We start from the raw sequence: 72,089 nt of genomic DNA on the forward strand, positions 1-72,089 counted from the left end.
AAATAGAAAATTAAATAAAACAAGACAAAAGAAAACAAAACCTTTCAGGTAGAGTTTGCATATGAAGGTTATTTTTTGCAGATGAGAAAAGAGAATTTGTATTACAAAATAACTACTAAAATGTCCAGTATAGGATTGTAGCTACTTCTATCTGCTTATAAATTTCAAATTTAATAAATAAATTTAGCATTCATAATTTTTAATATCTTTCTGACTATAGACATAATGTACCTTGAAGCTTAGTCAGCACAATTTTAAGGCAAAATATTCAAATATGAATTTAAAACTTGAAGAATAAAGTTTGATTGCCAATATATTTATGTAGCACTATATAAAGTTTACATTAAGGACAACATTCAAAGAGATATATCTTGACAAGCTCTACCACACTGGTTACTTATTTATCTAATAATTCTTCATCTGATAACTTATTTAAAAATCCACACTTCATTGCCTACTTTTATTAAGGCTTGCTATTAAAAAAAAAAAAAAGACTGTCTATGGTTATAATGAGTGAAAATCTATTAAAAAACAGATTCTACAACTGAACATATTTAAAATTCATTCATTTAGATGGAAAAATAATAATCTTTATTAGTGCAGAGAAAAATGTATAAAGTCTATAAAAATTGAACATATAAGCATCCAAGATAAATTACTTGTAGGTTTATATATGTTCTCTCCAATATCATTGGTTATTCTTCTCTAGTGGATCATTTGCATTACCATACATTTGATATACTTTCTTTCAAATTAAAAAAATATATATATATTCTTTGGCCCCAGTTTCTGTCAAGCACATTTAGCTTCCTTCCTATTCTCTTTATCTCACTTCTGTTATTTAAAGTCCTCTATTTACTTCTTACCATTGTTTCTTATACCACTCCAAAAGAGGATATATTTCATTCAACCTATTGACATTAAATATCCAAGCCATATTTGACCTCAATGTAAAAGAAAGTCTTTGTGTGTGTGTGTGTGTGTGTGTGTGTGTGTGTGTGTGTGTGTGTGTGAAAACACCTGAGATGGACTCTCTAATCAAATGTCAAGTATAAAATAAGTATTGTTAATTATCATCATATTGTTTTATATTAGATCTTCAAAACTTACTCAACTTGTGTAATTTAAATTGTCTACACCTGGATCAAAATCCTCCCATTTCTGCCTCCCCTCAGCCCCAATTAGATCCTATATTCACACCATACTGAAAATCAACTAAAAATGTATTAAAAATCTAAACATAAGATCTGAATCCATAAAATTCCTAGAAGAAAACCTAAGATAAAAGAAAAGCTTCTTGACATTGGTTTGGGCAATGATTGTTTACATATGACACCAAAAGCACAGATGACAAAAGCAAAAATGGACAAGTGAAACCGCATCCAATAAAATGCTTCTGTTCCCTAAATCTTGAGTCATGCTATCTAACACTTAATCCTCAGATATATTTGTCCACTAGGCATCTCAAACTAAATGTATCTAAAAATTAACTCCTTGTCTCCACAAACTTCTACATTCTGTAGATTTTAAATGCTTCATCATTTTAATAAATCTTTCTCTCTTCATATCGCTCAAAACAGTAATACTCAGTTATCATTTACTTTTTTTATACACATCCCTATTATGACCAACCTAGATAGCATATTCAAAAGCAGAGACATTACTTTGCCAACAAAGGTTCGTCTAGTCAAGGCTATGGTTTTTCCTGTGGTCATGTATGGATGTGAGAGTTGGACTGTGAAGAAGGCTGAGTGCCGAAGAATTGATGCTTTTGAACTGTGGTGTTGGAGAAGACTCTTGAGAGTCCCTTGGACTGCAAGGATATCCAACCAGTCCATTCTGAAAGAGATCAGCCCTGGGATTTCTTTGGAAGGAATGATGCTAAAGCAGAAACTCCAGTACTTCGGCCACCTCATGCGAAGAGTTGACTCATTGGAAAAGACTCTGATGCTGGGAGGGATTGGGGGCAGGAGGAGAAGGGGACGACAGAGGATGAGATGGCTGGATGGCATCACTGACTCGATGGACGTGAGTCTGGGTGAACTCTGGGAGTTGGTGATGGACAGGGAGGCCTAGCATGCTGCGATTCATGGGGTGGCAAAGAGTCAGACACGACTGAGGGACTGATCTGATCTGATTCACCACATCCAAAAAATCAGCAAACTCTGTTAGCTCTACCTTCAAAACTATTCCAAAATTTAAGGTTTTTTTTTTTTTTTTTACGTATTTCCATGGCAAATACTTGCATTGTCAATATTAGACTACTTGACTTCATTTTCCCTTTTCAATTTTCTAATTACATGCATTGTATCTTACAATTCAGTTCAGCTCAGTCGCTCAGTTGTGTCCAAATCTTTCCGACTCCATGGACTGCAGCAAACCAGGCTTCTATGTCTATCACCATCTTCTGGAGCCTACTCAAACTCCCATCCATCGCATCGATAATGCCATCCAACCATCTCATCCTCTGTCATCCACTTCTCCTCCCACCTTCAATCTTTTCCAGCATCAGGATCTTTTCAAATGAATCACTCTTCCCATCAGGTGATTGGAGTTTCAGCTTCAGCTTCAGTCCTTCCAATGAATATTCAGAACTGATTTCCTTTAGGATGGACTGGTTGGATCTCCTTGCAGTCCAAGGGACTCTCAAGAGTCTTCTCCAACACCACAGTTCAAAAGCATCAGTTCTTCAGTGTTCAACTTTCTCACATCCATACATAACTATTGGAAAAGCCAAAGTTTTGATTAGACAGATCTTTGTTGACAAAGTAATGTCTCTGCTTTTTAATATAATGTCTAGGTTGGTCATAGCTTTGCTTCCAAGGAGAAAGCTTCTTTTAATTTCATGATGCAGGCGCCGTCTTCAGTGATTTTGGAGCCTCCTAAAATAAAGACTCTTACTGTTTCCATTGTTTCCCTATCTTTTTGCCATGAAATGATGGGACAGGATGTTATGATCTTAGTTTTCTGAATGTTGAGTTTTAAGGCAACTTTTTCACTCTCCTCTTTCACTTTCATCAAGAGGTTTTTTAGTTCTTCTTCACTTTCTGCCATAAGGGTGGTGTCATCTGCATATCTGAGGTTATTGATATTTCTCCCGGCAATCTTGATTCCAGCTTGTGTTTCTTCCACTCCAGTGTTTCTCATGATGTACTCTGCATATAAGTTAAATAAGCAGGGTGACAATATACAGCCTCGACGTACTCCATTTCCTATTTGGAACCAATCTGTTGTTTCATGTCCAGTTCTAACTGTTGCTTCCTGACCTGCATATACGTTTCTCAAGAGGCAGGTCAGGTGGTCTGGAATTCCCATCTCTTTCAGAATTTTCAACCGTTTATTGTGAAAGGCTATGCCATTGTCAATAAAGCAGAAATAGATGTTTTTCTGGAACTCTCTTGCTTTTTCCATGATGCAGTGGATTTTACTAATTTGATCTCTGGTTCCTCTGCCTTTTCTAAAACCAGCTTGAACATCTGGAAGTTCATGGTTTATGTATTGCTGAAGCCTGGCTTGGAGAATTTTGAGCATTATTTTACTAGCATGTGAGATGAGTGCAATTGTGCAGTAGTTTGAGCATTCTTTGGCACTGCCTTTCTTTGGGATTGGAATGAAAACTGACCTTTTCCAGTCCTGTGGCCACTGCTGAGTTCTCAAATTTGCTGACGTATTGGGTCCAGCACTTTCACAGCATCAACTTTTAGGATTTGAAATACTCAACTGGAATTCTATCACCTCCACTAGCTTTGTTTGTAGTGATATTTCCTAAGGCCCACTTTACTTCACATTCCAGGATGTCTGGCTCTAGGTCAGTGATTACACCATCATGATTATCTCAGTCATGAAGATATTTTTTGTATAGTTCTTCTGTGTATTTTTGCCACCTCTTCTTAATATCTTCTTCTTCTGTTAGGCCCATATCATTTCTCTCCTTTATTGAGCCTATCTTTGCATGAAATGTTCCCTTGGTATCTCTAATTTTCTTGAAGTGATCTCTAGTCTTTCCTATTCTATTGTTTTCCTCTATTTCTTTGCACTGATTGCTGAGGAAGGCCTTCTTATCTCTCCTTGCTATTCTTTGGAATTCTGCTTTCAAATAAGTATATATATCCTTTTCTCCTTTGCTTTTCACTCTCTTCTTTTCACAGCTATTTTTAACTTTATTACTTAAGTTAACCTAATGTCATATGATTATATTTAGAATTTATTATATTTTGATAGCAAAGAAATAGCAACATGTGACAATGATTCATACTTTGCATACAGAACACCAGAATTCATGAGGCAGCATCCCTGTATACCTATGAGCATTGTATTAACTTACTAGAACTGCCCTAATAAAGTCCTACACATTGAGGGACTTAAAAAACAAAAATGTACTATCTAGTAGTTATGGAGGCTAGAAGTCTGAGGGCAAGGTGTCTGCAAGGTTGTTTTTTCTGAGGGCTATAAGGGATAATATGTTCTGCACTTTACAGGTTTTCCTGCTAAAATTTGTATGATGTAACAGGTACTGTACCAACAAAATAAATAAATATGGTTAAGAAATCATGTAGGTATTTAAAACAAAAGGAAATTAACTATAAAATTATCCTTTGAGTTTATTTTAGAATGTAGTTTATTTTTCATGAAGAAATAGGCAAGCCTCATAATTTGAGATTTATGCTCCTAATCCTGGAAGCAGGTATCAAACACATAAGAAATTATATAATAAAAAATGGTGAAGGAATCAGTTCAGTTCAGTCACTCAGTCACGTCTGACTCTTTGCAACCCCATGAGCCACAGCACACCAGGCTTCCCTGTCCATCACTAACTCCTGTAGTTTACCCAAACTCATGTCCATTGAGTCAGTGATGCCATTCAACCATTGCATCCTCTGTCATCCCCTTCTTCTCCCATCTTCAATGTTTTCCAGAATCAGAGTCTTTTCAAATAAGTCAGTTCTTCGCGTCAGTTGGCCATTGTATTGGAGTTTCAGCTTCAACATCAGTCCTTCCAATGATCACTCAGGACTGATCTCCTTTAGGATGAATTGACTGGAACTCTTTGCAGTCCAAGGGACTCTCAAGAGTCTTCTCCAACACCACAGTTCAAAAGCATCGATTCTTCAGTGCTCAGCTTTCTTTATAGTCCAACTCTCACATCCATACATGATTACTGGAAAATCCATAGCTTTGACTAGATGGACCTTTGTTGGCAAAATAATGTCTCTGCTTTTTAAAATGCTGTCTAGGTTGGTCATACCTTTTCTTCCAAGGGGCAAGGGTTTTTTTAATTTCATGACTGCAGTCACCATCTGCAGTGATTTTGGAGCCCCAAAAAATAAAGTCTGACACTGTTTCCACTGTTTCCCCATCCATCTGCCATGAAATGATGGGAGTGGATGCTATAATCTTTGTTTTCTGAATGTTGAGCTTAAGCCAACTTTTTCACTCTCCTTTTCACTTTTATCAAGAGGCTCTTTAGTTCTTCTTCATTTTCTGCCATAAGAGTGGTGTCAAGGAGTATATTAAGGCTGTATATTGTCAACCTACTAATTTAACTTATATGTAGAAGACATGATGATAAATGCTGGGCTGGGAGAAGAACAAGCTGGAATCAAGATGTCAGGAAAAAATATTAATAACCTCAGATATGCAGCAGAGAAAGCAATGGCACCCCACTCCAGTACTCTTGCCTGGAAAATCCCATGGACGGAGGAGCCTGGTAGGCTGCAGTCCATGGGGTTGCTAGAGTAGGACACGACTGAGTGACTTCACTTTCACTTTTCACTTTCATGCATTGGAGAAGGAAATGGCAACCCACCCCATTGTTCTTGCCTGGAGAATCCCAGGGACAGGGGAGCCTATTGGGCTGCCATCTCTAGGGTCACACAGAGTTGGACATAGCTGAATCGACTTAGCATCATCACCAGCAACAGCAGCAGATATGCAGATGACACCACCCTTATGGCTGAAGGAATAGGTTTGAAATAAATAACAATTTTGAGTAAAATAATGAATTCAGTAAACTATTTCTAATTAGAAAGTCTAAAACTATTATGCTTGTAAGAAGACATCAGAATAATAACTAGCACTTTTGTGTAAGACTGCCAAAATAAGATTCACCTACATCATCTTTTAAACATCTATTACAAAATTTGTAAGAGTATTTATACATATTAAAATTTATAAAAACCTAAGGTATGTGAGGGTTTTAATAGTTTTAATTTTTATATTCTTATGACTGAGGCAATGATTTATTTATATCCACAAAGAAAGGGTTATTTCTATATCACATCAAAATAATGTGTTTTTTTTTAATACTTGCAAAATGGACCATTACTACATTACTTTGTAGCTATATTTTAATTTTGTATACATAGATCTTGAGTGATTGCTTACAATAACATTCTTCCAAAATTCATTTTTCACTATTTATTGCTGCAGTATAGTTGAATCATTGTTAATAGACTCAAAATCAATAAGATCATTTTTTACTGTTTTCTTAGGAGATATCTGTGGATGTTGAAAGAAACTTTATGATTGTCCAATACTTTTAGAGGTGCTTAAAACAACATTGATGAAAGTGAAAGAGGAGAGTGAAAAAGCTGGCTTAAAGGTCAACATTCAGAAAACTGAGATTATGGCATCTGGTCCCATCACTTCATGGGAAATAGATGGGGAAACAGTGGAAACAGTGTCAGACTTTATTTTGGGGGGCTCTAAAATCACTGCAGATGGTGACTGCAGCCAGGAAATTAAAAGATGCTTACTCCTTGAAAGGAAAGTTATGACCAACCTAGATAGCACATTGAAAAGCAGAGATACTACTTTGCCAAAAAAGGTCTGTCTAGTCAAGGCTATGGTTTTTCCAGTGGTCATGTATGGATATGAGAGTTGGACTGTGAAGAAAGTTGAGTGCTGAAGAACTGATGCTTTTCAACTGTGGTGTTGGAGAAGACTCTTGAGAGTTCCTTGGAATGCAAGGAGTCCATCCTAAAGGAGACCAGTCTTGGGTGTTCATTGGAAGGACTGATGCTGAAGCTGAAACTCCAATACTTTGGCCACCTCATGCAAAGAGTTGACTCATTGGAAAAGACCCTGGGATGGATTGGGGAGGGACTGGGGGCAGGAGGACAAGGGGAGGACAAAGGACGAGATGGCAGGATGGCATCACCGACTCGATGCACATGAGTTTGGGTGAACTCCAGGAGTTGGTGATGGTCAGGGAGGCCTGGTGTGCTTCGATTCATAGGGTTGCAAACAGTTGCACACGACTGAGCGACTTAACTGAACTGAAATGAAATCAACATTTTGTTCTAATAAAGGTACAGATTCATCATGGAAAATTAATTTATACCTGTTAATTATGGATAATTCTTATATTTATATAGTTTCTTAAATTTCAAATTTTAAAGGTCTCAATTGTGGCTAAATCATAAAATTGTATAAAATCACATAGAAACATAGTTTAAAAATCAACTTGGAATAAGAAACTTACTTTGTATCAAATTACTTACATGAAAAGGCCTTCTTGAAGGTGGTAAAAAACAAGTGGATAAAAATGTCTTTTATCAAACTGTCCTCTTTACTTCTTTTAATGAGAGCTATTTTCTGTCTGTTCATGTCTTGTTTTTTAATTGGTTGTCAGTGACATTTTACTGAATCTCAGGAACATGCATGGAACCATCAGGCTCTCCTCGAACTTTGAAATAAACTGTTGTTTCATATAGCATAAAGCATTCAATAGACTCAGAATACATTCATGTCTTCAATAATTCTTCAGAAAAATGCCACATTGTTGCAGTCTGTTAATGAAGTACACAAAGGCAAGATGTACACTGATTCCTCTCTGAGACAATCAGAACCACCACCACCCCCCCTTTTTTTAACTATCTTTTGCTATTGCTGTTGCTGTTGCTAAGTCACTTCAGTCGTGTCCGACTCTGTGCGACCCCATAGATGGCAGCCTACCAGGCTCCGAAGTCCCTGGGATTCTCCAGGCATTTAGTACTGTTTCCTTATTCCCCTCTTTTTGTTGGAGCTGATTAGCTATTCTGTGACTATCCAACTCTACAGGTCTGAAACTGACCAGGAGTGGAGAACTTTTGGATGAAGAAGACTTTCTGTTTCTCTTATTTCTTGTTTGTAGGAAATTGCCTTCATTCAGACTCCCATTCTTTCCTGAGTTCCAAAGAGCAGGTTCAAACAGTTGCTAATTAAGGAAGGAGGGAATGTAGAAAAAATAAAGGAGCAGTCAAGAATCAATGGTGCACTTTTGGGGCAGTTTTCTGGCTCCTCCTCAAGAAATATGCACAGTACCCTTAAGTTATGCAGAACTAAGGCTCACATTCAGGTGACAGATGGTAACTTCAGGCTGAGGGCAAGCTTTCTATAGTACCACCCTGTTACCTCATCACCAATCAATCAGAAAAAAAAAATCATATACCCAAAATGTGCTTATAAAAAACCCCAAAACCATCAAGGAATTCAAGATACTGAGCACAAGTCTCCTGTTCTCCTTGGCTGCCTCTGCAATAAACCCTTCTCTGCTTTAGAAGATCTAAACAGACATTTCTCCAAAGGAAACATTGTTGTTTTTGTTTGTGTCCAATTCTTTAGTGACCCTATGGACTATAGCCCACCAAGTTCCTCCATCCATGGATTTCACAGGCAAGAATACTGGAGTGGGTTGCCATTCCCTTCCTCAAGAGTAGACAAACTGATTGCTAAAAAGCACATGAAAAGATGCTCAACATCACTAATTATTAGAGAAATACAAATAAAAACTCAGAATGGCCATTATCAAAAAAATCTACAAACAGTGAGTGCTGGAGAGGATGTGAAGAAAAAGGAACCATCATACACTTGGTGGAACTGTAAACTGGAACTGTCACTATGGAGAACAGTATGGAGTTCCCTAAAAAACCTAAGAACAGAGCTACCATATGATCCAGCAATTCCAAACCTGGGCATATAGCTGATGAAAACCATAATTCAAAAAGATACACACCTTGGTGTTCACTGCTACACTATTTACAATAGCTGAAACATAGAAGCAACACAAATGTTCATCAAGAGAGGAATGAATAAAGAATATCTGATGGAACATTACTCATCCATAAAAAAAGAACAGCTTAATGCTCTTTGCAGCAACATGGATGGAACTAGAAATTGTCAAAATGAGTGAAGTAAGTCAGGCAGAGAAAGAAAAATATCATATGATATTGTTTATATGTAGAATTTTGATAAAGGGTACACATGAACTCATTAACAAAGCAGAAATAGAGTTAAGTTCCACTCAGTCATTCAGTTGTGTCCAACTTGTTGTGACCCCATGGGCTGTGCATGTCAGGCCTCCCTGTCCATCACCAACTCCTGGAGCCTGTTCAAACTCATGTCCATTGAGTCAATGATGCCATCCAACCATCTCATCCTCTGTTGTCCCCTTCTCCTCCTGCCTTCAGTCTTTGCCAGCACCAGGGTCTCTTCCAATGAGTCAGTTCTAACTATTGCTTCTTTTTTTTTAAATTTTATTTAATTTTTAAACTTTACATAATTGTATTAGTTTTGCCAAATATCAAAATGAATCCACCACAGGTCTTGACCTGCATACAGATTTCTTAAGAGGCAGATCAGGTGGTCTGGCATTCCCATCTCTTGAAGAATTTTCCACAGTTTGTTGTCATTCATACAGTCAAAGGCTTTGGTGTAATCAATAAAGCACAAGTAGATGCATTTCTGGAATTATCTTGCCTTTTCTATGACCCAAAGGATATTGGCAGTTGGCTCTCTGGTTTCTCTGCCTTTTCTAAATCCAGCTTGAACATCTGGAAGTTCATGGTTCACATACTGTTGAAGCCTGGCCTGGAGATTTTGAGCATTACTTTACTAGTGTGTGACACAAGTGCAATTGTGCAGTAGTTTGAACATTCTATGGCATTCCCCTATTTTGGGATTGAAATGAAAATTAACCTTTTCCACTCCTGTGGCCACTACTGAGTTTTCCAAATTTGCTGGCATAACGAGGGCAGCACTTTCACAGCATCATCTTTTAGTGTTTGAAATATCTCAACTGGAATTCCATCACCTCCACTAACTTTGTTAGTAGTGATGCTTCCCAGGGCCCACTTGACTTCACATTCCAGGATGTCTGGCTCTAGGTGAGTAACCACACCACTGTAGGTCTGCTTCCTGTATTTTACACACCATCTATTGACACTGGTTTATGGTAAGTGAAGTACAGTGTTTATTGCATGGCATCTAATATGAGGTCAGGTAAGGAGAAGGGACAACTCATGTTCAAAAGATTTGAACTCCTAGATATATTTAGGGAAGGATTTTTAAAGGCAAGGTGAGAAAGGTCACAGGTTGCATGATCAGCTCCTGTACATCCTTCTGATTTTTTGGTGAGGTAATAGGGTGGTGCTCTAGGAGGTGACATCATCAAACTCTGGTTTCAACCAGTATGGGGTGGTTTGTGGTCACCATGTAGTTAACTTTTTTTCCACTTGATGGGTATTTCATTATCTGCAAAACAACTCGGAGATGTGGCTCAGAATATTATCTATAGCCCTTAGGTCAGGAACTTTGTTTGTGGCTGCTGCTGCTACTGCTAAGTCACTTCAGTCGTGTCCGACTCTGTGTGACCCCATAGACGGCAGCACACCAGTCTCCCCCATCACTGAGATTCTCCAGGCAAGAACACTGGCGTGGCTTGCCATTTCCTTCTCCAATGCATGAAAGTGAGAAGTGAAAGTGAAGTCACTAAGTCGTGTCCTACCCTTCGCGACCCCATGGACTGCAGCCTACCAGGTCCTCCATCCATGGGATTTTCCAGGCAAGAGTACTGGAGTGGGGTGCCATTGCCTTCTCCGTGTTTGTGGCTAAACTATTATTATTTTTTCTCACTTGACTATTTTCCTTTGTTTCTGTATTTTCTGACTTATCTGGTTAAATTTTCTTTTTGGAACTTGAAGAAGGCCCCGGAAGCTAAAGCTTTCCTATAAATAAAGAGTCATGGATATGAAGGGCAGTGTCTATTCTTCAGAAGGTCATCAACAATATTGCCTGTCTTCATGGTTACAAAACATATATATACATATGTTCTTCTATGTTTAAACTTCAAAAACAACAACAAAAAATTATCTTCATTTCCAATTTAGGATGCAACTACCTTTCTAAAATAGAAGATATCTTAACCTCTTCTCAAAATGAGGAGATGCAAAATCCTAACAATCATTAGATCAGTATCTGGAATATGTATAATCCCATTAAATTCAACAACATCTAAACTTCTTGTTACCCAAATACTATATTAAATATTTATTCCTCTACAAAACTTGTATAAAGTAAGAGAAAGAAAGAAGAAGAAAGGATATTTAATACAAATGAAAAACACCAATACTCAAAATTCTCCAAGCCAGGCTTCAGCAATATGTGAACTATGAACTTCCTGATGTTCAAGCTGGTTTTAGAAAAGGCAAAGGAACCAGAGATCAAATTGCCAACATCTGCTGGATCATGGAAAAATCAAGAGAGTTCCAGAAAAATATCTATTTCTGCTTTATTGACTATGACAAAGCCTTTGACTGTGTGGATCACAATAAACTGTGGGAAAATCTGAAAGACATAGGCATTCCAGACCACCAGACCTGCCTCTTGAGAAATCTGTATGCAGGTCAGGAAGCAATAGTTAGAACTGGACATGGAACAACAGACTGGTTCCAAATAGGAAAAGGAGTATGTCAAGGCTGTATATTATCACCCTGCTTATTTAACTTCTATGCAGAGTACATCATGAGAAACGCTGGGCTGGAAGAAGCACAAGCTGGAATCAAGATTGCCGGGAGAAATATCAATAACCTCAGATATGCAGATGACACCACCCTTATGGCAGAAAGTGAAGAGGAACTAAAAAGCCTCTTAATGAAAGTGAAAGAGGAGAGTGAAAAAGTTGGGTTAAAACAAAGATCATGGCATCCAGTCCCAACACTTCATGGGAAATAGATGGGGAAACAGTGGAAACAGTCTCAGATTTTATTTTGGGGGGCTCCAAAATCACTGCAGATGGTGACTGCAGCCATGAAATTAAAAGACGCTTACTCCTTGGAAGGAAACTGAACTGAATGTAAATATGGACAGATGGATTAGATTAGATCAGATCAGATCAGTCGCTCAGTCATGTCCGACTCTTTGCGACCCCATGAATCACAGCAAGCCAGGCCTCCCTGTCCATCAACAACTCCCAGAGTTCAGTCAAACTCACATCCATTGAGTCAGTGATGCCATCCAGCCATCTCATCCTCTGTCGTCTCCTTCTCCTTCTGCCCCCAATCCCTCCTAGCATCAGAGTCTTTTCCAGTGAGTCAAAACTTGGCATGAGGTGGCCAAAGTACTGGAGTTTCAGCTTCAGCATCATTCCTTCCAAAGAACACCCAGGGCTGATCTCTTTCAGAATGGACTGGTTGGATCTCCTTGCAGTCCAAGGGACTCTCAAGAGTCTTCTCCAACACCACAGTTCAAAAGCATCAATTCTTCAGCACTCAGCTTTCTTCACAGTCCAACTGTTGCATCCATACATGACCACTGGAAAAATCATAGCCTTGACTAGAGGGACCCTAACAATGTATTCTAATTATACACAATTTGTGGGTTAAGTAGAATGATGTTGTAAGTGGAAGTGCATACCTTCACATGTTTTAATCTGCCCAGCCAGTTTATGTCTTTTGGTTGGTGTATTTAATCCATTTATATTTAAAATAATTATCTGTATGTATGATCCTACTTCCATTTTCTTAATTGTTTCAGGTTTATTTTGTCTAGGTCTTTTCTTTCTCTTTTTCTGCCTATATAAGTTACTTTAATATTTGTTGTAAAGCTGGTATGGTGGTGTTGAATTCTAATTGTTGCTTGTCTGGAAAAAATAAAAATTCTGATTTCTCCATCAAATCTGAATGGGAGCCTTGCTGGTTAGAGTATTCTTGGTTGTACATTCTTGCTTTCACTACTTTAACTATATTGTGCCATTAACTTTTGGCTTGTAGAATTTCTCTTGAAAAATCAGCTGATAACCTTATGGGCATTTCCTTGCATTTTATTTGTCATTTTTCCCTTCTTGCTTTTAATATATTATCTTTGTCTTAATGTTTGTCAGTTTGATTACTATGTGTCTTGGTGTGTTCCTCCTTGGGTTTATCCTGCCTGGGACTCTGTGCTTATGCACACTTTGTTGATTATTTCCTTTCCCATGTTAGGGAAGTTTTCATCTATTATCTCTTCAAATATGTTCTTGGGTCCTTTCTCTCTCTTCTACTTGTGAGATCCCTATAATGTGAATGTTGATGTGTTTAATGTTGCCCCAGAGGTCTCTTAGGCTGTCTTCATTTTTGTTGTTGTTGTTCGTTCTTTTTTCTATATTCTGTTTTGTGGCAGTGATTTCTAACATTCTGTCCTCCAGGTGATTTATCCATTTTTATTCCTCAGTTATTCTGCTATTGATTTCTTCTAGTGTACTATTTATCTATTTGTCTGTTCTTTAATTCTTCCAGGTCTTTGGAAAACATTTCTTGCATATTCTCCATCATTTTCCAGAAATCCTGGATCATCTTCACTATCACTATTCTGAATTATTTTTCTGGAAGTTTGCCTATCTCCATGTCATTTAGTTGTTTTTCTGGGGTTTTATCTTTTCCTTTCATCTTGGAGATAACTCTCTACTTTTTCATTCTGATTAACTTTCTATAATGTGTTTTTTGTTCTAGTTCCTCTGGGATTGTGGTTCTTCTTGCTTCCTCTATCTGCCCTTTGGTGGAGGAGGCTGTCTTATGTAAGCTTCTGATGGGAGGGACAGTGTGGGGGAAAAAAAGGGGGGAGGGACCTTGCTCTGGTAGACAGGGCCTTGCTAGGTAAAGCTTGAATCCAATTATCTGCTGATATGTGGAGTTGTGCTCCCTCCCTTTTATTTATTTGGCCTGAGGCAACCAAGAGCTGGTGTCTGTGGGCTCTATGGTAGGGTTAATGACAACCACCAAGAGGACTTATGCCAAGAGGCATGTTCCAGGACTGTTGCTGCCAATGCCCCTGTCCCTGTGGTGAGCCCCTTCCAACACATGCCTCTAAAGGAGACCCTCAAACACTAGCAGACAGGTCTGGTTCAGTCTCCTGTGGGATCACTGCTTCTTTCCTCAGGGTCTTGGTGCATGTAAGATTTGGTTTGTGTTCCCCAAGAGTGGACTATCTGTCTCCCCCAGTACTGTGAAAGTCCTATAATCAAATCCCAATAGCCTTCTAAGTCAGGTCCCTGAGGATTCACAGTCTCTTTGTCAGATTCCCAGTCTGGGAAGCCTGACATGGGGCTCAGAACTTTCACTATAGTGAGGAAACTTCTTTGGTATTATTGTTCTCCAGTCTCATGGTAACCCACTTGATAGGAATGGGATTTGATTTTATCATGATTGCACCTCTCTTACCGTCTTGTTGTGGCTTCTTCTTTTTCTTTGGATATGGGGTATCTTTTTTTTTTTTTTTGATGAGTTCCAGTGACTTCCTGTCAATCATTCTTCAACAGATAGTTGGGATTTTGGTGCTTTCACAGGAGCAGATGAACACATGACCTTCCACTCTGCCATATTGAACTGGCAGTTTCCCCGTTGCTATAATTTTCTATTAATTCTCACTAGAAATGAGAATAATAAAAGGTGCCTCCTAAATCTCTTTGTTTCTAGCCATTGTGCCAGCCACTATTTTTATGTGCAATCTGATTTCACCTTGTTAATCAAAATTCATCATTCTAACCTACTGACAACACTCTTCTGTCCCTCTTGGTTTTAGTTGCACAAAAAGCACAAAATACCTAGTATAAATGTCATTTATAATTCAACATGTCAACTGTTTTGGAAAAACTTCTCTCTTGGTCAACAAGATTTCCTAACGAGCATCACTCAAAGTAGCAAACATAAAAAGCAAATATTTTACAAATGAGTAAACCCAAATTTAAAAGACACTTACTCCTTGAAAGGAAAGTTGTGATCAACCTAGATAGCATATTCAAAAGCAGAGACATTACTTTGCCAACAAAGGTCCATCTAGTCAAGGCTATGGTTTTTCCAGTGGTCATATATGGTTATGAGAGTTGGACTGTGAAGAAAGCTGAGTGCCGAAGAATTGATGCTTTTGAACTGTGGTGTTGGAGAAGACTCTTGAGAGTCCCTTGGACTGCAAGGAGATCCAACCAGTCCATTCTAAAGGAGATTACCCTGTGTGTTCTTTGGAAGGAATGATGCTAAAGCTGAAACTCCAGTACTTTGGCCACCTCATGTGAATTGTTGACTCATTGGAAAAGACTCTGATGCTGGGAGGGATTGGGGGCAGGAGGAGAAGGGGATGACAGAGGATGAGACGGCTGGATGGCATCACAGACTTGATAAACGTGAGTTTGAGTAAACTCTGGGAGTTGGTGATGGACAGGGAGGCCTGGTGTGCTGCAATTCATGGGGTTGCAAAGAGTCGGACATGACTGAGTGACTGAACTAAACTGAACTGAACTGAAACCCAAACAGGTATAATGCTGAGAGGAGCTAGTTTCAGCTCCAACTCATGATTCTCAAAGGCACAAATTCTGTCTGTAGGAAAAACAGTATTATTTATTGGCCTCTAATCAGTACCACAACCTGTGAGGTGAAATTTTGTGCCTTCTTAGTACACTTCCAAATATGTTCTTGGAGTCATCTGTAGCTATTCCCTATGTTCAATCACTTCTGAGTAATAGAGGTTTAAGTAAGAAAAATTGAAACCATGGGGATTAACCCATAGTGAAACCAATCCTATTACTGGGAAATAAGTTATTTGATCAGAGGGGGAAAAAAAAACAAACAAACAACTGTGTCTAATACCATGACAATGAATAAAACATTCTTGGCATTCATTAATGGTGGTACCAGCAGAAGAATATTTATCTATTTCATTAACACCAAAACTCTGCTGTGTTCTTCCTGGAACAGATGTGATGCAATAGCTCACCACTGAGTGGCTGGTTGGTCTCTATAGAGAATGGCGCCATATTAGGGCTCAATATTTGCCTCTGCTGCTGCTGCTGCTGCTGCTGCTGCTAAGTAGCTTCAGTCTTGTCCGACCCTGTGCAACCCCACAGATGGCAGCCCACCAGGTTCTGCTGTCCTTGCTGTTAGAAAATTGGAAATTTAGCAATGTCTGTAGTCAAGTAACTACCCATGTTCTTAAGAGCTGAATAAAATTTTTTAATAATTGTATTTTCATTTCACAATGTATTTTACTTGATTAAGCCAGCTGTTGTTTATTCAACATTATCTTTTCCCCAACTATTCACTCTAACTTCAATAGCTGAAAATATTCATAATAGAAATATGTGATATTCTTTGAGATTTTAGTAACAAATATCTGTTAAAAATTAAAATGTCATTTCAGGAAACAGGGGAGGATAATAATGAGAAGGAGGGGCCTACTTTAGACTCCATGCTGTTTTATAATAATTCAGTTCAGCTCAGTTAAGTCACTCAGTCCTGTCTGACTCTTTGTGACCCCATGAATCACAGCACACCAGGCCTCCCTGTCCATCACCAACTCCTGGAGTTCATCCAAACTCATGTGCCTCGAGTCGGTGATGCCATCCAGCTATCTCATCTTTTGTCGTCCCCTTCTCCTCCTGCCCCCAATCCCTCCAGCATCAGAGTCTTTTCCAATGAGTCAACTCTTCGCATAAGGTAGCACCCCGGACTGATCTCCTTTAGGATGGACTTGTTGGATCTCCTTGCAGTCCAAGGGACTCTCAAGAGTCTTCTCCAGCACCACAGTTCAAAAGCATCAATTCTTCGATGCTCAGCTTTCTTCACAGTCCAACTCTCTCATCCATACATGACCACTGGAAAAACCATAGCCTTGACTAGACAGACTTTTGTTAGCAAAATAATATCTCTACTTTTGAGTACGCTATCTAGGTTGGTCATAACTTTCCTTCCAAGGAGTAAGTGTCTTTTAATTTTATGGCTGAAATCACCATCTGCAGTGATTTTGGAGCCCAGAAAAATAAAGTCTGACATTGTTTCCACTGTTTCCCCATCTATTTCCCATGAAGTGATGGGACCAAATTCCATGATCTTAGTTTTCTGAATGTTGAGCTTTAAGCCAACTTTTTCACTCTCCTCTTTCACTTTCATCAAGAGGCTTTTTAGTTCCTCTTCACTTTCTGCCATAAGGGTGGTGTCATCTGCATATCTGAGGTTCTTGATATTTCTCCCGGCAATCTTGATTCCAGCTTGTGCTTCTTCCAGCCCAGCGTTTCTCATGATGTATTCTGCATATAAGTTAAATAAGCAGGTTGACAATATTCAGCCTTGATGTACTCCTTTTCCTATTTGGAACCAGTCTGTTGTTCCATGTCCAGTTCTAACTGTTGCTTCTTGACCTGCATATAGTTTTCTCAAGAGGCAGGTCAGGTGGTCTGGTATTCCCATCTCTTTCAGAATTTTCCAGAGTTTATTGTGATCCACACAGTCAAAGGCTTTGACATAGTCAATAAAGCAGATATTAATTTAGACTCATTTATTTTTCAAAGTAACCATATAACAAATACAGACTAAAAAATCAATGGAAGTAAAAACTTAAACTGCACCCTATCAAATTAACCCACCATTATTCATATGGAAAACACTTCTTCATCTCTTATATCTTAATCTTGTGCTACTGCCTACATGAACCATATTTACTTACCCAATCAAGGATATGAGTTTGAGCAAGCTCTGGTAGATGGTGAAGGATAGGAAAGCCTGGTGTACTGCAGTTCATGGGGCTGACAAACTGTCAGGCATGACTGAGTGATTGAACATAATCAGACAGGCATTTATTCATTGTTGCACTCATGTACTCCAGCATTTTTGTTGTTCAGTCGCTAAATCATATCAACTCTTTATGACCCCATGAACTGCATTACACCAGGATTCCCTGACCTTCATTATCTCCTGGAGTCTGCTTGAATGCATATCCACTGGGTCAGTGATTATATCCAACCATCCCACCTTCTGTCACCACCCTCCCACCCCCCTGCCCCTTCTCTTCTTGCCTTCAAACTTTCCCAGCATCAGGGGTTTTTTTCAATGAGTAAACTGTAACAGGTGGCCAAAATATTGGAGCTTCAGCTTTATCATTAGTCCTTCCAATATCTTCAGGATTGATTTCCTTGAGGATTGACTAGTTTGATCTCTTTGCTGTCCAAGGGACTCTCAAGAGTCTTCTTCAGCACCACAATTCAAAAGCATCAATTTTTCAGCTCTCTGCCTTCTTTATGGTCCAACTGTCAAGTCCACATATGACTACTGGAAAAATTATAGCTTTGACTATAAGAATCTTTCCTGTTAAAGTGATCTCTTTTTTTAATATACTCTTTGGATTGGTCATAGTTTTGCTTCTAAGGAGCAGGTGTCTTTCAATTTCATGGCTGCAGTCCCTGTCCACAGTGATTTTGAAGCCCAAGAAAAGAAACTCTGTCATTGTTTCCACTTTTTTCCCCTTCTATTTGCCATGAAGTTGTGGGAACAGATGCGTGATCTTAAGTTTTTGAATGTTGTTTTATGATAGTTTTTTTCACTCTCCTCTTTCACCCTCATCAAGAAGCTCTTTAGTTTCTCTTCAGTTTCTTCCATTAGAGTGGTATCTTCTGAATATCTGAGGTTGTTGATACTTTGCCTGCCAATCTTGATTCCAGCTTGTGTTTCATCCAGTCCCTCAGTTTCTATGATGTACTCCGCATATAAGTTAAATAAGCAGGGTGACAATACACAGCTTTATTGAACTCATTTTCCAATTTTGAACCATTCTATTGTTCCTTGTCCTGTTCAAACTGTTGCTTCTTCACCTCATATAGGTTTCTCAGGAAACAGGAAATGTAGCCTGATATTGCCATCGTTTAAGAATTGTTTCCAGTTTGTTGTGGTTCACACAGTCAAAGGCTTTAGGATAGTCAATGATGAGATGCATTTTTTTTTTTTAAATTCCATTGCATTCTCTGTGATCCAATGATTCTTGGAAATTTGATCTCTGGTTCCTATGCCTCGTCAAAACCCAGCTTGTATATCTTGAAATTTTCAGTTCACATACTCCTGAAGTCTAGCTTGGAGGATTTTGTGCCTTACTTTGCTAGCATGTGAGATGAGTATAATTGTTCAGAATATGTCCTTGCATATACTTATGTTTTTAAATGCATTACACTAGTTGTATCTTTATTTGTATGTCTACTAAACTAGACCAAAATATGTTTATGAAGGAAGCAAAATGACTGATATATTTCATTAACATTAATATTCATTGAATTAATCCATATCTATACACATCAAATAGATAGAAGTATAATTCACTGCTACTCTCTTTATTATGTATAATATTCTCAAGGAAATTTTCCATAAGCATTTAAAAAGGAGAACACAAATGGGACACTCGAAAAAAAGCTGACATGTGTAAGTAATATTTGTGTAAGTACACACACAAGCACATAAGACTATGTATGAAATGAAAATACTTCAGGTACTTTGACTCTGCCAGTTTCTGTTTGATTTAGACCTCTTTTCCTGAGACCTGTCTCCATTTTCTGTTTTTGGATTTTTACAGTTAATATTTCTAGGTGGTGGTGGCAGTGGTAATGATTCTCCTTCTCTTTCTACGTCTTCCTTTTCCTGTTTTGTTTTAGTTCTTTCTCTTTTCCATGATTATGATTGGCACTCAATCAACTTCATTTCTTTGATTATCTGTATCAGATGATATTTTACAATGACAAAGATATTACCTACTGCTCCAATCAATTTTTACTTTCCTTTGTAGGCATCGGCTTAGTTTCACAGTGGTATTCTAAGAGGTAATTTTTAATCAAAATGGCAATGTCTACAAGAAATGGTATTTTTAAGAAGTACTGTCAGTTACCCATTTTGTTCTTGAAATGAATAAACACATGTAAGTAGCAGCTAACACAAATACTTGAGTTCAGATATGATTTCAGATAGCCAGTGGATTGTGATTTACTGCAAATTGGTCTCAAAACACAGTAACACATTTTAGCTATTGTTTTATTTAATGTTTTTCAGAAGATTTGATATTATATGAATCAAAAGTAGATGGTCAATATTATAGCTTGTACATCTGCTCTCTAGCAATGTATTTTAAATTTAACTTCCTGGTCAGTTTAATAACTCACAGAATTTCTCTTCTTTGCTGTTTATGCTTTATGCATCTTATAGATATCATGGCATATTTCTAGTGGTGATGCATCAGAAAACCAGGGGTGCCTTGTTATGTCATGCAGTGTGACTTTTACATTTTATCAGAAGAACTGAAATATATTTAATGCTTCTTGTTTCAATAGATAGAAATTTTATAAGTGTTATATCTCTTGCTTTGGTTTAGTTGCTTTCTCTTAGCTATTTATTGACCTTATGATATTGAACCAATAATGCTGATTTGTTTTTCCATTTTATAAGACAGATTGCAGTACCGCACACCCATGATCTGAAAAACATAAATAGAACTTCTTTCTTAATAAACACAATTTAAAAAGGACATAACATGACCACTGCTTTTATGATCTGAAATATTCCAGCCTGTACCTAATATCATAAAATGAGTAGTATATTACAATGTAAAAATTAACACCCACAACGCCTAACTTATACAGCCAACTTGGGAATTCTAGCTCTGCAGGGAATAAATACCCGGTGGTCTTGGACATGTGAAACAAGTTCTGAGTCATTCACTTTTAGAAATGTACATTAAGAAAAAATGGCTCAGTAGATATTTAATATGGTCTATGGAGGTGATCTCTCTTGAATCTGATAACTCATTTTAAAATGCATTCTGTTAGAGTCTTTAAATTAATAATTGGCAAATTAATATTCTTTTAAGAAATGGAACATGATGACAATGATTAAAAATAGTTCTTTCAGGGTGGGTTGCTTCTCCATATAAAGAGTTAATCACATTACAGTACATTATACAAAATTTTCTTTCTCAGTAATTAAATTCTGAACAAGTATATGACTTCAAACTAAAATCTTACATGAAAATTATGTTGAAATATATGACTTTAGGCCAAATTCTTGGCATACTCTATCCACTCAAGTCTCTGCTAGCTTATGTAGAGGTATAAAAAATGCATCCATTTATTACAAAAGATAACTAGAGGATATTCACCCACAGAAATTAAGTTCCAACAGGTTTCAGGAACACAGTAAGTAGATGGAGAATAGTGTTTCTAAAAAGGGCAGGGGGAGGGCAAAGAAAGTAGAAGTCATAAGATGGCTTCAGCGGAGGCTGCAGCCTCTCTTGTAAACACAGATAGGAGCACTAAAAAGCCAGAATATCAGAGATTGTGGTTGATCACCTGATGAAAGAGACTCATTAATAAAAGAGAAAGACCAAGCTGGTCTCACTTTCTCTCTCTTCTTCTCTCTCTTTCTTTCTCTCCCTGAAACCTTGCTATGTGGTCTCAGGTATGCTATGTAATTTTCAGGTCATATAAGTAATAAATCTTTATTTTGTTTCAATGTTTCATGATAGTTATTGCTGAAGGGTGTCTTGCAATCATAATAAGAACCACAAGGGCCAGTCCACTCACAACACTTGTTATTAATAAGCTGAGGCCAGCAGAAAACAAAGGCACATTCATTAATCTCATAATTCAAAAAAAATAATGTTAAATGAAATCCCATTCAATAAATAAATCAATTTAGGTGTAATTGCCTTCATTATGCAAACAAGCTCCAGTTTATTGACCTCATTTTTCACCAAATACCTTACTTAGCTCCCTCTCTTCTTTTACTACTAGGGTAGATGAATAGCCTGAATTTAATAGCCTGTTCGTTAGTTCCTCACACAACCTGCCCCTTTAACCCTTTAATTACCAGCCATCTTTCTTTTAGTTATTAGTTATTTAGTTATTCAACTGAATCATCTCTCTAATGTCACCAACCAAAAATGTATATCCTATTTCCGCTATCTCCATTTCTGAAACCCAGTAAGCGTATCGTTATGAACATATAAGAAGAGAGTAATTTAAACTGTATGAATTAAGATAGTCTTTTTGGAAATTAAATTCAGCTCTAAAACATTTTGCTATTATTGTTGTTCTGAAAATCTCAAACCCAAAGTATAAAAAAGGATCTAAGATGTTATAATATTTTGATAGGTAAAACATTATACTGAGGAAAATCCATTGGTGACAATTTGTCTTAAGAATTCATTTATGTAACAATTATGTTGAGGTCCCTCTATGTTTGTAAACTAGATACTCCTGTGTGTTCTCATTTTCCCTAATTTTATTGACACACCATGAAGTTTCATCTTTGTGTATGAAATCCTTAATCAGGCTAAACAGGGACAAAACCCTGTTGTAGCTTTTCCCTGACTTCATGTTACTTATATTAAACAGAAAATTCTTTACATGCTCTACAAAATTGCTGCAATTTCCCACCTTTGTAGTTTATTTACATCAATATAGTCCTTAATCTTTGTGCACCGTGTGAATTTTCCTTCCATGTATCTAACAATATAATTAGAAATTCCTGCCAAGGCTTCTTCCTCTTTCCTCTAACATGGCTAAGTGAATTTGGGAAAACCATAAAAACATCAACTATCACTGGCATCACAACAAGGGTACATGCTATAAGAAAGACTTAAAAAAAGAAAGAAAGAAAGAAAAATAAAGAAGGACTAATCACTATTGATACTGAACTTCATGACCTGATTGAGGAGAGTTTACCAGGTTTCTCCATAATGAAGTTAGTCTACACCAGTCCACATGTGAGGAGTGGGAAATAGTAATCCTTTATGTTGTGGTGGAGTATCTTCATAAATCATTTGAAATTCTTCTGCAAGAGAGACTTGTCTCTTCCCACTGAATTATTCATTTACTAAATCATTAATTCATATCAACATGGACTCTGGGATATTGCTTTTATACTATGGTTCATAATTTAACACTTCATTAATTTTGTTCCTAATACAGAGAGGACAGAAACGGTATGGACCTAACAGAAGCAGAAGATATTAAGAAGAGATGGCAAGAATACACAGAAGAACTGTACAAAAAAGATCTTCACGACCGAGATAATCACCATGGTGTGATCACTGACCTAGAGCCAGACATCCTGGAATGTGAAATCAAGTGGGCCTTAGAAAGTATCACTACAAACAAAGCTAGAGGAGGTGATGGAATTCCAGTTGAGCTATTCCAAATCCTGAAAGATGATGCTGTGAAAGTGCTGCACTTAATATGCCAGCAAATTTGGAAAACTCAGCAGTGGCCACAGGACTGGAAAAGGTCAGTTTTCATTCCAATCCCAAAGAAAGGCAATGCCAAAGAATGCTCAAACTACCGCTCCATTGCACACATCTCACATGCTAGTAAAGCAATGCTCAAAATTCTCCAAGCCAGGCTTCAGCAATATGTGAACTGTGAACTTCATGATGTTCAAGCTGGTTTTAGAAAGGGCAGAGGAACCAGAGATCAAATTGCCAACATCTGCTGGACCATGGAAAAAGCAAGAGAGCTCCAGAAAAACATGTATTTCTGCTTTATTGACCATGCCAAAGCCTTTGACTGTGTGGATCACAATGAACTGTGGAAAATTCTGAAAGAGAGGGGAATACCAGATCACCTGATACGCCTCTTGATAAATTTGTATGCAGGTCAGGAAGCAACAGTTAGAACTGGACATGGAACAACAGACTGGATCCAAATAGGAAAAGGAGTACATCAAGGCTGTATATTGTCACCCTGATTATTTAACTTATATGCAGAGTACATCATGAGAAACACTGGGCTGGAAGAAGCACAAGCTTCTGGAATCAAGATTGCCAGGAGAAATATCAATAACCTCAGATATGCAGATGACACCACCCTTATGGCAGAAAGTGAAGAGGAACTAAAAAGCCTCTTGATGAAAGTGAAAGAGGAGAGTGAAAAAGTTGGCTTAAAGCTCAACATTCAGTAAACAAAGATCATGGCATCCAGTCCCATCACTTCATGGAAAATAGAAGGGTAAACAGTGGAAACAGTGTTAGATTTATTTTTTGGGGCTTCAAAATTACTGTAGATGGAGACTGCAGCCATGAAATTAAAAGACGCTTACTCCTTGGAAGGAAAGTTATGACCAACCTAGATAGCATATTCAAAAGCAGAGACATTACTTTGCCAACAAAGGTTTGTCTAGTCAAGGCTCTGGTTTTTTCCAATGGTCATGTATGGATGAGAGAGTTGGAGTGTGAAGAAGGCTGAATGCCGAAGAATTGATGCTTTTGATCTGTGGTGTTGGAGAAGACTCTTGAGAGTTCCTTGGACTGCAAGGAGATCCAACCAGTCCATTCTGAAGGTGATCAGCCCTGGGATTTCTTTGGAAGGAATGATGCTAAGGCTGAAACTCCAGTACTTTGGGCACGTCATTCGAAGAGTTGACTCATTGGAAAAGACTCTGATGCTGGGAGGGATTGGGGGCAGGAGGAGAAGGGGACGACAGAGGATGAGATGGCTGGATGTTATCACTGACTCGATGGACGTCAGTCTGGGTGAACTTCAGGAGTTGGTGATGGACAGGGAGGCCTGGCGTGCTGTGATTCATGGGGTCGCAAAGAATTGGACATGACTGAGTGACTGAACTGAACTGAACTAAAAACAGATACAGCTGTTCAGTTCAGTCGCTCAGTCGTGTCTGACATTTTGCAACCCCATGAATTGTAGCATGCCAGGCCTCCCTGTCCATCACCAACTAACGGATTTTACACAGACTCATGTCCATCGAGTCAGTGATGCCATACATCCATCTCATCCTCTGTCGTCCCTTTCTCCTCCTGCCCCCAGTTCCCTCCCAGCATCAGAGTCTTTTCCAATGAGTCAACTCTTGGCATGAGGTGGCCAAAGTACTGGAGTTTCAGCTTCTGCATCATTCCTTCCAAAGAAATCCCAGGGCTGATCTCTTTCAGAATGGACTGGTTGGATCTCCTTGCAGTCCAAGGGGCTCTCAAGAGTCTTCTCCAACACCACAGTTGAAAAGCATCAATTCTTCGGTGCTCAGTTTTCTTCACAGTCCAACTCTCACATTGATACATGACCACAGGAAAAACCATAGCCTTGACTAGATGGACCTTTTTTGGCAAAGTAATGTCTCTGCTTTTGAATATGCTATCTAGGTTGGTTATAACTTTCCTTCCAAGGAGTCAGCGTCTTTTAATTTCATGGCTGCAACCACCATCTGCAGTGATTTTGGAGCCCCCCAAAATAAAATCTGACACTGTTTCCCCATCTATTTCCCACGAAGTGATACAGCCATTAGGAATACCTTAATTTCCCCTTATGTCCCTTTGACATAATCCCTCCATTCAAGGTTTTTTTTCCCCCACCTTTTTAAAAATATTTGAAGCAAATCCATATTTTCCAGACTGCCAGGATTTGTCAGTAGAAATATCAATAACCTCAGAAATGCATATGACATAACCCTCATGGCATAAAGCGGAGAGGAACTGAAAAGCCTCTTAATCAAAGTGAAAGAGGAGAGTGAGAAAGCTGGCTTAAAACTCAACATTCAAAATACTAATATCATGGGATTGGGTCCCATATTTTTGTGGCAAATAGATGGGGAAACAATGAAACAGTGACAGACTTTTTTTGGGGGGGTGCTCCAAAATCACTGCAGATGGTGACTGCAGCCATGAAATTAAAAGACACTTGTTCCACGGAAGAAAAGCTATGACCAACCTAGACAGCATATTCAATACCAGAGACATTACTTTGTCAACAAAGTTCCAGCTAGTCAAAGCTATGGTTTTTCCAGTAGTCATGTATGGATGTGAGCTGAACCATAAAGAAAGCTGAGTGCTGAAAAATGGATGCTTTTGAATTGTGCTGTTGGAGAAGACTGTTGAGAGTCCATTGGATTGCAAGGAGAGCAAACCAGTCAATCCTAAAGGTAATCAGTCCTGAATATTCATTGTAAAGACTGATGCTGTAACTGAAACTCCAATTCTTTGGCCTGATGGGGAGAACTGACTCACTAGAAAAGACCCTAATGATGGGAAAGATTGAAGGCAGGAGGATAAGGGGATAACAGAGGATGAGATGGTTGCGTGGCATCACCAACTTGACAGACATGAGATTGAGCAATTCTGGGAGTTGGTGATGGGCAGGGAAGCCTGGCATGCTGCAGTCCATGGGATCACAAAAAGTCAGACACACCTGAGGACTGAACTGATGTTTTACATCCTAAACAATGTTCCAGTATCATACAAAGTACTCCTGCTGTAGCCCTAGAATCATCAACTTCTTAAAACGACAACAACAACAACAACAAATGGTTCTCTTTATTGGGAAATCATATTAGAAATGAAGATGCAAGAGCCAATGTGATTATTTCATTTGTGATATTAGCAATGTGTGTCTTCTGTCTTTTATTTCTGGTTATCCTAGATAGAGATTTCTCTATTTTCTTAAACTTTTCAAAGAAACAATTTTAGATTTACTGATTGTTTTTTGTTTTTTATTTCATTTATTTATTCTCTAGTTTTTGCTATTTACTTTTAATCTGCTTTTTGTTGTTCAGTTGATAAATCATGTCTGACTCTTTGTGATCCCATGCACTGCACCAAGGACAGGATCCTCTGTCCTCCACTCTCTTCCAAAGTTTGCTCAAATTCAAGCCCATTGATTTGGTGGTGTTATCTAGGCATCTCATCCTCTCCTGCCCCCTTCTCCTATTGCTTTCAGTCTTTTTAAGTATCAGATTCTTTTCCAATGAGTAAGTTTTTCCCATCAGGTGCCCAAAGTACTGGAGCTTCAAATTTAGCATCAGTTCTTCCTGTGAATATTCAGGATTGATTTCCTTTAGGACTGACTGCTTTGATTTCCTTGCAGGCCTAGGGACTCTCAAGAGTCTTCACCAACATCACAGTTCAAAATCATCAATTATTTGGTGCTCAGATTTCTTTATAGTCCAACTCTCACATCCATACATGACTACTGGATAAACCATACATTTGACTATATGGACATTTGTTGGCAAAGTGATCGCTCTGCTTTTTAATATGCTATCTAGGTTTGCCATAGCTTCCTTCAAAGGTGCAAGTGTCTTTTAACTTCATAGCTGCAGTCACTGTCTGCAGTGATTTTGGAGCCCAAGAAAAGAAAATCTGTCACTACTTCCACTTTTCCCCCATCTATTTGCCATGAAGTGATACAACCAGATGTGGTGATCTTAGATTTGTGAATGTTGAGTTTTAAGCCAACTTTTTCATTCTCTTCTTTCACCCTCAACAAGAGGCTTTTTAATTTCCATCACTTTCTGCCATAAGGGTGGTGTCATCTGCATATCTGAGGTTTTTGGTAGTTCTCTCAGAATTTTTTAAAATAATTTAATTAATTAATTAATTTTTATTTTTGGTTGTGCAGGGTCTTTGTTGCTATTTGGACTTTTCTCATATTGTGGCAAGCAGGGGCTACACTCTACTTGCAGTGCATGGGCTTCTCATTGCCTTTTCAGACTGGTTTCTTTCACTGAGTAGATTAATATTTTATTTAACACTAAGACACATGTGCTAGGCTTCAGAAGTATGTGAACTGAGAACTTACAGATGCACAAGCTGGGTTTCAAAGAAGCGGAGGAACCAGAAATTAAATAGCCAACAGCCTTTGGATAATGGAGAAAGCAAGGAAATTCCAGAAAAACATGTGCTTCATTAACTACTCTAAAGCCTTTGACTATGTGGATCACTACAAAATGAGGAAAATTCTTAAAGAGATGGGAGTACCAGAACACCTTACCTGTCTTCTGAGAAACCTGTATGCGGGTCCAGAAGCAACAGTTAGAACCGAACACAGAAGAAGTGACTAGTTCAAAATCAGGAAAGGATACGACAAGGTTATCTACTGTCATCCTGCTTATTTATCTTCTGTGCAGGGGACATCATGAGAAATGATGGTCTGGATGAATCATAAGCTGGAATCAAGATTGCTGGGAGAAATATCACCAACCTCAAATAATGCAGATGATACTGAGAGGGTAACAGGCAGGAAGGCCAGGGGTCTCCAAATGGAGGAAATAGGCTTCAAGTGTCAGATATTTTTTTTTATCTCTCTCTTAAGTGGCAGGAGGAAACAAAGTTAGATTTTCCCCCTTCTCTATACAAATTTAAAAAGACGTTTCTCTTAAAATTCTGTGTTGCCATGATGACACCTGGCTCCACTGAACCTAACTTTTCTCAAACCTTGAGCTAACCAGTGCGTTTTTCTTATGGAAATGTTTGTCTTAAGCTATGTTAATGAACTATGTATTTACCCTAGACTCTGTCTTTCTTCAAGTCTGCCCTGCTTAAGACTTGATAAGGGCTCAACAAACCTGAATGTTTTACTCATACATTGTTCTCCTAATCTATATTAATGAAACTATATATTTGCTTGGAATCCTCCCTTTCTTCAAGATTCATGTCAATCGTTTTATGGCCCTGGATGACTCACCTGGTGCCAATGTTATCTCAAAAGCTTGTGGATGAGGGGCTTGGTGCTACTCTGAGTTTTGAGACATATCCTTTCTCTAATTAACAGCTTGCTGATAGGTATAAAACATACGGCTAAAGGCTAGCAGGGGGCACTCTTTCTGCCCCTTTCTAATGTCTATGCCAGAAATTTTCTATATATCTTTTATACTTTAATAAAACTTTACTACACAAAAGCTCTGAGTGATCAAGGCTTGTCACCAGCCCCTGATTGAATTCTTATCTAGAGGCAAAGAATCCTGGCATCTTTTGTGGTTCAGTAACAACATTTCAATACCACCCTAATGACAGAAAGTGAAAAGAAACTAAAGAGAAACTAAAGATCTGGATGGTCAATATCAAAATCAGATTGATTATATTCTTTGCAGCCAAAAATTGAGAAGTTCTAAACAGTCACCAAAAACAAGACCTGGAGTTGACTGTGGTTCAGATCATGAACTCCTTATTGCCAAATTCAGACTTAAATTGAAGAAAGTATGGAAATCCACTAGACAATCCAGGTATGATCTAAATCAAATTGCTTAGGATTATATAGTGGAAGTGAGAAATAGATTTGTTAGGTAGTTAGAATAGGAAACAGGAGTCCAAAATAACTGTGGCTAAAAAACAAAGAAGGGAAAAGCCCATGAAAATAGAACAAAGGAAGATCAAAAGAAGGTCCAAGGACCGGAGTGAAGACCTCAGGTAGAACAAACAGCACTCCTGGCTAGCCCAATTTACATAGGGCAGGCCCAGGGGGAGAAAAAAAAACATAAAAAGAGGAGCCAAAGGGCCGGGGGGCTCTCTCTGTCCTACGTGCTGATGCTCTTCCCCACTCTCTTCTCTTCATGTTGGCATGCCCTCACACCTCGAGGATGGATTTCCTGCTATTTTCTAAATAAAATAGATCTGTAACATGGAGATGTAACACTTATCTGTCTAAGAGCTATAACACGGTCTGTCCAAGACCCAAGAGCTGTGACACACCGAAGGCTTTAATGTCCGTCACTCCAAATCTTTGTTGTGAGGAGACAGAACCAAGGAGAATACTTGCTTGACAGATTCAAGGATTAGATCCGATAGACATAGTGCCTGAAGAACTGTAGAAAGGGGTTTGTGACATTGTACAGGAAGCAGTGTTCAAGAACATCCCAAAGAAAAAGAAATGCAAAAAGACAAAATGGTTATCTGAGGAGGCCTTACAAATAGCTGAGAAAAGAAGAGAAGCAAAAGGCAAAGGAGAAAAGGAAATATATATCCATTTGAATGTAGAGTTACAAAGACTAGCAAGGAAAGATAAGAAAGGCTTCCTCAGTGATCAATGAAAAGAAATAGAGGAAAATAATAGATTGGGAAAGACTAGAGATCTTTTAAAGAAAATTAGTGATACCAAGGGAACATTGCATGCAAATATGGGCACAATAAAGGACAGAGATGGTATGGACCTAACAGTAGCAGAAGATTTTAAGAAGAGGTGGCAAGAATACACAGAAGAGCTATATAAAAAAGATCTTCATGACCCAGATAACCATGATGGTGTGATCACTCACCTAGAGCCAGACATCCTGGAATGGGAAGTCAAGTGGGCCTTAGGAAGTATCACTACGAACAAAGTTAGTGGAGGTGATGGAATTCCAGTTGAGCTATTTCAAATCCTAAAGCATGATGCTGTGAAAGTGCTGGACTCAATATGCAAGCAAATTTGGAAAACTCAGCAGTAGCTGCAAGACTGGAAAAGGTCAGCTTTCATTCCAATCCCAAAGAAAGGCAATGCCAAAGAATGTTCAAACTCTTGCACAATTGCCCTCATCTCACATGCTAGCAAAGTAATGCTCAAGATTCTCCAAGACAGGCTTCAACAGTACATGAACTTTGAACTTTCAGATGTTCAAGATGGATTTAGGAAAGGCATTGGAACCAGAAACCAAATTGTCCCTGCATCTGTTGGATCATCGAAAAGGCAAGAGAATTCCAGAAAAAAAAAAATCTACTTCTGCTTTATTGGCTATGCCAAAACCTTTGACTGTGTGGATCACAAAAAAACTGGAAAATCCCTCAAGGGATGGGAATACCAGACCATCTTACATGCCTCCTGAGAAACCTGTATGCAAGCCAAGAAGCAACAGTTAGAACTGGTCATGTAAAAACAGACTGTTTCCAAATTGGGAAAGGAGTACATCAATGCTGGATATAGTCATCCTGCTTATTTAACTTATATGCAGTGTACATCATGCAAAATACAAGGCTGAATGAAGCACAAGCTGGAATTTTCTGGGAGAAATACCAATAATCTCAGATACACAGATGACACCACCCTACGGCAGAAGACGAAGAGGAACTGAAGAGCCTCTTGATGAAAGTGAAAGAGGAGAATGAAAAAGTTGGCTTAAAGCTCAACATTCAGAGCACTAAGATCATGGCATCTTGTCCCATCACTTCATGGCAAATAGATGGGGAAACAATGGAAACAGTGAGAGACTTTATTTTGGGGGCTCCAAAATCACTTTAGATGGTGATTGCAGCCATGTAATTAGAAGACACTTGCTCCTTGGAAGATAAGCTCTAATCAACCTCGACAGCATATTATTTTGCCATAATGTCTCAACAGAGACATTATTTTGCCAAAAAAGGTCCATCTACTCAAAGCTATGTTTTTTCCAGTAGTCAAGTCTGGGATGTGAGTTGGACCATAAAAAAAGCTGAGCACCGAAGAATTGATGCTTTTGCACTGTGGTGTTGGAGAAGACTCTTGAGAGTCCCTTGGACTGCAAGGAGATCAAACCAGTCAATCCTACAGGCAATCAGTCCTGAATATTCTTTGAAAAGACTGATGCTGAATCTGAAACTCTAATACGTTGGCCACCTGATGCGAAGTACTGATTCATAGTCAAAGCTAGGTGTTTTCCAGTAGTCATATTTTCTCACCATCACCTGAATGAAGGAAAGATAACATGGTAAACCATATATAAATTCTTAAATATCCTACCAGAAAGGAAAGGAGTCATTTTCACTCAGGACATATGACCTGAAGAAAGTCACATGACCAAGCTTAATTTAAAAGGAAGAGGGAAATTTTATTCCCATCCCATGCCAGAAAGGGTAAGACAGATTACTGTGAATAAATCCAGGTATACCACTGATACTACATTTTGTTGGACACAAGTTACACCTGCTTGATCATTCAATAAAGTTGAATATGTTGAATGACACCTTTCTTGTTTTTTAATTTATACATGAGATAATATATTAAGACATTTATACATTCCACTAAGCACCCAGATATTATCTGCTAAGAAACTACATACACATCATTCATTTAAAGAAAAACACAACTATGTTTAAATTGTCATTGATAATAGCAAGAGACCATTATTTGTCAAAACACAATACATTAATTTCTCATCCTGTTTAAAATTCATGAAGCCATATTCAGATAGACAAATGCTTATTAATTTCTAAATTGCTTTACTGACTCTAATGACAAAAATGCAGAGCTTGTAGGATGCAATACAATTATAATTAAAGTGAATTTTCTACTGCTTATTTAGTTCAACAGATATTTTTGAGTAGTTTTACATCCTGCAGATTTGCTTTTTCATATTACATTGGATTACTAAAGGTAATTTTGCTTAAATAAACATATTTCTCAAGAAAGGGTGCCTTTAGTTAATTATAATACCACATTATATCAAGTAAACAGGATTCTCTATAGTCCACTGGATATGACTGGATAGTCATACTTTGAGTTACTGGGGAAAAATGATAGAATTATAAAACTACCCCTTTATGCATGTAGAGGATATATTCATATCCTTTGCTATATGATTTTGAGTTTCCTCAAACCACATGATAATGTCTACATCCCCACTTCCTAAATCTGGGTTGAATTGTCTTGTGTTATCTGACTGAATGCATCATAATTTAAACAGTACCATATTGGAACCTGAAAAGACAAAGAAGCCTTGTGTTCCTTAGCTCTTCCTCTTTTAGTAATCTATATAGAATGAAGACAAACCCAGCCTAATCTGCTAGTAGATGAAAGATCACATAAAGTAGGGCTGTATCAACCTGGCCAAATTCCCTAAATCAGCCAGCCTATACTACCAGACTATAGCCACCTCTCCAGCTGACCACACATATGTGAGAAAGCCAAGTTAAAATAGACTGATTTTGGCCTGCAACAGAAAAGTCATCCAGCTAATGCATAAACTTCTGGACAAAAATAAATAAATAAATTTTTTTTGCTGAAATGCCAGTGAGTTTTTTGTGATTATTTGATGTGTGGCATTAAATTGTGGTCATAAATAACTCACACAAGCTTACATGCTTATGAGAATTTAGCTTTTGAAATTTTTTTGGGTCAGTTAATGCATACATGCAGGTACATTATAGCTCTATGTACTTTCCTTTCAGTGAAATTATTTTTATTAAAATAGGTGCTTAAATAGATCAAAGTTTCATGACCTTGAAATACACAGTGTTACGAACAGCATAGATTTAGGAAGGAGTGATGGCTTTATTATATTATTACCTGAATCTTTATTTATGTTTTGTTTTGCTTTTCAGCAACTGATTTTATTAAATTGGATAAAATGACTTTATTCCATGGTATTTTTATTAGCTCTTGCAAGTGTTATTTAGAATGATTTCTTTTTAACTGATTTGAGTTCTGTTTGTAAAAGAATGAACAGAATCATAGAAAAATATAAATGGGGAGATCAAAGGAAGCAGCAATTCCATTCCAGGCTCAAATAATTTTAAGGGTAGTACATATTTAAATCCTAAAATTTATTGATGTTTCTCACTCTACTAAAAGCTCAAATGATATTGTTGAACACTTGACTTCATAAGTAAAGAATAAATAAATTTCAAAGATGTTCATATCTTATAGCTGAGCTGATACAGATTTTCAAAATTGTTACTACTCAGTTACAATTAACTTAATTATAGTAATTGTCCCTGATATTAATTAAATGCTTAGTGTATGAAAGCACATTCTAAATGTGTTATAGGCATATGTTTGTTAAAAGTGGACTATTTATAATTAAAAAGCAAAAGAAAAGAAAGATAAAGTAATACAAGATGTTTACTGGCGCATGGAATTTAAATTAGGTCAGAAATGGACAAGAGGCATTGAGAAAAAAGTGGATACCAGAGTAATTTGAAAGTTCAAATTGAGTTAATTGTGCAAATAGATGGGGAAACAGTGGAAACAGTGGCTGAATTTATTTTTCTTGGCTCCAAAATCACTACAGATGGTGATTGCAGCCATGAAATTAAAAGATGCTTGCTCCTTGGAAGGAAAGTTATGACTAACCTAGACAGCACATTTGGAGAAGACAATGGCACCCCACTCTAGTACTTTTGCCTGGAAAATCCCATGGACGGAGAAGCCTGGTAGGCTGCAGTCCATGGGGTGGCTAGAGTCAGACACGACTGAGCGACTTCACTTTAACTTTTCACTTTCATGCATTGGAGAAGGAAATGGCAACCCACTCCAGTGTTCTTGCCTGGAGAATCCCAGGGACAGGGAAGCCTGGTGGGCTGCTGTCTATGGGGTCGCACAGAGTCGGACACGACTGAAGCGACTTAGCAGTAGCAGCAGCAGCAGACAGCATATTAAAAAGCAGAGACATTACTTTGCCAACAAAGGTCCATCTAGTCAATCAAGGCTATGGTTTTCCCATGGTCATGTATGGATTTGAGAGTTAGACCATAAAGAAAGCTGAGTGCTGAAGAATTGATGCTTTTGAACTGTGGTGTTGGAGAAGACTTTTGAGAGTCCCTTGGACTGCAAGGAGATCCAACCAGTCCATCCTAATGGTGATCAGTCCTGAGTGCTCATTGGAGGAACTGATGTTGAAGCTGAAACTCCAATACTTTGGCCACCTGATGCGAAGAGCTAACTCATTTGCAAAGACCCTGATGCTGGGAAAGATTGAAGGCAGGAGGAGAAGGGGACAACAGAGCATGAGATGGTTGGATGGCATCACCGACTCGGTGGACATGGGTCTGGTTGGATTCTGGGAGTTGGTGATGGACAGAGCAGCCTGGCGTGCTGCGGTTCATGGAGTCGCAAAGAGTGGGACACAACTGAGTGACTGAACTGAACTGAACTGAACTGAATCCTGCTAAAAGAGTTGCTATCACCTATTAATGATCCAACAAACTTATACAGAGTAGAGGAGGGGAACTTCTAAAAATTAAATATTTTAAAAAGAAAAATTATATATACTTAATGCAAATGCATTTTCTGTTTAATTCCTTTGATAACTTCATATATTAAACTTTTTTGTGATTTTTGTTCTTTCAATTTGCAGATGAGGAGATTAAGTGAGATAGGATTGGATACTGATATGTTTAATTCTAGAGATAATCCTAAAGATTATCCTCAATGAAATTTTAAGCTTTTATGGTCTAGTTTTGTATTTCTGCCTTTACAATGGAATGATATGGACAGGTTAGAAACAAATTTATTAACAGAATTTGTCGTTTGCTAACTGATACAAATATAGTTATATAAACTATCTTTTGCTATATGCATATTTTAACATTTTATTCATACTAATAAAAGGTAAGGTTTTTTTTTTTTAATAAATCTTTCTACTTTTGCTTGCCTTTCAGTCACTTTCTCTTCCTCTTTCCTACAATATCCCCTCTTCAGTTAATATAGAGTATCTTTTTTACCTTAATAAGAGAAACAAATCTTAAGAGCAGAATAAGGACTCCCCATAAAGAAAAGTAAACTTCATAAATTAAATTTACTAAGTAAAATTTTTACTAACAAAAAAATTAATTAAAACTCTATAAATTAAAAGACATGAATTAAGAATTTTCAGTCCTTGGTGATATCATAAAAAGAGTGATGAAACTGAAAATGTTAGTTACTTAGTCACGTCCGACTCTTTGTGACCGCCATGGAGTGTAGCCCTTCAGGCTTCTCCATCCATGGGATTTTCCAGGCAAGAATACTGGAGTGGGTTGCCATTTCCTTTTGTAGCGCATCTTCCCAACTCAGAGATCAAACCCAGGTTTCCCTCATTATGGGAAGATTCTTTACCATCTGAGCCACCAGAGAAGTCCCAAAAGGAGTGATAAATAAGTCAAAAATACTTTTGCCCATACATAAGATAGAGAGGCAAATCTGCAAAAAGGACTAGAAGGAGATGAACAAAACGTTCTTTTTTTCTCTCTCTAACACACAAATCTGTGAAGATTGACTGAGGTGGCTGAGGGCATCTGCTAATATGAGTCTAAGTACCTCTACATTGAAACTTGAGATTAACGGAAACCAGTTCACCTCTTAGATTCAATATGTATCTGCTATCTGTGCATGTTTAAATATATATATATATGTGTGTGTGTGTGTGTGTGTGTGTGTGTGTTTATATTTCTCTTAGCTCATTGAGCTCACCATTGTAGAAGAATATTACCAGTATATAAGGGATATCTATTTCTCACTTAGGGTTTTCCTGGTGACTCTGGTCAAGAATCCGTCTGCAATTCAGGGGAGGAGTGTTCCATCCCTGGGTTGGGAAGATCCCCTGAAGAAGGAAACGGCAAACCATTCCCCAGGTGGCTCAGTGGTAAAGAATCTGTCTGCCATTGGGAGACACAGATTTGATCCCTGGATCAGGAAGGTCCCCTGTAGAAGGGAATGATAACCAGCTCCAGTATTCTTGCCTGACAATTCCATGGACAGAAGAGCCTGATGGGCTATAGTCCACTGGGTTGTAAAGAGTTGGGCTGACTGAGTGACTGAGCATGCATAAATGCTCAAGATAAAAATAATTTCTAAATTCTATTTTCTTACTAAATATTTACAGATATGCTATAGCATATATCAGAGATTCTTTAACGATATAAAATATCATAAAGTTATTCTAGTAAAAAAGTGAAGCAGAAATCATGCGAGAAAAACTACATACATCAGCAAACACTAAATAACTTTTTAAAACCAAAACCTCATAAAAAAGGAAAAATAGAATCATTAGTGACATTCAGAATAAAGCTATGAATTTTAATTAATAAGGTTCATCTGAAAGTAATATAATAAATCATATTCAAATTGTAAACATAATAAAAAAGTGATCAATAAAATTTATAAAATAAGGTGATTACTAAAATGTGACTTAAAATAATTAACTTCAATATTCAGTGTTATTGTCTTCAAAATTTTTCCTTGCATCCACCCTATAAGAATTCCTGAAAATGTATGCATCTAGCTAACATATATTTTCTTTTTGGCCATGCTGCATGGCTTGTGAATCTCAGTTCCCTGACCAGGGATTGAATCCATCCCTGGTCATGGTAGTAATTGTGCTGACTCTTAACCATTGGACCACCAGGGAACCCTCTAGCTAACACACTGGATATTTATTATAGTTGAAGTAAGTTAATTTTCACTAATGATACATATAAATTATTTAAAAGTTGATAATGGTTTATGATTATTTATATATGAAACAAATAGTTTATGATATAACTACTAATTTTAACTACTTAAGCAGAAAGAATTAGAAATTATTTTTGTAAGCATTGTATGTGGGCTGTATACAACATGTCTTGAAGAATCTGGTAATCTACAGAACATTTCAAATACGAGAATCACATAGCCTCTCTCGCCTTGGCGCTTCCAAGATGACCAAGAAAAGAAGGAACAACGGTCGTGCCAAAAAGGGCCGCAGCCATGTGCAGCCTATTCGCTGCACCAACTGTGCCCGATGTGTGCCCAAGGATAAGGCCATTAAGAAGTTCGTCATTCGGAACATCGTAGAGGCCGCAGCCATCAGGGACATTTCTGAAGCGAGTGTTTTTGATGCCTATGTACTTCCCAAGCTGTATGTGAAACTACATTACTGCATGAGTTGTGCCATTCACAGCAAGGTAGTCAGGAATCGCTCTCGGGAAGCCCTTAAGGACTGAACACCTTCACCCCGATTTAGACCTGTGGGTCTGCCCCACGTCCTCCACCAAAGCCCATGTAAGGATCCAAGTCCTTAAAGACTGAAGAAATATTGGTTTCTCTGAAAAGACAATAAAATGGAAATTATAAAAAAAAAAAAAAAAAGAATCACATAATGTGGTTGTTTTACTTCTTTCAATTCAGAGCACCCCAATGTGTACAATACTTAGATGATAATGCTAATTCTTAGTTTTTAGATAAGTACTTTTATAACAAATAATGATAGAAAGCTTTATGAGTTTATGGTTCTTAATTAGCTATCATAATTCAGTTCAGTTCAGTCGCTCAGTCGTGTCTGACTCTTTGCGACCCCATGAATCGCAGCATGCCAGGCCAAGTGTCTCTAAAACTAAACTTTAACTATTTCTCTTTGTTTAGCACATTATAAATTTTTATACCCCCAAATATTCACTTCATTAACACTTGAAATAGATGCAGAAGAATATATGGGTGAAGAATATTATTTATTTTGGTAAACAGAATAATAACCTCCTAAAGATTCCCATGTCCAACTTCTAGAACCTGTGAATACGTTATTATATATAGCAAAGTGGATAGACAACGATGATTAAATTAAGGATCTTAAAATAGGGAGAGATCATGAATTATCCAGGTTGGTCCAATATAATCAGAAAGTTCCTTAAATGATAGAAGAGACAGAATAGGAAAACAGATGTGTTCATAGAAGCAGGGCCTGGAGAGATGCACTTGAATGCTTTACAGACAGAAGAGAATCATGAGCCCGAGAGAGAGAACATTCTCTAAAGAAGCTGGAAAAGACATGGAGTAGAATCTTCCCTAAAGTCTCAACAATGAATGCATGACCATTTTCAATACATTTTTTAATTCCGAACTCCAGAACTGGAAGAGAAGAGTTTCTTCTTAAGACTCAACATTTGTGGTAATTTGTTACAGTGCCCTTACAAAACTAATGCACTTATTCTCATCAATGGAAATGAACTATTATGAACAAGCTGACTGTCAGATCAAGGTCTTTAAGAAAAAACATCTATTGAAGTTGTTGATTTAAAAATCGATTTCTTCTGAAGAATCTTTGTGTGTAGCAATGTAGTACATTTACCACAGTTTTGGAGACTTGCTAAGGAGCACACACTTAATTAAGAACATGGATTCCACGGACAGTGTTCCGTGGTTAAAACAAATTTTTGATTCTTTCTGGGCCTAGGGAGGACTGGCGTGCTACAGTGCATGGAGTCACAAAGAGTCAGACATGGCATAGAGACTGAACAAAAATGAGTCCCAGGATCTCATGAAAATTACCTACTCTCTCTGTGCTTAAGTCTTTTATACTTTTCAGTTGTAGTACCTGATGAAAATTGCCCAATCTCTCTGTACCTTAGTTTCCTAATTCTTTTGACTTTAAAATTGTTCTTTAGTTTGTATTTCATTCATCATAATGGGAAATTAGACATGTTTATTAATAAACCATAAATCTTTCAAATTTCTTAAATTTAATAGCAATTCAAAAATACATATTAACTTAAAATAACACAACATCTCTGTGAGTAATGTCTAGTATCTCAAAGAACTTAAGTAGTTCTCAACCATAACTGTCAAGAAAAATCATATGAAACATTAAACAACCCCAAAACACAACGAAAGATCAGATAATAGCAGTCTGTGATATTAACAAATTACTCTGGAATGAACCAGAGACATGTTCTCACATTTTCAGTGATTTTGACCAGTTCTGTGAAGTACTAGTTTTAAAAGTGTTAGTGACACTTCATTAAATACACACATACACACACACACACACACACACACTAACATAGTGATGACTATATATTTATATATATATACATACACACATACATACACACATGTATGTATTATACATATATGTATGTATCTATTTACATATACATATATATTTAAATAAAGTATTTATAAATTGATTATTTTGTGTTCATACTCAAAGAGTTATTTTACTACGCATTTCGTTATTATCCAAAAACTGACTCAGAAAGCTTTACTTGGAACTCCAGTAATTTTTAAGAGCATGAAGAATTCCTGAGGCTTAGTTTGAGAACTATTGCTATAGATCATAATTTGGTAATCTCAAAGAAAAAGTTTAGTACTTTTAGGCTTCCTAGTAAATATAATCTACTATTCAAATTTATGAAATCACGTGTTATAATAAAACCACTCCTAAAATGAGCAAGGTAAAAAACTAATCAGTGGAAAGACTGAGAACTACTTCAAAATTATCAGGCAAATATTTCATCTAACTAGGTGAATGTTATACATGTCTAAAAAAGAAAAGCAGCTAGAAAAATAATGAAAGAGAAATCAGTAGAAATAATTTTTTTACATTCAGTTCAGTTCAGTCACTCAGTCGTGTCTGACTCTCTGGGGCCCCATGGATCGCAGCACGCAGGACCTCCCTGTCCATCACCAACTCCCGGAGTTTACTCAAACTCATGTCTATCAAATCGGATTACCTCTCCATAAAAAGTTTGATGAACTTACTGATATTTTGAAAAGTTCCACAATAATTATAGCCAATTAATTAACTAAATATTTAACATCAGATAAATATAATTGTTAAATATTTTTATGCTTTCAATAAGTTTTTTAGTGGATGATGTTGATAAAGGACACTAGAGACATTTTAGAAAACTATTAGCCCTTAAAGTCAATTAAATGTATGACTCTGTATGAAGAAATACATTTGAGTTCTTCTCAGAAACTTAATAACTCTTATTGAGCAATCTGGAAAAGAGAACAAATTATATCCAAAATTTTGGGCAAATGCACTGTACATTTTTGAGATAAGATATACACCAAAATAGTGGCTGTACTAATTTGCATTCCCACCAACAGTGTAAGAGGGTTTCCTTTTCTCCACACCCTCTCCAGCATTTATTGCTTGTAGACTTTTGGATCGCAGCCATTCTGACTGGCGTGAAATGGTACTTCATTGTGGTTTTGATTTGTATTTCTCTGATAATGAGTGATGTTGAGCATCTTTTCATGTGTTTTTGTTAGCCATCTGTATGTCTTCTTTGGAGAAATGTCTATTTAGTTCTTTGGCCCATTTTTTTGATTGGGTCGTTTATTTTTCTGGAATTGAGCAGCAGGAGTTGCTTGTATGTTTTTGATATTGATTGTTTGTCAGTTGCTTCATTTGCTATTATTTTCTCCCATTCTGAAGGCTGTCTTTTCACCTTGCCTATAGTTTCCTTTGTTGTGTAGAAGCTTTTAAGTTTAATTAGGTCCTATTTGTTTATTTTTGCTTTTATTTCCAATATTCTGGGAGAGGGCGAGGGTGGGATGATTTGGGTGAATGATATTGAAACATGTATAATATCATATATGAAATGAGTCGCCAGTCCAGGTTCGATGCATGATACTGGATGCTTGGGGCTGGTGCACTGAGATGACCCAGAGGGATGGTATGGGGAGGGAGATGGGAGGGGGGTTTGGGATGGGGAACACGTGTATACCTGTGGTGGATTCATGTTGATGTATGGCAAAACCAATACAATATTATAAAGTAACTAATCTCCAATTAAATATAAATATATTTATATTTAAAAAAAAGATATACACCAAAATAACTTCCCCTCAGCTGAACACAAGTGTAACATTTTGTCATCTCTTCCCTTGAAGACTAGATTCCTTGGTGGGGGGGGAAAGGATATGATATTAAAACAACTGGTGTATATTTTTCTTAATTAGCTAGATAGCTTGAAACCCTTCCTTTCATCCTTCTCTTTTTTATTTCCTTTCCTTTCTGCCCTCTCTTATTTCACAAATGTCCACTATGCATCAGCCAGTGCAGTTATGTTACAAAAGCCAGATAGTAGACATGCTATCACATATCTTAAAATCTAGTGTTGAATACATACATTTAAAAGGGCTTTACAAAACTGAGAGAACATAGACAGTGCAGATGACTCAAGTAACAGAATATTCTTCGTAAATGTAGTGGGTATGTGTCATGTAAAATTACAGTGGGAATTAACTAGGTGAAGCAGGGAGGGAAACTGAGGTAAGACAGTTCAGGGGAACTGACAAGGAAGAAAGTGCTAACACAAAAACTTAAAACAAAACACCTATGGTAGTTAATTTTATGTATAGACTTGACTGGGCTAGGGGATGCCCAGAAAGCAGTTAAAACATTATTTCTGGGTGAGTAAGTGAGGATATGTTGCTGTATAGTCAACTTGTACCAAAGTCAGAGAATCAGCTTCAACTCGTTGCAAGAGCATAGAAGAGCTGATTTTTGAACCATGAGCAGATCTCTAATATGGCCAAATGACCTTATTCAAGAACCCTGAGTGGCTGAGCTGTGATTCTTCTATTGGTATTTTTATCCACGTTAACCCTTATCTACCATCATTACTGCTGACATCATATGATGTGCAAGACCAACTTGCTAAAGTGGTAAGGACATTTACTAGAGATTCCTTTCTTAATCAGGCCCTATTCAAAACTGACCACTTTTCAAATCACCTGGTAAATATCAGAGCAATGTACACTGTATGTAAAATCCAAATAGGCCTACCAAATGCTCCACTTCTTTTCAGGTGGGAAGGGCAACGTGCAATAATATATCCTTTAACTTGTAGAGAATTTTCTGATTGCCCAAGAGCTGCTGCTGCTGCTGCTAAGTCGCTTCAGTCATGTCCAACTCTGTGTGAACCCATATATGGCAGCCCACAAGGCTCTCCCTTCCCTGGGATTTTCCAGGCAAGAACACTTGAGTGGGTTGCCATTTCCTTTTCCAATGCATGAAAGTGAAAAATGAAAGTGAAGTCACTCAGTCGTGTCTGATTCTTTGCGACCCCGTGGACTGCAGCCTACCAGGCTCCTCCATCCATGGGATTTTCCAGGCAAGAGTACTGAAGTGGGTTGCCATTGCTTTCTCCGTTGCCCAAGAGCTGTGACATTTAAATCTTTACTAATACAAAATTCCCTTGAATCTTTGTAGTTTACAATTCACACCTATGGTGTTCATGGGTCTAACCATGGCAACTAAAACACCTGCTATTATTATTCCCATGTGCAATTTACATGTTTTATGTATTTTTCCAGATAAATAACAAACCCAATGGAGGTACAGAATTAATCTGTTTAGTGAAGACACCACACCTGGTAAAGCTGAAATAACTTGTAGCACACTTGTAGTCCATGTGTAGTACACTTGTAGCTCACAGTCGTTCTTTGGCAATCGTTATAATCTATAGGATTATTGTAGAATCAGGCTAGTAAATTACAAAGGGTTATAGTGGGGAACATCATTCCTCCATTGCTTATGCTTTTAAGAGTGGCACTAATCTCTGTCATTTCACAAAGGTTGTAATATTATTGATACTTCTGACTTTCTACCTCAGGCAGGGATGCAGAAGTTTCAGGAATTTTCCTGATGTCATCCACCTGCTCTAGCACATGGCTTTTCTAAATGTCCCTATACTTCTAGGATACTATGATGATATTTCTATTCTTCTTTGACAGTTTTGTTCTCCATGTTAAAACCCTTGAAAATAGCAGGCCTTATTTTTCCCAGTGAATATTTAATATAATTGTTGTAATTGCCTTTAGAGACTAATTGGGAGAAACACTACCATATACATTTGCTGTGATATGTTAGCAATCTTCCTCAATGTGACTTAGCCTTCTGTTCAACTCATGTTCTCCGGTCCCTAGGTACCCCATGCTTTATTATCCATCTCCCATAGATTGCTGTAAGTCATTTCAGCCTTTCTGTTTGTTGCAGTAACTGTATTCATCGTGTCTTGACAGTTAAATACTGCCATTAGGTTTTTGCTTTCTGAAGTCTTATCACTATTGTCACTCAGGAGCCCAGTTGCATATGAACTTCCATTATCAATTCTGGCCTACAAAGGATAGAAAATACTATTGTTTTTTAATAATGCCTGGAACTCTCACAGTAGCCCACTGCTTACTGTGTTAGAGAAAGAAATATCCTCTGGGCCCTCCAAAGGAAGACAGTTAATCAACAGGTCCTCTAGTCTTATGAAATAAATCTCTGCTAGCATGCAACATGACTGAGATGTGACCTCATCCTCAATACTATGCTGCACACAAGACATAATTTTCATTTTGCCCTCATTTACTATAGATGATTGCTTTGGTTTGCTTCTCTTTAACTTTTTTTCCGCCAAGATTTAAGAGATCATTCAAGTATCAAGACCAGCTCAAGAAGGCTGAATGCTGTGTTACACGAGAGTAATCTATATAAGTAATTTTCTTGTGTTTAGACAAATTTGGCTCACCACTTCACTTCAGTAACTCAAGATACATGAATACATTAGCCTGCTGAACTTATAGAGGGTTTGGTGGTTAATATCCTTACTCCTTGGAGCATGGGCTTGATTCTATCCATTGACCTATAATACCTTACAGAACGTGAGGGCAAAAGTTGAAGAGGACAGGTATCATTGTTTGAAGTATCCACCATAGTTGAGATTTCTGCATACTGTTAAGGCATGAGTATATTTATATCCTAATGTAAGTAGGTTAGAGATCAAGGTTCTTAAGCACCTCTAACCAGATGTCCCCATCCTAGGTGTCAGGGACTAGTAGGATCTATCAGAGATATGTCTTCACTGAAGAAGAATTTTCAGAGATTTAAAGAAATCTCCTCTGAAAACCTGTTCTCTGAATTCATGTCCTATGCTCTGTTTCTGTCAATATGATATGGGTATTTTTAAGTCCCCTCATAGAGAACTTGTAGCTTTCACAGAATTTTGGATTTTCACATAATTTAGCAATTTGACAGTAGCCTGCCTCATGCCTGTTATTGCCTGTCATTTTCTTCCTTGAGTACATAGATAGCACTTCAGTCAATGTATCAGTTCAGTCACTCAGTTGCTCATTCGTGTCCGACTCTTTGTGACCCCATGAACCACAGCGTGCCAGGCCTCACTGTCCATCACCAACTCCTGGAGTCCACCCAAATCCATGTCCATTGTGTAGGTGATGCCATCCAACCATCTCATCCTCTGTCTTCCCTTTCTCCTCCTGCCCTCAATCTTTCCCAGCATCAGGGTCTTTTCAAATGAGTCACCTCTTCGTATCAGGTGGCCAAAGTACTGGAGTTTCCACTTCAGCATCAGTCCCTCCAATGAAGATGTCACTTAAAAGCCAACAAACTAATATCTTCACAACTACCATTACCATCTTCTCCTCAAACAAAATACAGGTTGCAAATGTCAACACAACTCTTTTTATCTGTATCCCATCCTAATTTCACATTTGTAGGCGTTGTAATGATCACAACGCTTATACATGCTGGCACTTAAAATCATACCACTTTCCACAAGAAATAGTTGGTCATCTCATTGGTAAGTAATATAATTCCATAATCTCTTCATGAGTATCTGTTACTCTGTCCCATTCCTGGCACCAAATTAGTATGGGTACTCCTAGAAGCAGATTCTAAGTATTAAAGTCCAAATTTTTTATTTTGGAGTTAAAAAAAAAAAAAAAACAGCAGGAAAGGAAAGAAGTGATGATACAGAGAAAGCAATGAGGCAGGAGATAGATGGACTCCAGGTTAGGCATTTACAACTAACCTCCTGTTTTTCATAGTGCAGGAATAAAGTGGGTTTCAGGCTAGACACTTAAAATTAGCTTTCTGTTTGCATTTCCTGAAACAAGAGATAGATGGGCTCCAGATTAGATATTTACATCTAAATATGTTTGCACTTTAAAACAAAAATAACAACAGAAACAGGGTAAACAATCAGGCTTTGTCTCCAGAGTGCACTTTAAGATGATAATCATGGCAGAATGAGAGGGGCTAAACTCTGAGTAAAGGATTAGGAGATCATGTATTTCCCATCCTTGTGGCAAAGGAGATAGTGCACATGTGCAGAAAGCCACCTTGGGGGTCAAAAAGAGTGTGTGCCACCTCATAATATGTGATGTCAAGGCTGGCTCATATGCCTCTGGACTGGAATCCATCTTGGCAAAAGTTGTGCATGCATGTTGGGGAGGTGTAGCGTAGGTCAGGTGTGGAAAAAGAAGCCAGATAATTGGCCAAAAGTAAACAAAGGCTCAGAAGAAGTGCCCTATATAAATGATTTACCTGCCTCTTTACTGTCCTCCTCCTCATTAGGGGGGATGCTGCACCCTTTCTCTTGGTGTGAACATCTCTGCCTTGCTTCTGTCTTACCCAAACAAACTGTTTCTTTGTGTGCTCTTCCACTTGTTGTTGTGCTTTGTTTCTAACAATAAACTTTGTCTGTTTTTACAGTTTTTGCATTCTTGATAAATGAATTTTTCAATGAGGGCAAAGAGCCATGGAAAATTTGCTTCTAACCTCCAGCCCTTGATGGTCTGGTGGTTAGGATTCCTGATTTTCATTCAGCCTATTCACATTCAATTCCTGGGCAGAGAATTAAGATCTTCCTTCACACCACTGTTTATTGCTCAATCAGATGAATTATTGAACCAGCTATCACAGTTGCTGATGAGTTTAATCCTGGTGCTTCTGCATGCATGTGGGGGGATGGCATCAACAATTATTATTAGAATCAAATGAGATAAAACATAAAAATAATCAGCAGCATATCTAGTAAAACAGACCTGAAATTTTAAAAATATTTTTATTAGTACATTTAGAATTGAACAAGAACCTTGATGATATTGATTACATTATTATTGTCTTTTTTTTTCATGAAGACTGTTACAATGCCTAACTTTGCTTTATAAAATGAAGTACTGTCAGCTGAATATGAAATTCATTTCAAGGCTTAATGATTCTGAAAGATGATAGCTGTTCCAAGAGATTTATCTTTGCATCCTCTTGTCCAGCCCATTTATAAATCAGAAGAAAGCTTAAGTTGGACTTTTAGGTAGACAGATATTGGCATGTAAGGAGATAATCATTTTTGCTAGTTTAATCATACCCAACTTTGTTTCAGAAAGTGTTAAAGTTATATAGTTATGTGTGTGTTTGCATTTGTTTGTTGATATGCATTAATACAAATGAATTTCAGTACTATTTTATCGAAAGCAATTTGTTAAAAATAAAAAATACTTATGCAACAGTATACTGAGTATATTATGATTGTTAACTGTCCCAGGTTCTCTAATACTGAAACTCTTCCCATCTGACCTCTGTGTGGCCTCCTGTTGTATGCTTTCTCTTTCACATTTTCTGTTATGCTCTCTTTTACTCTCAAAACTCTAGTGTACTTGCTCTCCCACATGTGTACAAAAATTAAAATTAAAGAATTAAAATTATGGTTCTCACAGCAAATAACATAGAGACTGGAGGAGAAGTTCAAATGATTATCTGTATGCATTTGTTATACTGTATATTTTTAAAAGAATATATATTTCTCTTCCTAAAAAAGATAATTGTTATCATATAGACTATTTGTAGGAGAAGGCAATGGCACCCCACTCCAGTACTCTTGCCTGGAAAATCACGTGGATGGAGGAGCCTGGTGGGCTGCAGTCCATGGGGTCGCCAGAGTCCGACACAACTGAGTGACTTCACTTTCACTTTTCACTTTCGTGCATTGGAGAAGGAAATGGCAACCCACTCCAGTGTTCTTGCCTGGAGAATCCCAGGGACAGGGAAGCCTGGTGGGCTACCGTCTATGGGGTCGCACAGAGTCGGACATGACTGAAGCAACTTAGCAGACTATTTGGACATTACATTTTTAAATACTTAAGCAATTTTATTATAGTGACCGAACTTAAGAGTTTTTGTTTATATATTAAAGAAAGTATTATATCCAAATCATATCATATTGCACTTCCTTCCATCAGTCAAATATCAAAGTGCCTGTCCTAAAGTATATAAGTAAAACTAAGTCATAAGAAGTTACTCGTGTTGGTATCTTTTTGCAAATTTAATACACTGAAAATGTATTTTTTTATTTCTTGTTATAAATAATACTAATCTGATAAGGCCATTCCATTGTTTTAAAACCTTCAGGCTAAGAATCAGTTCTAGAATCCTAACATGCCTGCACTATCTGGTATAATGCGGCATCAGCTTACTGCATCTTCACCTCTCACAACTCACTACGCTTCTCTTTCACTGGGTCCTGAGTGGTCTTTTAAAAAGCAAAATAAATTTAATTTGAACAACTTTAAAGTCTTTCCAACAGACAAAAAAAAGAAAATCCAAACTTCTCATTTTGAACTTAAATTTTGCCTTATATGCCCTGGCTTCTGCCTAATTCTCCATTTATATTTGCTCCATCTTCCCTAGCATTCACTCTGTGAAAAACACACACAACATCCAATTTCTCAAACTACTTCATTTTTTTTTTGTTTTTTTGCCACACACCTTTGCATTTTCTGTCCTAATACCTCAAGCTATTGCCACAATTCTTTTCACAGGTCTAGTGGGGCTCGAAAGTTACTGTCAGAGAAAACTCTGAACACTCTGTTTAATGTAGAACCCCTTTAACCCATGTTTAGTGCGTTTACTGAAAATAATCATGTATTTAGACTATGTATATATGTGTGTGCATGTGTATACACCTGTGAGTATACCTTATACACACACAGAGACAACCAAGCACACTCACAAATACGTTCTGTCTCCTTCCTTTAGCATGTCAGTTCTGTGAGGGCATAAAAGTAGGCATTTTGTTCACTATTACATATTACAAGCCTAATAAGATAAAGATATTTAATATAATGTTAGATTGATAAAATATGAACACTGAGGGTATATTCAGATGCTTCTTTATATGTATCACATCTGTTGTCTCATCATGACTAGAAAACTACCTAGTCAGAGGATGGGTCTAAAAATATTAAAACTGGCAAATATTGAGGTTTATATTTTAATCATGCTAAGTTGCTTAAGTCGTGTCTGACTCTTTGCAACCTCATAGACTGTAGCCTGGCAGTCTTCTCTGTCCATGGAATTCTCCAGGCAAGAATACTGAAGTGGTTTTCCATTTCCTCTTCCAGGGGATCTTCCCCACCCAGGGATGAACCCAGATCTTTTATATCTCCTGTATTGACAGATGGGCCCTTTACCACTAGTGCCACCTGGGAAGCCTAATTATATTTTATACTTATGATTAATAGTAAGATAAATTATTGTGATTTTAAATCAATAAAGAGATTAAGGGAGCCAAAAAGAGATAGAAATTTAAACTGTGTAATCAGAACTGGTGAAACTGAACATTTACTTATTTAAATCAGCTTAACTGAGTTGTTTACAAAAAGAGTATAATGCATTCCAAGCATTTAATAATTATTAATTATTTATAAGTTAGTCAAATGGATTTAGTATAAGAAAAAGTACTTTTAAGTATGAACATCAAAATGGTCAAGAGAAGAGATAGTTCAATTAACAGAAAATGCTTATTTTATTAAATGCATTTTCATCTATTAATATGAATTAGCCTCAATTCATTAAAGTTGTATGTATCCTAAGACTGGGACAAATCGGCAAGATATGCATTCAGAAGTCTTAAGCGAAATTTAGAAGGCCACATCTGTTGTTACTCTCATTAATTACTCATTAAGGAGTAATTGTGAAATCATGTAATGTATCATGGCGGTCATCAAAATTTTAATTTATTCATTTATGGACTCAAAGTGTTTGTAATGGAATATATTCTGTTACAATGGATTCATTAATTCACTGTTTGCCATTTCAGCAATTTAATCTCCTTTTATTTTGAGGCATTCTATTAGGTCATTCAGGTTTGTAAAAACACTTTTTATTTTTCGAAGCCTAAATTCTTATATCATATTATGGTGGTCCCCATTTTGAATAGCAATTTTATCATAAGGTCTATTTCATCTGATATTAGTTATACCAATATTATTTTCTTACTATTAACTTGAATACATTTTCTTAATATTAACTTTGTGGAGATTTTATACTTTAAGCTTTTCACTTAGAATATATATATATTTTTTTTCCTTTCTTAATGTGGATTTGAAGATTTCTTTTTGATAGGCAATTTAGTGTCTTTATATTTATCATATGTGAGGACCTGTTGATCCTCTGTTTCAATTTTATGATTATTCACCAAATATTCATCTCTCCCCACCCCACCCCACCCATGGAAGTGCTATTTTTTCCCACCCTGTTGATTTGGATCTTGGCTATATGATTTACTTTGGTCAGTGGTATTGTGTGGAAGTGATACAGTGTATCTGCTTTAAATAGAGTCTTCAAGAAGCCTGCTGAGTTCTGTCCACCACCTGCCCTCTAACATAAGAACATGTTCCACAATATAAACTGATTTTTCTTTTTTTTCTTTTATTTTATTTTTAAACTTTACATAATTGTATTAGTTTTGCCAAATATCAAAATGAATCCATCACAGGTATACATGTGTTCCCCATCCTGAACCCTCCTCCCTCCTCCCTCCCCATACCATCCCTCTGGGTCGTCCCAGTGCACCAGCCCCAAGCATCCAGCATTGTGCATTGAACCTGGACTGGCATCTCGTTTCATACATGACATTTCACATGTTTCAATGCCATTCTCCCAAATCATCCCACCCTCTCCCTCTCCCACAGAGTCCATAAGACTGTTCCATACATCAGTGTCTCTTTTGCTGTCTCGAACACAGGGTTAATGTTATCATCTTTCTAAATTCCATATATATGTGTTAGTATACTGTATTGGTGTTTTTCCTTCTGGCTTACTTCACTCTGTATAATAGGCTCCAGTTTCATGATTTTTCAACTTAACACTAAAAAAAAAGAAAGAAAGAAAGAAAACCCGTGGGCTAGATCTGAACTCAGTGTAACACCTGAAAGCAGAATTCCACCAGTCAGCATGAAGGCCAGTGAGACAGTAACAATATCTATTACTACCATGGATCCTTTTGGATGTTTGAAAATAATATTAAAATCACAAAATTTGGCTAATATACTATTTGGAAGAGGATTGATAAAAGAGAAAGGAAATAATTCAGACATTGTAAAATTTGACATATAATAAGAACTGTTATGTTAAGATACCTCTGACTGAATTAAAAGCCGTCCCCAGAAAAAACGAATGAATTTAAAACATACAAACGCTTAGGTAAAAGAGACTGTCTTAAAGGTCCAAAGAATCTGTATTCAAGAAAGACATAGGCATTTCCTGGAAACAACTGTGGGTGGGTGTACCTGGAATAAAATTAATTCACAAGTTATAATAATTCAGGGAAAACTGATGACATTTCCTGAGAATAAACTAAGAGAGAGAAACTGTTTCTCCTGAGAGAAACTGCCATCTTGAATGAAGAGAAAGTTTCAGAGTATGAATTGGAAATTTACTCTTGAGCCTCCAATATTTTATGGATAGAAATTTGACAGACAAAACTGCTGAGCCAGCAAAAAGGGAATGTTCCCAAATAACTCTTTCAAGTGAGTGCAGTAATATCATAAAATAATCAGAAATCAAAACCTGAGACAAATAATGGCCTGGTAAGCTACACCCCAGGCGCTGCTAGTGGTAAAGAACCTGCCTTCAAATGCAGGACACATAAGAGATGTGTGTTCAATCCCTGGGTCAGGACCATCCCCTGGAAGAGGGTATGGCAAACCACTCCAGTATTCTTGTCTGGAGAATCCTATGGACAGAAGAGTCTGGTGGGCTACAGTTCATAGGGTTGCAAAGAGTCAGACACAACTGAAGCGACTTAGCACATGCAGCAAGCTACTTCCAGGTCAACAATACTAGGGCCTACTAACAAATTTTGGAATTTCTACAGCTGTCGGCAATATGATTACTTCCCCTTTTGGAATAGAAACCTGTTTCATTAAGTGTATTAAGTTTCTTTCCTTCCTCTATAGTGCACTCTCTCTCTCCCTCTCTTTCTCATTCCTTCTCCTTCCTTCCTTTCTCTTTTTTCTCTTTTGTTATACAAATTATTAGAAATGCTTTGTTGATACTTCTGGGATATCTTTCTTGGGTTTCAGTGGTTGGTTTTTTCCATAGAGAAGAAAGGAAGTTACAGATGTGTGGCTAAGATAGCATCTTATGGCTAAATAGAGCATTTTTAGCAGAATTCACTCTCCCGTTATGTAACACTCAATTGAATCCTTGTTTTACCGATATGGATGGGCCATGTGGCTTTCTTGGACAAATAGAATAAAGAAGTAGTCAAAAGGATGATAGTTCCAAGCATAGATGTAAAGAGGTAATACAACAATCATCTTGTATGTGTGTTCAGTTAAGAAATGCTTTTTCAACCTGGAACCAGGAATAACTCATGTAAAGCAGATCCAAACCCACCAGTTCCCTGAAATAAAGCCATTGCAGCCAATCAGTTAACTTTTGAATAATAAATAAGTACAAAAACCACTGAGAATTTTTATATTAATGTATTATATTATATATATAAAAGATGCTTGCTCTTTGGAAGAAAAGCTATGACCAACCTAGACAGCATATTAAAAAGCAGAGACATTACTTTGTCAACAAAGGTCCATCTAGTCAAACTATGGTTTTACCAGTAGTCATGTACAGATGTGAAAGTTGGACTATAAAGAAAGCTGAGCACCAAGGAACTGTGGTGTTGGTGAAGACTCTTGAGAATCCCTTGGAGTTCAAGGAGATCCAATCAGTCAATCCTACAGGAAATTAGTCATGAATATTTATTGGAAGGACTGATGCTGAAGCTGAAGCTCCAATACTTTGGCCACCTGATGCAAAGAACTGACTCATTGGAAAAGACTCTGGTGCTAGGAAAGATTGGAGGTAGGAGGAGAAGGGAACGACAGGAGGAGGAGATGGTTGGATGGCATCACTGACTCAATGGACATGAGTTTGAGCAAGTTCCAGGAGTTGGTAATGGACAGGGAAGCCTGACGTGCTGCATTTCATGGGGTTGCAAAGAGTTGGACATGACTGAGCAATGCAACTGAACAGAACTGAACTGAACTGACTGCATTTTATATATATATATACAATTTTCATTTATAATTTTGTCCTGTTTTTCTATGCTTAATTTCTCATTCATTTAGCCATTTCTGAGTTGATATATATATATATCTTTCCTAACAGGAAAACTGCATTCTGACACTTAATTTGAATGCCACTGTTTTAGCTATAACTAATAGACATGTATCTTGATTAAGTTTGAGAATATAGCATGCATGCTATTGTAAATTATAAAATCTATTTACTAATAAAAATAACATTAGAATCATATTGTGTGAAATGTTTGTATTCAGGTTTAATACTCTCATTTCCAGTAGGCTTACTTTTTCATTTACTGGATAGCTTGACTATTGTTTAACAATTACCTAACCTTCCTTCTTATCCCACCTACATGTCTTAGTGATTAACAACTCTGCTTCCAGATTTGAAGTAAAAATGTACAAAACTATGTCATTTACTTTAAGCATTTAAAATACCTCCATAGTTACTCAGTAAAATTTTTAATCTGGAAATCACTCTGTGCGGGGAGCTGCCCGTGAGAATGGGGTCCTTTGTCCAAAGGACACAAGCTCTGGGAGCTGACTCAGTCCTTGAGGGTTTGCTTGCAAACATAGCTCTCTGTCCCGCCACCCCAGAGATTAGGCACTTATTTACTGCAGACACCTGGAGTTCTGTGCAAACTTCTCACGCACAGAGAAATGTTATCTGGTGTAAGAAATAATAACAGGGTGCCATTCCCATGCTCTCAAGATTTCTTGTGACTGTTTGTAAGATGTATAGGTCAACCAAGAAAAAATGTCAACTGTCTTGTCTTTCTCACGCTCTTCTGTATAAATATAAGATGCTGAATAAAGTTGGTGTCAGACTGGGTCCCTTCGTGGAGACATGTCTGAATCTCTCGACCCCATCTTTGTTGTAGTCTCTTGCTGTAGTTTCCTTTCTCAGCCCCGCCGTGCACGTTCTCAGGACCTGATCGACTTTGCCGGCTAGCACCGGCAACTCTGAAAAATAAAAAGAGCTATGATAGAATATGCTTCAAAAACATTTCAATATTATGAATCATTCATTACTTATAATAGCTTTTCATTTTGAAAATCTATAATTTAATTTAACATAATTCTGTTCTGTATTTTTCACTTTAATTTCAAATAGTAGTAAGTGTTTCTCTTTTTCTTAGACATTTAGACTTCTTAACCCAAGAGTGACCCTTCACACTGGTTTATCTAAGACTTCTAAAGGAACAATAATGATCTTTAGAACAATTAATTAGTGCTTTCTTCTATACTTCAATGAGCAAAATCAAAAATAAAAAGAAATATCAAATATACTTGGTTTATAGTTCATACCAGTTCACGGATTTTATAATTTACAGTTGATTGTTTTTTCCTTATCTAAAACTTTTTCCTTTGAAGAAGTAAAGATGTCATTATTATACCCTGAAGAATATCAGTAAATATCATCTAGTATTTTCTTTACCATTATGGTTATTTTAACTTATACATGGAGACTTGAGAACTAAGGATGTTTAATTTTTAGGCCAGTAATTCTTTAGGCAATTTAGTTGGTAGTCTCCATTCAGTCACCTTTATTTTTCTATTTAAAAAATACACGATTTATGAGATTGAACTCTCCCAAACAGAGGCTATGACTTTGCCAAGCTAATGGATATGAACTGCATCTTCTTTTCTATTCTGTATAAAGTGAACAAAGGAAAGAAAGGCTGACAGAATTTCAAAAGTGTCAGTCAAGCAGCAATTGCAAAGTTGAAAAGCACAAGGCAATGGCATTCCTGACAAGTTGACAATACTTACAGCTCTTGATAGAAATCACTTTGGATCTAGGTGACTAGCAGAGGATGCTGTATGACAGCTGATTTATACAAGTAACTAAGGAAGGCAGCAACTAAAGAATGTGAACATATTAAAGACTAAGGAGGAATAGACCATAAGGAAAGGTGATAGACATCATCTGTTTTTCTTTGCAATCACCATATTAATTCCTCTCCCCTTGTATTTAATTCTTTTTAAAATTAACTAAAACAAATAAGCTGAGATAAATAAATAATACTATGATTAGTCATGTAATAGTTTGTAATTAGTCATGTAATAGTAATGTATTGCTTATTATTTATTTTCTGCTTCCATTAGATAGTAATCTCTAAACGTCAAGTATGTTCATCTGACTTATTGGGTATCATAACTTCATATAGTAGAATAGATATTTGTACTTAGTAGAAAGGCCATAAACTTTTTGATTGGGTGAATGATGCAAAGAAATAATGTATATATGTTCAGCTATCATATTAGAAGCCATACTTCTGATTTCATTTGAAATTTGAAGACAATATAAAAACAGTGAAGGAAATCCAGTTTTTGTCAAGAGTATTGAAAATATACAGTTAAACTGTTAGGGTAAACCATATATCAATATCATTCTATAGATATGTCCTGTTCAATGTGTTAATGATCTTATTTTGGAAATATAGGTTTCTTTCAATGTAAAGTTTATCACTTATAGATAAAATGTTATGTACAATATCCATGTGATTCTTCCTTCTGAGATTCATGGAAGACTAAAATTACCAGACCTGCTGTAGTCAAGCAGGAGCATGTGACAAGTGCAGACTAATGGACTATGAGCAGAGTCACACTGTTTTCATTAAACATCACAAAAAGGTGAAATTTAAAAACCACACATTTATTGAAGAAGAACATGGTTATTTTCTTTGACGATAATTCCTAAGCATACTTTTACTAGCATATAACTACTAGTTTTAGTTTATTCTTTTTATTTTTTTTATGTTTACATCTGTAAATTATTCTTCCTTACAAGTTTTTAAATGTATGGTTGTAACTACACTATATGTACACTATGTTCTCCTGAAAGAATTTTTTCTTTTATTCAATATATACTTCCTAGAATCTGCCACAATTGTTGCTTGTGAAAGTGAAAACCGCTCAGTCCTGTCCAATACAGGACTGTCCTATACAGTCCATGGAATTCTCCAGGACAGAATACTGGAGTGGGTAGACTTTCTCTTATGCATGGGATCTTCCCCGTCCAGGTATCGAACCCAGGTCTCCCACATTGCAGCTGGATTCGTTACCAGCTGGGCCACCAGGGAAGCCCATGGTTGCTTGTAGATTTATTTAATTCAGGTTCATAGCCATATGGTCTTCCATTGTTTGAATATGCAACAGTGTGTTACCCACTTTTCTCTGGTTGGTCTTTATGTGGTTTCAGTGTTTCTATTAACACAAATTGGATTATGAACACTTTTGAAAAATTCTCCTGGTTTACAATACATAAGTTTACATAAAGAGTGTGCTTGAAGTTTTGAAAATGATTTCAATTACAGAGGAAAAGAATAGGAAAGGTCATTTAATTTGGAATACGGCATAAGTAAAACTATTTGGAAACAGTTCAGTTCAGTTCAGTCGCTCAGTCATGTCTGACTCTTTGTGACCCCATGAATCGCAGCACACCAGGCCTCCCTGTCCATCACCAACTCCTGGAGTTCACCCAAACTCATGTGCATCGAGTCAGTGATGCCATCCAGCCATCTAATCCTCTGTTGTCCCTTCTCCTCCTGTCCCCAACCCCTCCCAGCATTAGGGTCTTTTCCAATGAGTCAACTCTTCGCATGAGGTGGCCAAAGTATTGGAGTTTCAGCTTCAGCATCAGTCCTTCCAATGAACACCCAGGACTGATCTCCTGTTGCCTAACTGAAATGATAACCAGTAAAACAGGTTATTGGAGAAGGCAATGGCATCCCACTCCAGTACTCTTGCCTCGAAAATCCCATGGATGGAGGAGCCTGGAAGGCTACAGTCCATGGGGTGGCTGAGGGTCAGACACAACTGAGCGACTTCACTTTCACGTTTCATTTTCATGCATTGGAGAAGGAAATGGCAACACACTCCAGTGTTCTTGCCTAGAGAATCTTAGGGACGGGGGAACCTGGTGGGCTGTCGTCTATGGAGTCGCACAGAGCTGGACATGACTGAAGTGACTTAGCAGCAGCAGCAAAACAGGTTATGAACTCAGGAGGGTTTTTCAACGAGAATTTAATACTTAAATGTTTTATCCAGGGAATTTCAACTAAGTGTATCACAATCTGTTGAAAGATCTTTATTAAGTAATTTTCTACTAAAGAAGTATTGAATTTTATGCTGCTGCTGCTGCTAAGTCGCTTCAGTCGTGTCCGACTCTGTGCGACCCCATAGATGGCAGCCCACAAGGCTTCCTCATCCCTGGGATTCTCCAGGCAAGAACACTGGAGTGGGTTGCCATTTCCTTCTCCAGTGCATGAAAGTTAAAAGTGAAAGTGAAGTCGCTCAGTCGTATCCGACTCTATCGACCCCATGGACTGCAGCCTACCAGGTTCCTCCATCCATAGGATTTTCCAGGCAAAGTACTGGAGCGGGGTGCCATTGCCTTCTCCGTGAATTTTATGGCTTATCTCTAAAAACTGTGATAACCAGTGTACATGAATTGTAACTCATATTCTCTTGTAAACTAGATAAGAATAAGAAACCGTGGTAAAACTGGAGCTAGTATGTGCCCTACTATATCTAAAGTGGGAAGACACTGGCCTAGGAATGTATGTCGCCTATGGATGAAATTTGTTTCATTTTTCAAAATAGCAAAAAGAAAGTGCAGGGGAAGGTCCGGGAACAAGGGAGAGAACACTGATTTAGGGTAATTCGCAGTAAATACACAGAAAGGAATGGATACATATAGCCTTGTGGAGGAAAAACCAATAACTGTGATTGCTCAGATATAGGGAATGGAAAAATGGTTACAAAAATTTTTAAGACTTTCAAATTTCATGGTGTATGCCATGTGCTTGTGTGAAAGCATCTGCTTTCAGAAAGATATTGTATAGAGATATTATTTAGAATGTTAAATGTTTTTTTTTTTCCCCCCTGACATTCTAAGTGTACATATTTTCTAAAAAAGCAGATGATATTGCTGTAGTGTCTTTTAAGAAAGTCCACAGAGTGGTAACATAAGCAAGAGAAATAATGAACAGAAAGAAAAACAAAACCCAGTTTTCATTTCCCTTCTCCTTTTCTGTTGGTATGTATGTTAAAAGATGAGATTTAAATACTACTTTCTAAAACTTCTGCATTAAGTTCAGCAAGCTCTTTCAGCTCCTAAAACCTTAATTTCAAACAGTCATATCAGATCAGTCGCTCAGTCGTATCCGACTCTTTGCGACCCCATGAATCACAGCACCCAAGGCCTCCCTGTCTATCACCAACTCCCGGAGTTCACTCAGACTCATGTCCATCGAATCAGTGATGCCATCCAGTCATCTCATCCTCTGTCCTCCCCTTCTCCTCTTGCCCCCAATCTCTCCCAGCATCAGAGTCTTTTCCAGTGAGTCAACTCTTCGCATGAGGTGGCCAAAGTACTGGAGTTTCAGCTTTAGCATCATTCCTTCCAAAGACATCCCAGAGCTGATCTCCTTCAGAATGGACTGGTTGGACCTCCTTGCAGTCCAAGGGACTCTAAAGAGTCTTTTCCAACACCACAGTTCAAAAGCAACAATTCTTCGGCGCTCAGCCTTCTTCACAGTCCAACTGTCACATCCATACATGACCACTGGAAAAAACCATAGCCTTGACTAGACGAATGTTTGTTGGCAAAGTAATGTCTCTGCTTTTGAATATGCTATCTAGGTTGGTCATAACTTTCCTTCCAAGGAGTAAGCATCTTTTAATTTCATGGCTGAAGTCACCATCTGTAGTGATTTTGGAGCCCAGAAAAATAAAATCTGACACTGTTTCCACTGTTTCCCCATCTATTTCCCATGAAGTAATGGGACCAGATTCCATGATCTTTGTTTTCTGAATGTTGAGTTTTAAGCCAACATTTTCACTCTCCTCTTTCACTTTTGTCAAGAGGTTTTTTAGTTCCTCTTCACTTCCTGCCATAAGGGTGGTGTCATCTGCATATCTGAGTTTATTGATATTTCTCCCAGCAATCTTGATTCCAGCTTGTGCTTCTTCCAGCCCAGCATTTCTCATGATGTACTCTGCATATAAGTTAAATAAACAGGGTGACAATATACAGCCTTGACAAACTCCTTTTCCTATTTGGAACCAGTCTGTTGTTCCATGGTCAGTTCTAACTGTTGCTTCCTGACCTGCATACAAATTTCTCAAGAGGCAGATCAGGTGATCTGGTAGTCCCCTCTCTTTCAGAATTGTCCACAGTTTATTGTGATCCACACAGTCAAAGGCTTTGGCATAGTCAATAAAGCAGAAAGAGATGTTTTTCTGGAACTCTTTGGCTTTTTCCATGATCCAGCAGATGTTGGCAATTTGATCTCTGGTTCCTCTGCCTTTTCTAAAACCAGCTTGAACATCAGGAAGTTCACAGTTCACATATTGCTGAAGCCTGGCTTGGAGAATTTTGAGCATTGCTTTACTAGCGTGTGAGATGAGTGCAATTGTGCGGTAGTTTGAGCATTCTTTGGCATTGCCTTTCTTTGGGATTGGAATGAAAACTGATCTTTTCCAGTCCTGTGGCCACTGCTGAGTTTTCCAAATTTGCTGGCATATTGAGTGCAGCACTTTCACAGCACCATCTTTCAGGATTTGAAATATCTCAACTGGAATTCCATGACCTCCACTAGCTTTGTTCGTAGTGATGCTTTCTAAAGCCCACTTGACGTCACATTCCAGGATGTCTGGCTCTAGGTGAGTGATCACACCATCGTGATTATCTGGGTCGTGAAGATCTTTTTGTACAGTTCTTCTGTGTATTCTTGCCATCTCTTCTTAATATCTTCTGCTTCTGTTAGGTCCATACCATTTCTGTCCTTTATCGAGCCCATCTTTGCATGAAATGTTTCTTTGGTTTCTCTGATTTTCTTGAAGAGATCTCTAGTCTTTCCATTCTGTTGTTTTCCTCCATTTCTTTGCATTGATCACTGAAGAAGGCTTTCTTATCTCTTCTTGCTATTCTTTGGAACTCTGCATTCAGATATTTATATGTTTCCTTTTCTCCTTTGCTTTTCACTTCTCTTCTTTTCACAGATATTTGTAAGCCTCCCCAGACAGCCATTTTGCTTTTTTACATTTCTTTTCAATGGGAATGGTCTTGATCCCTATCTCTTGTACAATGTCACAAACCTCATTCCATAGTTCATCAGGCACTCTATTAGATCTAGGCCCTTAAATCTATTTCTCACTTCCCCTGTATAATCATAAGGGGTTTGATTTAGGTCATACCTGAATGGCCTAGTGGTTTTCCCTACTTTCTTCAATTTGAATCTGAATTTGGCAATAAGGATTCATGGTCTGAGCCACAGTCAGCTCCTGGACTTGTTTTTGCTGACTCTATAGAGCTTCTCCATCTTTGGCTGCAAAGAATATAATCAATCTGATTTTGGTGTTGACCATCTGGTGATGTCCACGTATAGAGTCCTCTCTTTTGTTGATGGAAGAGGGTGTTTGTTATGACCAGTGCATTTTCTTGACAAAACTCTATTAGTCTTTGCCCTGCTTCATTCCGTATTCCAAGGCCAAATTTGCCTGTTACTCCAGGTGTTTCTTGACTTCCTACTTTTGCATTCCAGTCCTCTATAAAGAAAAGGACATCTTTTGGGGGTGTTAGTTCTAAAAGGTCTTGTAGGTCTTCATAGAACCATTCAACTTCAGCTTCTTCAGGATTACTGGTTGGGGCATAGACTTGGATTACTGTGATATTGAATGGTGTGCCTTGGAAATGAACAGAGATCATTCTGTCATTTTTGAGATTGCATCCAAGTACTGCATTTCAGATTCTTTTGTTGACCATGATGGCCACTCCATTTCTTCTGAGGGATTCTTGCCCACAGTAGTAGATATAATGGTCATCTGAGTTAAATTCACCCATTCCAGTCCATTTCAGTTCGCTGATTCCTAGAATGTCGACATTCACCCTTGCCATCTCTTGTTTGACTACTTCCAATTTGCCTTGATTCACGGACCTGACATTTCAGGTTCCTATGCAATATTGCTCTTTACAGCGTCGGACCTTACTTCTATCACCAGTCACATCCACAGCTGGGTATTGTTTTGGGGTATTTTTTCAAACAGAAGTCCAGTATAAAAATGTTGCCCAATCAATATGTAAGGAAACTTATCTCTGTAGTTAAAATTCTTGACCAAATTTCAAACTTAACCCTTATTTTCATTGAGTCAGCCAGTGATTGTAACTATTAGAGCTTTCCAGAGAAATGGAAACAATAATATTAAATATGTGTATATGAGAGAAAAAGATTTATTTAAAGTAACTCTTTCATATGATCATGGATTAGGCAAGTTTGAAATCTGTAGAGCAGCGCAGCATGGTGGAAATCATGGTAAGATTTGACTGAATCTGAATTCCACAGAGAAGCATGTTGAAAACTCAGGCATGGATTCTATATTGTAGTCTTGAGAATTCCTCCTGTTTTGGGGACTCTCTTTCTCATTCTTTAAAGGCCTTTAACTGATTAGATGAGGTCCATCCACACTATAAACAGTAAGTCCACACTATGTAAAGTATAAAATTTTACTGATTCAAATATAAGTCACACCTAAAAATACTTTTGCAGTAACATTATACTAATCAACTGGGCATCTTATTCTAACCAAGTGGACATATAATATTAACCACCGCATTCCTCCTGATATCAATTTGGTAACAACTCACTCCTCTTTAAACTACAATTGATCTCTATGTAAAGACAATAACAAAGTCATATTACTGACTAGCATGATACAACTTTCCTGCATACAATAATTTCTCCAGAAGAGGATGGAAAGTCCTTGGGTGATGTCACTCTTCTACTTGTTACCCTGTAGCCTAACTACCTTAAGGTTAATACTTATTATAAGTAAGGGGATAAGAAATAGAAGAAGAAAAAAATGATATCATATACCTACACACACAAGCATATTTATCAAAAATAAAAAAGAAATACTAAGGATAATTGCAGTTCTTATTTCTGCAATTAGTCACCCAACTGTAAGAGGTATATAAAACCACCTTCTTTCATTGTCCATTTTATATTCCTTTTGTGTTCAGTGATCACCTCAGCAATCAGTCATAAATTTTTTAGTGCTTTCTGCTACTGTAGTATCTTTATTGTGCTAAGAGCATTAACATGAAATCTACATGCTTAAATTTTTAAGTGTAAAGAACAGTTTTATGTTGTGTAGCAGGATTATGTTGTGTAGCAGATATCTAGAACTTAGTAATCTTGCATAACTGAAAATTTACACTCACTGAAAAATAATTCCACTTTTTGTTCTCTCTCCAGCCCCTGACAACCACCATTCTCTTCTCCATTCTCTGCTTCTAGAATTTTGACTATTTTAGATATCTTATGTGAGTGGAATCACACAGTATTTGTACTTCTGTAACTGGCTTATTTCACTTAGCAAAATGTCTTCCAGGTTCATATATGCTGTTATATATGGTAATGTGTCCCTTTAAAGGCTGAGTAATCTTTCCTTTCTATATGTATATATACATGCCACACTTTTTTATTCATCCATTACTTATTGAACATTCTGATTGTTTCTTGTGAAATAGTGTTGCAACAAACATGGAAGTGCAGATATCTCTTTGAGAATCTGATTTCAATTCTTCTGGATATATACCCAGAAGTAAGATTGCTGAATTATATTATATGAGCTGAGACATACAGCAATGGAGCAAAATAGAGAGTCCATTAATAAGCCAACGCATTTGCAGTCAAACAATCTTCCACAGGGGTTTGAAAAATGTGTAATTAGGAAAGGATAGTCCCTTAAACAAACGATGGGAAGATTGTATATTCACAGGAAAAAGAATAAAATTGAACTTATTTTACACTATACACAAACAATCAACATAAAATAGACCAAAGACTTGAATGTAAGACCTTACTCTGAAAAACCCTTAAAAGTAAACCTAGGACAAAAGCTTCTTGACACTGGTCTTGGCACTGATTTTTTTTTAAGTACAAGCAGCAAAAACAGTGAGAATACATCAAACTAGGAAAGTTTTGTACAGCAAAGGAAATAATCAGCACAATATAAAGTCAACCTATGGAATCAGAAAAAAAGAAATATTTACAACTATGAATCTAAGTTAATATCCAAAATGTAAGGAATTCCTACAACTCAACATAAAAAAAAAAAAGTAAGCCAATTAAAAAAAATAATAAGCAAAGGACTTAAATAAGCATTTCTTCAAAGAAGCCATGCAAACAGCCAACAGGTTTGTGAAAAGGGGCTCAGCATCACTAATCATCAGCGATATGCACTTCAAAACCACATTGAGATATCACCCCACACCTGTTAGAATGGCTATTTTTTTTAAAGGTAAGTGTTGGGAAAGATGTGGACAAATAATCACCCTGTACACTCTTGATTGGAATGCAAAGTACTGCAGCTGCTATGGAAAATAGTATGGAGCTTCCTCAAATATATAAAAATAGAACACCATATGGTCATGGTATTTACCTGGGTGATGTGATCAAAACTTTCATTCCTAATGGATCTATACTATTAGTAGCCCTGCCAGAATTGGGTTGTTGTAGTTTCCCATTAATTTTAATCATAGAGTATGACAGAAATTAATCTCTTGTATTACAGTTATTTTCTTGTTCACCTAAATGCACTGTATAATATCAGGCCAATTTTTCCTTGGTAATAAGACTTAATCACCCAGCCAAAACAGTTTGTCTATTCCAATTATGAATTTCAGAACTGAGAAAATAACTGTAGGATATATTTATGGATCCATGAACTTATCTGACCTGAGTTAAAATTTATTAATCAGCTTATCTCCATAAGCTCCTACTGTGACCACTGAAGTTAAATGACATTTTGAGACGTCTGGAATTAGTGTCAGGTTAAACAAATGCACATTATGCCTGAAAAGTTTTGTCATCTTCTTTTCCCCAATGCATAACTCTGTAAAAGTCTGCAAGTTCTTTTGGGGAAAGGTGGAAGAAAGATTACAAATGTAAATTTTGGCATAATAGTGGAGTCCTTTCTGTAAGGATACATATTTTCCTTCATTCAAGATGTTATACATTTGTGAACTGGCTCAATACTAGGAATTCATTGATGGGCTATGAGTCTTTTTATGATTTAAATTAGACTTGTGTTCACTTGATCTACAACTCTTATGCTTACACAGATGAAGTAAATATTTAGTAGACAGTGCACCTATTTCACTTTTAGAAATACTATGACCAACTGAACACCACCACAAATCTTTGCAAGTCAGAATATTCTGATTACTGATTTGCTCTGTCATGCATTTCAGTAACCATGCACACCTGTCTTGGCAATTTAGTTCAGCCACTTGGCTCCTGCAACCCTGGATCCAACTAACCCCACTGAATATAGATTTCTCAATTCAAGGGCATCAGTGCAATTTATGGCCCACAGTGACAGGTGAATGACAAAGTTGTACACCTAACAGTTCCTTTTAGTAAAAGATAATTTGAAAATTAACAAGCATTCTTTATGGTGTATTTTAAGATTTTGAAAAGGACATATTCAAAATGAAGTTATATTTCACATGATTCTCTACACAGTAATCAAAAATTCCTACAATAATATAGAACTTAACATCTAATATTATGTGTTTTTTCTTCTTTGAAATTTTGAAATTTAAGTTTGGTTAAACTAATGCAAAATTTTGGTGTTATTTAAAATAATATTGTTATTTTATACAAAAGTGTTAAATGATAGTCATGATGTGGAATTCATTTTTAGTTTCTAGAAGAAAGCTAAAATTAGAATTTATTTTATAAATTAAATATCCATGTCTCCATATCAGTGTGGAAGAATTTACAAAAGTCAAGGGCAATTTTAAAACATCACAATATTTTAAGTAAGAAAATCACTTAAAATATTTCCTTAAGAATATTTTTTTGTTTTGAAATATTAAGTGTATCTTGTCATGAAATATTTAAGTCATCAATATGTAATATAATGACACCCATGTAAAATATTTATGTTTACATATATTCATAAAAACTAAAATATATATATATACATTAATAATTATATAAAATTGCAGAATTCATGAAGAAATCCTTTTTAATTTGGTTACTTAGAATTTGTGCATATGCTTCAGGAATTCTGAAAAAAAATCCTTATACTTTGTATACAAATACTTCCTTGCATTATTCTTTTCATTTGGAGAGAGTTATTAATTTCATAAGTTTGCTATTACTGTTTTTATTTAGTCACTAAGTCATGTCTGACCCTTTGAGAGCCCATGGACTGTACCCTGCCAGGCTCCTCTATCCATGGGATTTCCCAGGCAAGAATACAAGAGTGGATTGCCATTTGTTTCTCCAGGGGATTTTTCCAACCAGAGATCGAACCCATGTCTTGTGCATAGGCAGGTGAATTCTTTACTGCTGAGCCTCCAGGGAAGGCCCAGTTTGCTATTATTCATTACCAAATAAGGCTCTAAACCATGATTTATACCACAGAAATTCTATTTTTTCATATCTCAAACTGGAAAACTGGTTTAATGAAATCACTTTGCTTTTTCCGTATTACCTACTGCCATAGGTACCTTTTTGGTTATATATTGTTTTCTGCTCAAAGATACATGGATTTGATTCAGTTCAGTCGCTCAGTTGTGTCCAATTCTTTGTGACCCCATAGACTGCAGCACACCAGGCTTCCCTGTCCATCATCAATTCCCGGCGCTCGATCAAACTCATGTCTACTGAGTTGGTGTTGCCATCCAAACACCTCATCTCCTGATGTCCCCTTCTCCTCCCACCTTCAATCTTTCCTAGAATCAGAGTCTTTTCAAATGAATCAGTTCTTCCCATCAGGTGACCAAAGTATTGGAGCTTCAGCTTCAGCATCAGTCCTTCCAGTGAACAGTTAGGACTGATTTCCTTTAGGATGGACTGGTTGGATCTCCTTGCAGTCCAAGGGACTCTCAAGAGTCTTCTTCAACACCACAGTTCAAAAGCATCAATTCTTCAGTGCTCAGTTTTCTTTATAGTCCAACTCACACATTAATACATAACTACTGGAAAAAAAAAAAACAAAAACATAGCTTTGACTAGATGGACCTTTGTTGGCAAAGTAATGTCTCTGCTTTTTAATATGCTATCTAGGTTGGTCACAGCTTTTCTTCCAAGGAGCAAATGTCTTAATTTCACAACTGCAGTCACTATCTGCAGTGATTTTGGAGCCCTCCAAAATAAAGTCAGCCATTGTTTCCACTGTTTCCCCATCTATATGCCATGAAGTGATGGAACCAGATGCCATGATCTTAGTTTTCTGAATATTGAGTTTTAAGCCAACTTTTTCACTCTCCTCTTTCACTTACATCAAGAAGCTCTTTAGTTCCTCTTTGCTTTCTGCCATAATGGTGTCATCTGCATATCTGATGTTACTGATATTTCTCCCAGCAGTCTTGATTCCAGCTTGTGCATCATCCAGCCAAGCATTTCACATGATATATTCTGCATATAAGGCAAATAAACAGGGTGACAGTACTTCAAGGTGACAGCCTTGAAGTACTATTTTCCTGATTTGTAACCACTCTGTTGTTCCATGTCCAGTTCTAACTGTTGCTTCTGTATTTTTTTTTCCAAGTGTTTGAATACAGGTTTATTAACATAATTACATAGATATTCATTTTCATTTCCAATATGTCCCTTGGAAATGTTACTTTATTGCAAGTGTTTTTTTTTTTTTTTTGCATTATTTTTATTTATTTATTTTTTAGATTCCACAATGTGCACTTTTATTTTTTTTAATTTTTTTAAATTAATTAATTTATTTACATTATAATATTGTATTGGTTTTGCCATACACTGACATGAATCTGCCATAGGTGTACATGTATTCTCCATCCTGGACCCCCCTCCCACCTCCCTCCCCATCCCATGCCTCTGGGTCATCCCAGTGCACCAGTCCTGAGCACCCTGTATCATGCATCAAACCTGGACTGGCGATTTGTTTCACATGTAATAATTTACATGTTTCAATACCATTCTCCCATATTATCCCACCCTCGACCTCTCCCACAGAGTCCAAAAGACTGTTCTATACATCTGTGTCTCTTTTTCTGTCTCGCATACAGTGTTATCGTTACCGTCTTTCTAAATTCCATATATATGTGTTAGTATACTGGTATTGGTGTTTTTCTTTCTGGCTTACTTCACTCTGTATAATAGACTCCAGTTTCATCTACCTCATTAAAACTGATTCAAATGTATTTTTAATGGCTGAGTAATATTCCATTGTGTATATGTACAACAGCTTTCTTATCCATTCATCTGCCAATGGACATCTAGGTTGCTTCCATGTCCTGGTTATTATAAACAGTGCTGCGATGAACATTGGGGTACACGTGGCTCTTTCAGTTCTGGTTTCCTCAGTGTGTATGCCCAGTAGTGGGATTGCTAGGTCCTTTGGCAGTTCTAGTTCCAGTTTTTTAAGGAATCTCCACATTGTTCTCCATAGTGGCTGTACTAGTTTGCATTCCTACCAACAGGGTAAGAGGGTTCCCTTTTCTCTGCACCCTGCCCAGCATTTATTGCTTGTAGACTTTGGATAGCAGCCATTCTGACTGGCGTGAAATGGTACCTCATTTTGGTTTTGATTTGCATTTCTCTGATAATGAGTGATGTTGAGCATCTCTTCATGTGTTTGTTAGCCATTTGTATGTCTTCTTTAAAGAAATGCCTGTTTACTTCTTTGGCCCACTTTTTGATTGGGTCATTTATTTTTCTGAAATTGAACTGTGGGAGTTGCTTGTATATTTTTGAGATTAATTCTTTGTCCATTGCTTTGTTTGCTATTATTTTCTCCCATTTTGAAGGCTGTCTCTTCACCTTGCTTATAGTTTCCTTTATCAACCTGCCTGACTTCAGTCTCAGTCTGAAAGCCACAGTCATCAAGACAATATGGTACTGGCACAAAGATGGAAATATAGATCAATGGAACAAAAGAGAAAGCCCAAAGATAAATCCATGCACCAATGGACACCTTATCATTGACAAAGGAGGCAAGAATATACAATGGAGAAAAGACAATCTCTTTAACAAGTGGTGCTGGGAAAACTGGTCAACCATTTGTAAAAGAATGAAACTAGATCACTTTCTAACACCATACACAAAAATAAACTCAAAATGGATTAAAAATCTAAATGTAAGACCAGAAACTATAAAACTCCTAGAGCAAAACATAGACAAAACACTCTCCAACATAAATCACAGCAGGATCCACTATGACCCACCTCCCAGAATATTGGAAATAAAAGCAAAAATAAACAAATGGGACCTAATTAATTTTAATTAGGTTTAATTAGGTTTCTTCTTGACCTGCCTACAGATTTCTCAGGAGGCATGTAAGATGTTATTATATTCCCATCTCTTTAAGAATTTTCCACATTTTGTTGTGATGAAGGGTGTTGAATTTGGCATATGTATATAAATACACATAGTTTTAAGCCTTGCAACCGTACAACATGAAAGTGTTAAAGGCCAGAGTCAGAAAGAATTTGGCACTGAAAAACATAAAATGACTGTTGAAAAGTAGGACCCTGTCTCCTCTGAGTCCATATTTTTATAACCTATAATTATTTCATATGCTTAGTAGCACTGGCTTATAGTTTGCTAGAATATCATTCTTTTTAGCTTAAAAAATTAAAACTGTCAAAAATTACAGTATATTTAAAGTAACATGTATTTAATGTATGAAAAATAGTAGCATTGTTGATTAAAAACAAGTAATGTTTCTGCTTATAATCATTGTTTGAAACTATCTTAATTCTCATGTGTATTGGTGGTGGAGTATGTTATTATCCTTGCACGGGGCAGAGACCTTTTCAGTACTTATAAATCTAAGAGAGTTAATGTCAGAGTGACATTTCACAAAATGTGTTGCCTTGCGGGAGCTTGACCATATTTCATTTTCAGTAGCAACACTGAGTAGTCTAATCACCAAACGCACACTCCCAAACTACTATAAAGATTTTCCGTCATCAATTTTCATTACCAGTTTGTCCACCTCTGTTCCTTATTCTTCATGTTTTCCTCTATTTTTTTTCTGTATCATCACCAACACTAGCAGATATTAGCTTACGTACAAGTTTCAAATCTACCTGAAACATCACTAACCCAAACAATTTCAGTTGAGATAGATACCATTAGGATTTGAGCAACTCGTACCTTTAAAAATAATAGTTATAACATCACAATCATTTTCTTTTTTTTTTTTTTTTTTATTTTTTTTTCTAATTTTATTTTATTTTTAAACTTTACATAATTGTATTAGTTTTGCCAAATATCAAAATGAATCCGCCACAGGTATACATGTGTTCCCCATCCTGAACCCTCCTCCCTCCTCCCTCCCCATACCATCCCTCTGGGTTGTCCCAGTGCACTAGCCCCAAGCATCCAGTATCCTGCATCGAACCTGGACTGGCAACTCGTTTCTTACATGATATTTTACAATCATTTTCTTAAATTTGTGACTTTCATATCTAAGACTATGTAGGTCTCTGCCTGTTTTGCTGGATAAAACAGCGAATTTTACTACATAGCAAATCAGATGTACTATATGACAAAATATTAGAGCTGATAAATGTATTTGATAATAACATAAAGAGAATATTCCTCTAAATTTGTTTATCTGAAAATGTGATAATCATAGACATGATTTGGTTATAAATAATAATCTCTTCTTTTTAAGCTTGATGAAATGTATACAAATATTATCTCCTTTCCTATTTAATGTAAAATAATCATATCAGTTTCTACCATAAATATATAGGGAGAAATTTTCTTTTATGTATTCTTTTTGCTATATACCATAATTTTATACTTGTAAGAGGTATCATTTTCAGTTACTTTTGAATGTGTTGTCAATACTATTATTCTATTTTCACTCTGAGTACTGCATAATTTTTTTTTTTTTTTTACTTAATGAGACTTAACATTATAAATTTAGGTCATTTTTCATAAATATCCCTTATGTATTCAATTTAAAAAAAGTATACCTTGCAGTTGTTATGTGCAGTGGTTTACAAGCATCAGTAGTGGGAAGCTATCTATTGTGTGGTTAAAATTGGCTATTATTATTATTTGCCAATTTGCATGGGGAGGCATGCTGTATAGGCATTTTAATTTTTAGTTCCAGTTAGTCTATTTGTGTTGGTAGGGGTGACTCAGTGCTAAAGAATCTGCCTGCCAAGTAGGATAATTAGTAGACATGGGTTCAATCCCTGGGCCAAAAAGAACCCCTAGAAAGGAAATGGCAACCCATTCCAGTGTTCTTGGCTGAGAAATCCTATGTGGAATGGATTGCCATTCCACATGGAGCATGGTGGGCTATATAGTCCATGGGGCCGCAAAAGAGTTGGACATGACTTAGAGACTAAACAACAACAGCTGATAAATTAGTTTATTTAATACATGAATTTTATAAAAAGTAGTACAGTAAGAAAGTGATGATGGAAGTCAACTTCTGTAGGATTGATGAGGAAGGTAAGAAGAAAAATTGATGAAATTGAGATTGCAGCTTTAGATATTTAAGGAAAAAGGAAAGCTTATTTCTTTTTCACATACAAATTTTAATTTTTTGCACATAATTTCCAATAAAATTACAAATATTCAACATATCCTAGCTCTATTACAATTTTGTGACCCTTTTAAATGTAAAATCAAATGTACAAACACAGAAATACATATATTTTATACTTCTTATCTGAATATACCCCATGACAACAATTTACAAATACATTAATTAATGGACTGCAAGTAATACATGAAGAAATTTTACAAAAGGATCATGGTCCTTCCTTAAGAAAATTCAATCATGTTTTAAATTTACAATAGGCAACACCCTCATTCCTGAGTTTTTTACAATTATCTCTAAATGGTATTCTCCATTATAGGTGTAATCATAGAGAAAAAAAAAACATTATATTTACCAGAATATAAACTGATAGATTACCAAAAGTCATCCAGTTATTGAAACTGAAAGATCTATATACTTCTCACAACACTATGTTTGAGACAGTGAGTTTATTTATTTATTTTGTATTACCACTGTGGGTGATATTTGTAAGTTTCAAGAATGAAATTTATCTTTGGGCCATAAGAAGATTTGATGATGTTGCTCTAAATAATAAAATAGAAATTTGATAATAAATACAAAGAGTAAAAATTACATATGGTCATAGAATGGCTCTTTGAAGTTAGATTTTTTTGCTTTAAAAATATTTTTAGAAGCCTAACACACAGGTATTCAGTCGTGCCGACTCTTTGAAACGACATGAACTGCAGCCTACCAGGCTCCTTTGTCCATGGGATTCTCCAAGGCAAGAATACTGGACTGGGTTGCTCCAAAGGATCTTCCCAACCCAGGAATCAAACCTGTGTCTCCAGTGTCTCTTCAGTTGGCAGGAATATTATTTACCACTGAGTTACCTGTGAAGGCCAGAAACCTAGGAGGATTAACAAAAATAAAATCTAACATTCTCTGTTCTCTCCTTTTTTGTTATGCTGCCATTCTATTATCAATGTATATTTAACCCTTGCTGTGTATGTTATTACAGCTGCTGCTGCTAAGTCGCTTCAGTCGTGTCCGAATCTGTGCGACCCCATAGACGGCAGCCCACCAGGCTCCCTCGTCCCTGGGATTCTCCAGACAAGAACATTGGAGTGGGTTGCCGTTTCCTTCTCCAATGCATGAAAGTGAAAAGTGAAGTCGCTCAGTCGTGTCCGACCCTCAGCAACCCCATGGACTGCAGCCTTCCAGGCTCCTCCATCCATGGGATTTTCCAGGCAAGAGTACTGGAGTGGGGTGCCATTGCCTTCTCCCATGTTATTATTACTCTTACTCAAAGTATTATTTGCCACCTTAATTCTAAATGCTAGCTTATTGATCTACATGCAATATTACAACATGATCACATTTTCACCCTAAAAGTAAGATCAAATTTATCTGAAGATTTAAAAATAAGCAAGCAAACAAAACTTGGGCATTTTTTTAAATTGAAAATTAATTATTAAATATCTCTAAGGATTGTCAAAATATTGATTTTACTTGAAAGAGTTTTCTCAGTTAAGTTTTATAAATTTAATGTTCTCTTTAAGTTGCACAAGCTCCGTAACAACTCTGAAAGAAATATACTGTAAGCATGATCCATTTTTTATAAGGACAGATTTAGAAACTTACCTTACTGAAACAGTAATTCGAAGTTTCCTTAAGTATCATAAATTTAAGTGTATATTTTAGTTTCTAAGTTCTGTGCTTTGGGTTAGGGCTTCTTTTTAAAATATTAATGCTTGGAATTTTAATAAGATATTTTTGCATAATTGCTTTATTGAGTCTGTATAATGTCTTTATTAAGAACATAGATTTTTTTACCCCAATGAGCTGTTTCAAGCTGCAGTTTAGGCACTTACTGTGTGACAACACATTATCTTAATTTTCAGTGTGTGAGCTTTTAATCTGCAAAATAAGGTTATTCAGAATGTGAATGTTAACTGAAAGGTTTAACTCGCACAGATTTGTGGTAATCACCTGTAAATCACTTAGAACTAGTTTAGAAGTATCTTGTAAATCACCAATGTTCCATAAACTATCAGTTAATCGTGAACTATTTTTACTGTAAGTCCAGGTGTTCGGTTCTTACTTTACAAATATACTGGGCATTATTCATCCACTTATAAAATAAAATAATTAAAATGAAACAAAATACAAAACTGAA

The 72,089-nt window shown here is 37.0% G+C and overlaps 1 protein-coding gene across 1 annotated transcript; it reads left to right on the forward strand.

Annotated features, from left to right (window-relative positions):
• Nucleotides 1-37,135: 37,135 nt before the first annotated feature.
• LOC133250108 (small ribosomal subunit protein eS26-like) lies at nt 37,136-37,588 on the forward strand. Its single transcript, XM_061421230.1, has one exon. The coding sequence runs from the start codon at nt 37,156-37,158 to the stop codon at nt 37,438-37,440; it is 285 nt and encodes a 94-aa protein (XP_061277214.1). The 5' UTR covers nt 37,136-37,155; the 3' UTR covers nt 37,441-37,588.
• The last annotated feature ends 34,501 nt before the right edge of the window (nt 37,589-72,089 follow it).

The sequence above is a fragment of the Bos javanicus genome, chromosome 6 (assembly GCF_032452875.1).
Source record: "Bos javanicus breed banteng chromosome 6, ARS-OSU_banteng_1.0, whole genome shotgun sequence".
In the NCBI taxonomy this organism is placed as follows: Eukaryota; Metazoa; Chordata; class Mammalia; order Artiodactyla; family Bovidae; genus Bos; species Bos javanicus.

Excerpts from the sequence above, each read along its gene's own strand:
- LOC133250108 (XM_061421230.1), top strand. The coding sequence starts at position 37,156 with ATGACCAAGAAAAGAAGGAACAACGGTCGTGCCAAAAAGGGCCGCAGC.